Here is a 71,186-nt window from a genome sequence, read left to right as displayed (position 1 = left end):
AAGGTAGATCTCCAGATGTTTGGGACTTCATCTCACTGCAGACTGGCCATGGTAAAGGTTTTCCAAACAAGGCTGTAAGCAGCCTGTTAAAATAACAAAGGTTTGGTAAGTTTTTGTCCTCAAGAATGGAGTCCATGCTGGTATCCTGGAGCAGTCTAATAGAACTTTAAAAACAAAAACTTGAAGGAATTTTACAGCTAATGATGTCTTCAGCTACATAGATGTGCTGCCACAATTCCTAAAAAAAAAGATTATAATTGCAGTTTTCTCCAAATTATCAGCGGGGGGTCAATCCAAGGAATATTAGTCATACCATTGTTCTGTCAGCCTGGAAAATAGCTCATGGAGACTGGGGGAGGGTTTTGCATTAAGTTGCCTAGCAACACCTGCAAGTTTTTTTTGTTTGTTTGTTTATTTGTTTCTGTAGAACATGAGCTTTTATTTTGAGAATATATTCTAACCTATTTGAAAATGTATTAGAATTTTACCTTTAGCCTGGTCCTTCTTCCTCGTCACACTGAAAACACTGTTGGGGGTTGCATAAAGAAGATTCCACAATGCAAAATCTAAATTAAGTTTAATCAAGCAAGCTTTCCATTATGTTAGCAGTCTACGATGACCCGGTAAGGTAAACCTGGTATCATTCATCTCCATTTGAGATATAGAAGACAGCCACAAATCAACAAATGAAGTTTTTGCAATGTGTTTTCAACCCTTGGTGGGTTGATAGAGGGGTTTTATATTAACCTACCTAGCAACAACTTTGCTGCTGTTTTTATGGAGAACACCATTTTTCTTTTGAAACTCCCCCCCCCCCGCTCTTTTTAAAACCAGCTCTGAGAATGTTATTCTTTTAGCTATAAGCAGCTAGGGCAGAGCATTCACATTTTCTGGGGGCTAGCAGGGAGAAAAATCCCTGCAGTTATCTCTTACCAGTGGAAGACCCCCTTCCCCCACCCCCAGTACCTTTTTAAAAGCAGCTCTGAGAATCTTACCATTTTAGCTGTAAGCAGTCAGGGCAGATGACTGCTTAGAATTACCCTAATGAATTATCTTCACAATGCAAGGGCCTGTGTAAGCCAAACAGCATGGCTGAAATGCCAACCTGAGTCGAAAAATGAAAATATGGAATATGTTGTCATGAGCTTTCATGTACACTCTTGCACGTGAACGTTATACAAAAATACTAATTTTGGAAGAGCAGAGATTACTACAAAAAGGCATTCAAACTAAAGAACTGTGGAATTTAGAGATCCCAATCTATCATTCAAGGGTTTAGGGCTGCTGGCTTTTTAGTGAGTAAAAGAGATATTTACATACAGCAAACCAAGGCATCTCCATTAGCTTTTTCTTGCTCTTATCAGCTGTATTCATGGGTGCCTGAGTGTGGACATGGTAGAGTTGAGCATCGTACAATGCTAGGCTTTAAGGTAAGGAAAATAGACTCTTTTTGCTGCTGGTCCTTGAAAATCTCACTTAATGATTTTATTTTTTTACTTGCTTATTTTCATGTATTTCCTCCACCTTATAGAATTGTTATAAAAAAAAGTACCGAGAGAGAGGTCTGCCCTTGGAGAGGAATGTCTGACTTCGGAACCTCAGGGTAGCTATGTGTCTCTGTGTCTGCTGTTACACAGTCCTCTATTTGAAGGGCTGTCTTGCCCAATTCTGATTGGAAGATAAGGAACCCTGAGAACTATTGTCCATCAACAATTAGCATCAAAACAGCAGACTGAACAGGTAGGCACACAGGTCACGTGGTCACATCCTTCTGCGCTATGGTGAGACGTACTCTATTTCTGTTTAAATTACAGTAATGATTTCTGTACAAAGATTTGCATACCATTTGAATATGCAAATGTTTATGTATAGATGCACAGCCAGAAAATAATAATTAAATTGAAATACAATACAACTTGCCATAGCGAAGAAGACCAGCCAGGTGACTTGTGCCTCCTCAGTCTGCTGTCCAAGAGCTAACTGGCCATGGGAAATGTCAAGGCCCCTCCTTATGGTTCGTTGAGTGTGGACTGGAGAGCACAGGAAATAGAGGACCCCTCCCAACCACCAATAGCAGACTATCCTTTTGTCAGGTCTTCAAGATGGAGGACTATCGCTGCAAAGTAGGACACCTGGCCACCATAACCAGATTTTATTTTTTAAAAAATTCTGGGTTATTGTGAATGAGCAAGTGTGCTGGGTTCAAAAACTGGCGTCTTGGGAGAGAGATGTCATGTTTAGCACTCCCATTTGCAGTGGGAGCAATCTATGAGCATGAACTAGTATGCTTGCTTGTTCATAACAAGTCAGGGTTTAAAAAACACAAGGTTGTCAATATGAGCAAACTGGTCCTCTCTCTCTCTCTCTCTCTCTCTCTCTCTCTGTGTGTGTGTGTGTGTGTGTAGGGAAAATGTAAACAGTGGAGCCAAATGTCAATGAAATGCAAAACATACGTCCTGTGACAATTCAATTAAAACTTTCATGAATGCAAAATATGTACAGTGCCCATTCACAACAGCAGTAATTGGTGATATGGGTCTCTGTGTTTCAAACCCTCCTTAACATGTCCCCTTTGTCAGGAACAAATTATAAAAATATATACTGGAAATGCACAATAAAGCTTGACCACAAATCATTTACGTCTTCGGATGGAAAAGTGTATAGACATGATTTTTATTATCTTTCCATTTATCAAAAAATAGTTTCATATTTACAAGTTGTCTTGGACATCTTCCTATTAGTATGTAACCAAGAGACACCAGTGCCTGGAATGGACCCTCCCTTTGTACATCAAGAATAGTGGTTCCAGCTATACAACCCCCAATGACGTAACGATTGAACACTGATGATAGAGACACAGCCAATGTTTTGCCTTCCATGCATGGGAAGCCACACAGGATCCCACTGAGCAGCAAAGTTCTCCCACGCAGACTGACCCAATAGGATTGTGGCTCTCACATGGCACATATGGAAATGAGTGCAAAGGGAACATGCTGAAGACAGGGGATCATCTGTTTTTCTTTTCCGCATCTTGATGAAAACGTGATCGTACATCCCCCTGAAAATGGCATGCACATCACTGGTCATGCCCAGCCACCTCTGGCGGATGATTTTACTCATGGTATTGAGTGCATGAGGTATCTGTGCTTTTGAATGAATACCACACGCTGCCTTGAAACCCTTTAAAAATGGGTAAAGTTGAAATAAAACACATTTCAGACCAGAATTTTGAATGTGCAAATAAAAATTTAGATCGTTTTTTTTAACAGCCCCTCTTAGACATTTCCACCGTTTTTCCTGTTAGGTGATGAATTAATCTGAACATTCACTAATGCTAAGGTGTAAACAGGATGCTACCTCCAAGTCATGGCTATCACTGTGAATCTCTGTCCTGCATCTCCTAATATCCATTTGGAGCATTTACTTGACATTATTGGATTGGATCCAGACTTAGTCACACTTATGGTTGTTCAGTCGTTCAGTCATGTCCGACTCTTCATGACCCCATGGACCATAGCACGCCAGGCCTTCCTGTCCTGCGCTCTCTCCCGGAGCGTGCTCAAGTCCATATTCATTGCATCAGTGATGCTATCTAGCCATCTCATCCTCTGCCGTCCCCTTCTCCTTTTGCCTTCAGCCTTTCCCAGCATCAGGGTCTTTTCCAGAGAGTTTTCTCTTCGCATTAGGTGGCCAAAATATTTGAGCTTCAGCTTCAGGATCTGTCCTTCCAGTGAGCAGTCGGGGTTGATTTCCTTTAGGATGGACTGATCTGACCTCCTTGCAGTCCAGGGGACTCGTAAGAGTCTTCTCCAGCACCACAGTTTGAAGGCATCAATTCTTCGGCGCTCAGCCTTCCTTATAGTCCAGCTCTCACAGCCATACGTTACACACTTATGGTAGGGCCATTGAAATCAATTGGACTTAAGTCAGTCATGATGACTAACCCGAGACCCATTGATTTCAATACATCATCTCTAAATATGACTAAGTCATGATACTAACTTAAGTCTCGTTGATTTCAATGGGTCTACCCTAAACATGAGTAACTCCGGATCCAACCCATTGCTTTTGGAAAGCCTGCTCCACATGGGGATGGGGAAATGCTGACTGCAATTACTTCAAGTCATGTATCTCCCTCAACTAGATGTTGGTAGGTGATATAGGCAAGAGACATGAATCATCTGCATTGGCTGGGCCTTTCAAGTAATATCCAGTTAGACTCCCACATGAACAGAGAAAGTGATCCATTCTTCGCTTTGTACTTAATACTATGGTTTTTCACAGGAGGTTACACCTGAATATACCTAACAGAATAAACCAAAGAATAGATTAGAAGATTTTAAAAATCTTACTTTTATGTCTTATGAGTTTATTTATTACAAAGACTTTTCATTATGAGGTACATAGGGAACATACTCCACATTCCCAGTGTGTGGTGGGTTTTGTACTTACAAAACAGTGGAGATGTTCTTCGAGTATTTTCAAGCTTTTAGATATTATTATTTTGGCAATTCATTAGGCAGCTACTAAACTGATCCTCCAGTGGTGCTACACAGTTAATCAGACCATTGTTTGGACCATCTATTCTGTTCTTTTTTAAAAGTCAGTATTCATGCTCCTTAGTAGTGGAAGAGATGTTATTAAAATCCTAGCTGGTTTTTAACATTAAAAAAAACCCTGACACAATTACACCACAGTTAATATACAGCTTCTGTATTGCTACGTAAGTAGTCCCAGAAATTCAAATAGCAAAACAAAGTCATAAAGCAAAGATTAGATTACCATTCCCTGTTGTTGTTTTTTCCACTTGTCTCTGCAAATGTTGTATTTCTTCAGCAGTCTCCAGATAGCAACTTTGATCTCCTTGTTCCTCAGAGTGTAGATCATGGGGTTCATCAAGGGGAAGACCACAGTATGGAAAAAGGCCACCACCTTGTCAGAGGGCAAGTCTTGGAAGGGACGGCAATAGATATAGGTGACTGGACTAAACATGATGAAGACAATGATGATGTGGGTGATGCATGTTGAGGAGGCTTTGCTCTTCCCTTGGCTGGAGCCCATCCTTACCTTGACCAATAGGACCCCATAGGAGATGAGGATAAGGATGAAGCATCCAGTGGCGATCAAACCACTGTTGACAAACATGAAATACTCTAGTGTGTAAGTGTTTGTGCAAGCCAGCTTGATGATCTGAGTGATATCACAGAAGACGTTGTCCAGCTCACTGGGGCCACAGAAAGGAAGTGGAACAATGAGGATGACCTGGATTATGGAATGTATGAAAGCTCCAGCCCATGCACATAGTACCAGCACCCAACATACTGCCCTGGTCACCACGGTGGCATAGTGCAGTGGGTGGCAGATGGTGACATACCGGTCAATAGCCATGGAAATAAGGAGGCTGATCTCAGCTGCTCCTAAAAAATGAATGAAAAAAATCTGAGCCATGCATCCTGGGTAGGAGATGGTTCTGCTGCCAGAGAAGAGGTTGGCTATAATCTTTGGAGGGGTGACACAGCTATAGCAGATGTCCATGAAGGCCAGGTTGGCCAAGAAGAAAAACATGGGAGATCCTAGCCGGGGATCATTCAGAATGGTCACAATGATGAGGATATTCCCAGGTAGGATGATGACATAGAAGAGCAGGACGAGGACACAGAGGAACAACTGCAGCTCCCAGATCTGTGGGTATCCCTGGAGAATGAACTCGGTCACTACTGTTTGATTCCCAATTGCCATCCGTACAGTGCATAGCCTTACAGCAGGATAATGGAGGAGATGTTAAAAAGGAAACATTGACTGCACCCCCTGTTCATAACACACACACACACACACACACACACACACACTATTTACATCATTTTTGAGGATCCTTCCAAAATCCCCCCACACAAACCCTTTCATGTCTCTGTTTCTCTTTCTCACGCACATGCAGCCCCCATCCATTCAGACATATAAGCACACAACCCTCCTCAATTCTTCAGGTTGCTCCCAGCTGGCCTTTCCAGGCCCCCCCCACTGCCATCCCTAGGCCCACACTGCTCTCTAGCCTCCCCACCCCCCGCTTACCAGACAGAAGTGAAATGAATCATCTCCTGCCCCTCCTCCTCCTCCTCCTCCTCCTCCTCCTCCTCCTCCTCCTCCTCCTCCTCCTCCTCCTCTTCTTCTTCTTCTTCTTCTTCTTCTTCTTCTTCTTCTTCCTATTCTTATTCTTCTTTGTGGCGAGGTGCACTGCAAAGGAGATCATTGGATTGCAGCCACCTTCCCTCTTCATTTCTGAAGAATGTATCTGAGCCCCATGTGTGGCTTGGAGGCATTCATGGGAATTGAAGAGGGCAGTGGCTGGAGGCCCTCACTTTGCTTTGAAATGATCCCCGCTGCTCGTGAGAAAATCAGTAATTTCCTTTTAAGTGGGGTGGCGGGTAGGGCACATCAGAGGGTGTCAAGAAAGGTGTCCGAGGGCTCACTGGTGCATGTGGGTACCACTTTGCCTACTGTACCCTGGGTTAGATAAACTGAACCCTTGTGCCTGGCTTGCAGTGGGTCCTCTCCCACCTGCAAGATCACACCCCTTGCAATGGGTCCTCACCCACCTGCAAGATCCACCAGGAGTCCCCTTAACTCTTAAAATTGGCCACGTGTGTGCCTCCCTCAGTGGCAGTGAAGGCGTTTCCAATTCTTTGATGATCCACCATTGCTTTCTAGCTGTGGCTAGCAATGAGAAGAAGGGTGTGCAAGGGGGGACCAGTGGAAGGCCATGGTGGAAGAATGAAAAGAAGAGGATGCTGAGTGGAGATGAAACGTCCACTTACCACTTGCTCCCTGCAATGCTCAAGCAGCCTTGGAGGCAGCAGAAACTTCCCCTTCCATATAGCTGTATTGCTTCTTGCCCTAAGAGAACTGGAATGTAAAGATGTCTACCCAAGGACATACTCTACAGCTCTTTCCATTGGTCTCCAAGGGCCTTATTAAAAAATTAGCATCACGGTAACGTTTTCAATTCAGTTCTGCCATAGGGATTTTGAGTATGTGAATGCCTGTGAAAGACAACCCCATTCTGTTATTTTTCTCCATATCTTTATCTAAGAGTTCCTCGTGGCTCTCCTGAATCCTGGGGACAAGGAGCCACTTGGCTTGATGGATGTGACTATCTCAATGTCATGCTCTATCTGTGAGCCACCTGGGGGGACTTAGCTGGCCATGGCCACCATTGGCAAGCAAGGGCTGGGCTACCTGTAGATCCCATTTTCTGTTCTGCATTTCATGGACGGGCTGATTTTATTTTAAATGCAATTTGCATTATGACTTTACTGTATTCAATTGGATTATTTTAATTCTGTAAATTGGTGAGAGTGGGCTGGTTAAAACAGTGGAATTACAAATGGAAGAAGATATAATAAATAAACATAAAATGGATGTTTGGCCTGATCTGCCAATGCAATATGTTTTTAAAGGCAGATATATCTGTGTCTGCCCTGTGAGGCAGATTGGGCAAAGAGTTAGGGAGCTAACTTCAAGACCAAGCAAGGATCTAAAGTGGAGGCTATGTGTTCAAATTCAGCACATGGCCCTTTCCTTTCTAGACATCAATCCATGGCAAAATGAATGCACATGGTGGGATGCAGCAGCATTGTGGCAGCACTGGAAAGAAGAAGCGAAGGCAAACTTCTTGATTGCACAGGTTTTGTATTTTCTTTTCGGTGAGGAGGATCCAGAAACAAGGCTTGGATGTAAACAGAACTTCACTTTATTTCTAAACCCTAAATTTCTATCTGTCCTTTTCCCCTCACATCCTCTTCCCTCCCCTTTCTCTCTCTTCCCTCCTCCTTCCTCCCTCCTCCTGGGACCCTCTAGGGATAAACTTCTTAACAACTTTCTTTCAATACCACACATCTCTACTTCAAAATAAAGGTACAATTAGTAAGAGCTGTGTTCAAAAATTAGTTACAAAATCTTCAAATCTTCTAGGCAGTTTCTTTTGTCTTGTATTTCTTCTCAGCTGAAGACCCGGAGGGCCAAATGCCCTCTGGAATCCTGTCCTGTCCATCTTCCTCATAGATATCATCTAGGCTTTCTGATCCAAAAGGGAGACCACTGTCTTCCTCATTTGCTGTCTGTTGTTGGGCCTTAGCAAGTCTTGAGATGTCCCATTTCTTTCCATCCTCAAGAACAACCGAATCTCCTCTGATGTCAACAATCTGTAAAGGACAAGAATACTTGGAGGGTCCTTTCTTGACTCTGTAAGGGAGTTTAACTCATACGACGTTTCCAGTTTCAAGTTTATGAGCTCTAGCTCCTTTCTTTTGATCTACATATTGTTTATATTTCTTTTGTTTATCTGTGACACATTCATAAAGTGCCACATCAGGAGGTTTGCAGGCTAGGTTGTGAGCTGGACATGTAGTTCGTCTTGTATTGGCTTTGTGTCCTCTTAAATACAACCACAGGTTCTCATTCCTATACTTAGGGCTCAGTCCTACCGATTGTACCCTCGCTGCTCGGAAGCCACAGAACTCAGAGGCTTTGGGGGTTCCTATTCCAGCCAGGCTGAAGCCGGCAGGGCAGGAGGAACAGTGGAGGTGGAGAAGAAACATAGGCAAATTTTTCATTTTGCAGGTTCTTATTCCTTAACCTCTCAAATTATTATGGCTGTTGGTAGTAATAAAGGCCTTACATGGCAGGGGTGGCAAGTGGAGACCCCTTGGCCCCCAGGCCAGCCTTGGCCTACAGAGCTTCCCTAACTGGCCTGAAGAGGCTTGGGCTCCCTCCCCAAGCCTTGCTCCTCCTCCAAGCTCCCACCCTCTGGGGGCTAACAGGGAGAGGAATCCCCACTGTTATCTCTTACCAGTGAACAGAAATAATAGCAGGGATTCCATTCAGTGATCAGAGGTGGCGTTGGGCTTCTCCTGCACTCCGCTCCCCCTCCGAGATGGCAGCAGGGATTGCCCTTAGCACACAGCTCACCCTTCCAATTCAGAGGGTGGCGGGCACTGCATCTCCCCCAGTGGGGGAAGGTATGGGGCAGGTGAAGCCACCCCAGTGCTCTCCCACCCCGCACCTTGGTCAGGGCAGCTTCAGTGCATCTGGACATTCCCCAACCAAATCTGAGTCCCTGACTCAGGTACCAGATGGAGCAGCGCTCTTCCACTTGGCACCTCAGTTGGAGCAGACTCACCTGCTCCGTGTCTCCCCGCATTGGGGGACGCCCCCCTTGCTTTGGCTCATCATTGACATGTGAGATTTTTTCAGTATACACCGCAAAGAGTGTCAGATGGCACTGGGAAGCCAATGGGCAGAAGGCTGAAGAGGGGAGCATTCATGCAGAATAGACGTCAGGCCTACGGAGAATGGTACAGAGGCAGCCTTCGCAGAGAAATCCAGGGATACCCCTGCAAGAGTGCCCGCTGTGAAGAACAGCAGATTCTGGGCAGGCCAGCACAATGTGTGTGTGACCCATCAAGCCTAATTCAGCCCACCATCCATGCAGTGCAGCCTGTCATGTGCTTGACACACGCTGGATGTGCAGTCGTAGGCAGGCCAAGCCAAGAGTTTTGTGGAGCTCTTGGCCGGCTGCCATACATTGCTAAGAGGCTGCATTTGGCTTGATGGGTCATAAAAAGTACAGTTACATCCCACCCCTCCTCCAAGGAGCTCCTTGACAGCACAGAGTATTTATCCTAGCAACAATCCTGGCAGGTAGGCTAGGCTGTGATATAATGACTAGCTTAAGGTCACCTGGTGACCTTCATGGAAGAACAGGGATTTGAACCCAGGTCATCCCAGTTCATGTCAGCCTCTTCAGCCATTACACCAGAAACACAGAGAAGCATTACACATCACTTCCCATACTATCAGGCACCTAAATGGGGCATAAGTTCACTCACAGCTTCAGCGCATTCCTCTGTTGGTGTTTATCATCCTTCCCCAACCCAGCGCTGTCCAGATGTGTTTGACTTCATTACCTACATCAACATGCCCCTGGCCGGGTATGATGGAAGTTGTAGTCTGACACATCAGAACAGCACCAAGTTGGGGAAGCTTGGTTTCAATCATTGTCCCTACTGTAGTATGATCATCCTCTGGATTCTGATTTCCCACAGTGCTCAGGGATAAAAGGAAGGAGAAAAACATGGAGACTGCTGGAGTCGATAGAAAGGTAGAAGCTGGGAGAAAGGAGCTAATATTGAAATTTGTGTGTAACTGATCTCTCTATATGGGTCTGCAAAAACAACAAAGGATATTGTGGCATCTTAAAGATGAACAACTTGATTATGGCAATAAGCTTTCATAGACTAGAGTTCACATCATCAGATGAATGAGGTGTTATCCTCTGCTGGTGGGTGTGTGGGTATGTGTGTATAGGGAAAAGGTGAACAGTGGAGTAGAATGGCAATGAAATGCAAAAGGTGCATTCTGCGACAATATAATTACATCTAAAATGGATGCAAAATAAGTACAGTGACCACTGACAACAGCAGTATTTGGTGATATTGATCTATGTGTTTCAGCCCCTACTTAATGTGTCCCCCTTTTCAGGAACAAAGTACAAAAATATATTGCAAATGCACAACTAAACTTGACCTCAAAGCATCTTCAGACTGAAAATTGTATAAATAGCTTTTCTTATCTTCCCATTTATCAAAAATATAGCTTTTTATTTACAGTTTGCCTTCAACATCTGTCCATCAGTGAGCAACCAAAAGACACACTGTGAATTCAGGTGCCCTGAACCATCTCTCCCCTTCATGGATCACTGCCTTGTTGTGGCGAAGGGGCCATCTCTCCTTTTCCACACACAGAATAGGTTTCCCACCCATACAACCTCCAAGGACATTCCCATTGAACACCTACAGTAGACACATACCCACTGCTTTGCTTTCTGTGCATGGAAACCTACACAGGATCCCACCGAAGATCCCATGCAGACTGACAAAATAGGTCTGTGGATTTCATCCTGTACATGTGGAAATAAGCACAAAGGCAATGCATTGCAGATAGTGGATCCTTCTGCTTTCATTTCCCATACCTTGATGAAGATGCGATTGTGCTTCTTCCACATGGAAATTTCACGCACATCACTAGTGACACTCACCAATCTCCTGCACATGATTTCACACATGATATGGAGTGCATGAGATACTGTCATTGAATGAATACTGCATGCTGTTTTAAACACCCATTTTAAAACATATAAAGCTGAAGGACAATTATAAAGTGCGGATTTTGGAATATTTTCCAGTCCAGGATCAGGAAAGTTCAGAAGAAAATAAATAAATAAGTAAATAAATTAGATTTGATTATTTCAGCAAGTTATTAGATAGTTACCAAACAGATGCTAGAGCATTGCCATGTGGTTAATCCATCAGACCGCACTTCGGACAACCTATTCTGATATATAATACCAACCAATTTTCATACTACTTAGGGGTAAAACAAATATGAATGAAACTCTATCTGCTGTGAAGACTCAATGAAACTGGCACAACGACTACCCAGTTACTGTACAGATGTTTCTCTCTTGCTACATAATGGTCCAAGAAACTGGAATAATAAAGCAAAACAAGACCATAATGCAAGAACTGTTTCACTATGCCCTAATTTTCATTCACTTGTCTCCACAAATTTTATATTTCATGAGCAACATCCAGATAGCAACTTTGATCTCCTTGTTCCTCAGGGTGTAGATCATTGGGTTCATCAGCAGGAAGACCACAGTGTGAAAAAAGGCCACCACCTTGTCAAAGGGGCGGTCCTGGAAGGGACAACAATAAATGTAGATAGCTGGACCAAACATGATGAAGATGATGATGATATGGGTGATACATGTTGAGGAGGCTTTGTTCTTCCCATGGTTGGAGCCTGTCCTCACCTTGACCAGCAGTGCTCCGTAGGAGATGAGGAGCAGGATAAAACATATAGTGATTACCAAACCACTGTTGACAAACATGATAAACTCTAGAGTGTAAGTGTTGGTGCAAGCCAGCTTGATGATCTGGGTGATATCACAGAAGAAGTTGTCCAGCTCATTGGGGCCACAGAAAGGGAGTGGAATAAGAAGGATGGCCTGGATCATGGAGTGGATGAAAGCTCCAGCCCATGCACATAGCACCAACACCCAGCATACTGCCCTGGTCACCACGGTGGCATAGTGCAGCGGGTGGCAGATGGCCATGTACCGGTCAATAGCCATGGAAACAAGGAGGCAGATCTCAGCCCCACCGAGAAAATGAATGAAAAATATTTGAGCCATGCAGCCTGGGTAGGAGATGGTTCTACTGCCAGAGAATAGGTTGGAGATTATCTTCGGAGGGGTGGCAAAGCTATAGCAGATGTCCATGAAAGCCAGGTTGGCCAATAGGAAAAACATGGGGGATCCTAGCCAGGGGTCATTCCATATTGTCACGATGATGAGGATGTTCCCGGGTAGGGTGATGATATAGAAGAGAAGGAGGAGGGCACAGAGGAATAGCCGCAGCTCCCAGATCTGTACGAATCCCTGGAGAACAAACTCAGTCACTGCTGTATGATTCCCATTTTCCATCCTTACAGTGAATAGCCTTGCAGCAGAATCATGGAGAGGATGTTAAATCAGAAATAATGACTGCATTCCCCCCTTCCCAACACACACACTCACATGCACACATATGCACAGTTCATATGTCTTGTTATGCATGCAACAATTAGGCTGGTCAGAAGATGGTCAAACTAGATCACAAGCTCTGGTTATGTCTGTACCAGCTGTCTGTTGCTCAGATGGGATCACATAACAAGACTGTATGATATGCGCCTGTGGGATGACATTTCTGGAATAATAATAATAATAATAATAATAATAATAATAATAATAATTTACATTTCTATACCGCCCAATAGCCAAAGCTCTCTGGGCAGTTTACAAAGATTAAAAACATTAAAAATACAATATACAGAGATTAAAAGCCATAAAAACACACAGAGACAGACACCAAGGAACATATACATAAAACAACCTCAAACAAGCAATCTCAAAAGCAAACAACCATAACTATAAGACATTCCAGGATTGGTTAAAACTTATCATATACTGCCAAATGCCTGGGAGAAGAGAAAAGTCTTAACCTGGTGCCGAAAAGATAACAATGTTGGTGCCAGGCGGGCCTCATCAGGGAGTTCATAAGGTGTACATCTAAAGAACCCTGTAATATTGTGTTTTATACCTCCCGAGATCTCTCACTTCTTATAACCCCAGAATGTTTTTAAAATATGGAAGGAATTGTTGGGTTAGATAAATGGAAATGTTGTGCCTGGATGTTGGTAAAAATGAATCCCTTTCCCCATCAGTGGGTCTTTGTTTACCCACCTGTAAGCTCCAGTAGGAGCTCCACCAGAAGAATCTCTCTCTCACTCTCTCTCTCTGTCCGTGTGTGTGTGTGTATGTGTGAGTGTGTGCATGTAGAGTGGAGGTGAAGCAGCCACTTACCATTTGCTCCCCACAATTCACCTTGACCCAGCACATGACTCCCTCGTCCCCATGACTATATTGCTTCTGGCTGTATTATTACTCAAGCTGAAGAGGTGTGTATCCATGGACAACCTGTGCCCTGGTCTGTGGCTCCTTCTATTGACTCCCAAGGGCCTTGTTAAAATGTTTTTCATTTCAGTGTTGCTTCAAGGATGTAGATTATCAGCATGTGACAATCAATCACAATCAATAGTGCTGTGCAGAAAACAAGAGAATGAAATTTAATAGGGATCAATGCCAAGTTCTGCACCTAGGGAAAAGAAACCAAATGCACAGTTACAAGATGGGAGATACTTGGCCCAACAATACTACAAGTGAGAAGAATCTTGGAATTGTGGTAGATCTCAAGCTGAATATGAGCCAACACTGTGATAGGGCTGCAAAAAAGGCAAATGCTATTTTGGGCTGCATTAATAGAAGTCTAGCTTCCAAATCACGTAAAATACTAGTTCCCCTCTACTCAGCACTGGTTAGGCCTCATCTATCCAGTTCTGTGCACCACACTTTAAGAAGGATGCAGACAAACTGGAGAGGGTTCAGAGGAGGGCAATGAAGGTGATCAGGGGACTGGAAACAAAGCCCTATGAGGAGAGACTGAAAGAACTGGGAATGTTAGCCTTGAGAAGAGATGACTGAGGGGAGATATGATAGCACTCTTCAAGTACTTGAAAGGTTGTCACAGAGAGGAAGGACAGGATCTCTTCTCGATCATCCCAGAGTGAAGGACATGGAAGAATTGGCTCAAGTTATAGGAAGCCAGATTCTCGCTGAACATCAGGAAAAACGTCCTGACTGTTAGAGCAATATGACAATGGAACCAATTACCTAGGGAGGTGGTGGGCTCTCCCACACTGGAGGCGTTCAAGATGAAGCTGGACAGCCACTTGTCAGGGATGCTTTGACTTGGATTCTTGCACTGAGCAAGGGTTTGGACTCAATGGTCTTGTAGGCCCTTCCCATCCCTACTATTCTATGATTCTATGATTCTAATTGGAATTAGAATTTATGCCTGCCTACAAGTTTCTTCCAGCCCTGTTCCAAATCCTGGGGGAAACAAATGACATGGGTTTTTTTGTGTTTTTTTTTTTTGGGGGGGGGGAGTCTGATTGATTTCTTAAAAAAAAAAAACCCTATAATTTAATTTGAGTTTAAGTGGTTATTTATTTAAGAACAATTGCTTGATTGCTTTCATGACTTGTAAAATAAGTTTTCAAATATTAGAATATGTTTACGGAAGAGCCATGGCATGCATTAAAGTGCATGGTGAAGGCCCCAGGTTCAATCCCAGCATCCCCAGGTGGAGCTAGAAAAACTTCTGCTTGGAGTTGGAACCCCAGAGAGTTGGTGCCAGCCAGTTTCAACAATATTGAGCAAAACAAACCAATGGGCTGACTCAGGGTTGTCCTATCTGAGGCATTTATCCTGCACTTGACATTCCCTACCCATGGCTGCTTACGGGCTCTTTAGATGACATTGTGACCCTCCAGTTTTACTTCTGTGTCTAACCAGCACTTTTGGCGGGTTTTTTAGCACAGGGAAAATGCAGCATTTAATTGTGAAAGCGAAAGAGAGTGTGATTTCCTCTTGTGTATTCTCACTGTTCCATTATACCATAGTGCCACCTAGGGGTTATGTAGCAGAAAAGCAGGAAAGGAAATGCTCCTCGTATAGTGCTCAGATCTTAATTCTGCAACAAAACCGAAAGAAGATACAGCAGATTAACAGCTCATTAACAGCCTTGTGTAGAAAAGCTCTCAGTACAGAGCAGCTACCTATGTTCTATTAAGCGTGTTGCTAAAATGGCAGTGATCAGAAAGGCATGAGGTTTTAATAACTATATTACATGGTATTGTCTAAATATAGTTTGTTTCAATATGTTCTTAGGGTAATAATGAAACAACTAATATCATTCCCACTTCCCATGAATATGTTGTTTAGAAGTGGTTGTATTAGATTGCCCCTGAAGAAGGGAACTGTATTTCCAAAACACTATGAGCTTAAATAAATGTGGGTGCTCTTGAGAAAAGTGGGAGAAGAATGAAAATCATTGCTATTACAGTTTTCAAGAAAATTTACCTTACATTTGTTTAGCAATACAACACTCAAAATAGCTCTGCTGTCATTTGTCAGGCAAAGGGCCAGGATCAAAATACCAAAATAATACCAGTGTATTTTTGCTTAAAGCTTTTACTGCCAGTAATAGTGGCATTTCAACCCTTTAGAATAGGAGAAAAATATGCAAAAGCCAGAATACCTCCAAACAATCAGCAATTGGGAGAGAGAGCCAGGGAAGGGCCAAGGAAGGAGGCATGGCCATCTGGGGAACCCTGGAGGGCCAGATTGGGATCCCAGGTGGGACAGACTTGGCCCACAGGCCCGAGAGTCAACATCCCTGGAATGCAGGATCCCTGATGACCTGGCATCAGGATTCCCAGGCAGAAGGAGAGCCTGTTTTTCAAAACGATGATGAAGCATTGACAGATCAAAGCAGCAAACAGGCACAAACAATCAGCAAAAATAATGAGTGAGGTTTGGGTTACTTTCAGGGAAGATTTCCCCCCAAAGCCCCACCCTTCCATGCTGAATTTGCATGTGAGCATTTGGCATGATCCCACTGCAAATAGGTAGGCTTGAGGCAACAGGTGAAGCAACTGTGGTGCCCTTTGGACATTGTCTTTATTCCATTATTAATCTGGAGGGGGAAATTAATGTGCAGGCAGGCAGGCAGGCAGGCAGGAAGGAAGGAGCATGGCAGCAGGAGGGTCTTTCCTGTCCTACGCATATTCAATAGAACCTGCATAGAGTGCTATGGTGCATACGGCCATCCATTTGCAGCTCACAACATATGTCCTAGGAAATGTGCATACAGATTGTGGGAGGTGGAGGTGCTCCTAGCTAGGAGAACTGGCAACCCATGGAGAGGGATTCATCCAGTGGCTGATGGGGGCATTCTGAGTTTGTAGTCTGGGGGTGCTTCTGGACTGAGCATTAAACTTAGCTAGATGAAGGGTCATCTGTCCTGCTCTGTTTGGGATTCCTTCATCTACTCTGGGTGACAGCTCAGCCAACGAGGCATAATATAGGACAAGTAACTGGTCTTGGGCCATGATACTGCCCCCCGCCCATAAGGCCAGGTGAATCCTTTACCTCAGGCAGAGCATATGGAAGAATCTGGAAGGGTGGCATATCACACACACACATTCACACACACACATTCACACACACACACATTCACACACACACACACACACCCCCCTACCTGGAAGGGCCACTTGCCATTTTATTTTGGTGCTGCTGCCAAGCCCAAACTGATGTGTCGCTCTGAGGACTCCTCAGAGCAAGGCATCGGGGTAGATAGGCATCACAGAGAGCCCTGCTGGCTGCTCTCCTGCTGGGGTAAATGCCACAGCAGCAAAGCAGCCTTCATAAGACTCTAGCATGGCTGCCCACCCAATGCCTTGCTCTGATGATCCCTCAGAGCAAGGCATTGGGCAGATGTGTGTGTGTGTCTCTGAGGCATTGATGGAAGAGGAGCAATGTGGAAGATGGAGAAAGGGGGTTCCAGGTAGAGAGAGAGGGCTGTGTCCTGTGTCCTCATGAGTCGGGTGGCGGGATGTCTTATGCTAGCCCTTCCTGGGTGCTTATGTGAAGGCTATGCCTAATCTGCTGCCGCCTCTGCATCACATTTTGAAGGACCACATTCTCCTGTACAAATCTGTCTGCTTACTAAGATCAGTGGAGGCTCTTTTATCCATTTACCCTTGTGGTTAATTTCTCTAGGACCAAGGAGATGGCCTTCTTGGTAGTTGAACCTTTTTCAGTGGATGATGGATACGTTTCTTTTTAGAAAAACAAACAAATGAAAAACCTTAAACTTTGGAACTTTAATATCGGCCAACTCCATTTGTTATCATTTTATTCTGCAATGGTAGTTATTTTTTTTTTTTTAACTCTTGCTGGTTTAATCAGGTTATTTATTTTATGTGGTTTTATCTTGGTGTATTTAGGTTTATTGATTTTGTGTGATGTGTTTTGTGGTTTTATGCTTTTGATTTTGCTAGTCTCCTTGGAGTATGTATGTGTGTGTATGTGTCTGCATATGTGTGTGTGTGTGTGTGTGTGTGTGTATATATATATACACATATATATATATGTGTATATATATATATATATATGTATGTATGTATGTATATATATATATATATATATATACATATATATATGAAGGCTTCTTTGGGAATAAGCCCTATTGAATTCAATGGGACTTCTTTCTGATGGACATATATAGGTTTGTGCTGGAAGTATACTATTTTTTAAATAACTAAATAAATGATGAAAATACATTTGAAATACAGTAGTAAACATGACCTCAAATAGCAATATTCTTTACACTTCAAATTGTACAAACACCAATTTTATTTTATTTCCATTGAAAAATAATTTAATATTTACAACTTGAATCTAACAGCTACCTATCATGTATCAGCAAATGACATGTTGTGAATTCAAGTACCCAGCCAGATCCAATTCTTCTTTCCATACACAGAGTTAGTTTTCCACACATGTAAGTTCATACAATAATTTATATCCCCAAATTTGGGCAGCTCAGATGAAAACATGTAATTCAATTTTTGAAAGCAATGTTCAATTATTTTTGTAATTATTTGTCTTATGTGATGAATTGCTCCAAATATTATATTTGGATGTTCCTAAAATAATGGCTAATGAATAATTTGGAACAGCATTTTCCAAACTAGTGTCTGGCAGATGTGTTGGACTACAACTCCCATCATTGGCCATGATGACTGGGGTAATGGGGGTTGTAATCCAGCACATCTGGAGGACATGGGCTTCAGGAATGCTAGATTGGAAGAAGATACCCTACTTTTCTGTTCAATGAGTTTATTACAAATTCTCTTCATTATTAGAAGAAATGGGAATATACTGTACATTTCAAAAGAGTAGAGGATTGTGTAAAGAGAAAGGTGAAGACAACATGTGCCTCATGTCCTTTCCAACATTACGATTTGATTGTTTTGGCACCTTTATACAGAGATATTGCACAGAAGTTACAGCACTGCTGGATGGTTAATTCATTAGAGCAGTAGTAGGGAAGATCTAACTTGTTCTATATTGTATCGCTGACAATGGAATTCTATGGATGCTTACTCAAAAGTAAGCCCCGCTGTGTTCAATGGGGCTTAATCTCAGGGAAAAAAGGAAAGGCTCCTCCTGTGCAAGCACCGGGTCATTACTGACCCCTAGAGGGACGCCCCCCCTTCAAGGATCCCATCACTTCCTGGCATATAGAAGGGGAAGAAATGGAAGCAGTGACAGATTGTATTTTCTTGGGCTCCAAGATCACCGCAGATGGTGACTGTAGCCATGAAATTAAAAGACGCTTGCTCCTTGGGAGGAAAGCTATGGCAAACCTAGACAGCATAGTAAGAAGCAGAGACATCACCTTGCTGACAAAGGTCCGTCTAATCAAAGCTATGGTTTTCCCAGTAGTAATGTATGGCTGTGAGAGCTGGACTATAAGGAAGGCTGAGCACCGAAGAATTGATGCTTTCGAACTGTGGTGCTGGAGAAGACTCTTACGAGTCCCCTGGACTGCAAGGAGGTCAAATCAGTCCATCCTAAAGGAAATCATCCCGGAGTGCTCATTGGAAGGACGGATACTGAAGCTGAAGCTCCAATATTTTGGCCACCTAATGCGAAGAGAAAACTCTCTGGAAAAGACCCTGATGCTGGGAAAGACTGAAGGCAAAAGGAGAAGGGGATGGCAGAGGATGAGATGGCTAGATAGCATCACTGATGCAATGAATATGGACTTGAGTGCAGGACAGGAAGGCCTGGCGTGCTATGGTCCATGGGGTCATGAAGAGTCGGACACGACTGAACGACTGAACAACAACAAGAGGGACGCCACTTATGCTGGCATTTTCATGGCAGACTGTAGCGGGGTGGTTTGCCATTGCCTTCCCCAGTCGTGACTACCTTTCCCCCAGCAGGCTGGGTACTCATTTTACCGACCTCGGAAGGATGGAAGGCTGAGTCGACCTGAGCCGGCTACCTGGAACTCAGCTTCCGCTGGCCTGGGATAGAACTCAGGTCGTGGGGAGAGTTTCGGTTGCAATACTGCCACCTACCACTCTGTGCCACACAAAGTTCTTAATCTCAGGAAAGCAGGTGTAATTTCATTAAAAAAAATACTTAGAGAGGTTCAGGAGATATAATTAAAATCCTATCTACCCCTAAAACTTTACATTTCTGCTATACCACTATTATACAGATGCTATTGTATTACTACATGTCTTGGAATAATAGAACAAAATTAAACCATAAAGCAAGAATTGCAGTGCTGTATCCTAGTGGGTTTTTTTTTTACTTGCCTCCACAAATGTTGTATTTCTTTAGCAGTCTCCACATAGCAACTTTGATCTCTTTGTTCCTCAGGGTGTAGATCATGGGGTTCATCAAGGGAAAGACCACAGTGTGGAAAAAGGCCACTATCTTGTCAAAGGAGAAGTCTTGGAAAGGGCGGCAGTAGATGTAGATGGCTGGACCAAACATGATGGAAGTGATGATGATGTGGGTGATGCATGTGGAGGAAGCTTTGCTCTTCCCTTGGCTGAAGCCCATCCTCACCTTGACCAGTAGGGCCCCATAGGAGATGAGAAGGAGGATGAAGCATCCAGTGGTGACCAAACCACTGTTGACAAACATGACAAACTCTAGAGTGTAAATGTTTGTGCAAGCCAGCCTGATGATCTGGTTGATATCACAAAAGAAGTTGTCCAGCTCATTGGGGCCACAGAAGGGGAGTGGGATGACGAGTATGATCTGGATCATGGTGTGTATGAAACCTCCAACCCATGAACCTACCACCAAAACTTGGCAAATCATCTTGGTTACCACTGTGTTATAGCGCAGTGGGTGGCAGATGGCCACGTACCGGTCAAAAGCCATGGCAATGAGGAGGTTGATCTCGGCTCCCCCCAGAAAATGAATGAAAAAAATCTGAGCCATGCATCCTGAGTAGGAAATTGTACTATGGCCAATGAAGAGGTTGGCTATAATCTTTGGAGGGATGACACAGCTGTAGCAGATGTCCATCAAGGCCAGGTTGGCGAAGAAGAAAAACATGGGGGATCCCAGACGGGATTCATTCAATATTGTCACGATGATGAGGATGTTCCCTGGTAAGATGATGACATAGAAGAGCAGGAGAAGGCCACAGAGGAACAACTGTAGCTCCCAGATCTGTGATAACTGCTGGAGAATGAACTCAGTCACTATGGTATGGTTTCCTTGTTCCATCCTTACAGTGAATAGCCCTGCATTGGAATAAAGTTGGGGATGTTAAACATCAAACAGTTACAGGTTTCATTTTTTTAACCCACTGTTTATATACCTTCTTATGGCTCTGCCAATTGATTCACCAATTAGAAGAAAGCTGGTTGGATGGTTCAGCTAGTAGGATGCAGTGTTTGGGTGTGTCTGTACTAGCTGTTTTTTTCAAGGCAAAGCAGGAACCAACTTAAGGCTCATTTGAAAACCAGGGTGTCACACAGGTACACTTGTTGGAGTGACAGGACTGACTGACCTCCTTCAGGAGTGGGAAATCTGCATTTTAACTCAGCCTTCTCTTGATGCTCTCCAGATGTTTTGGACTATAAGTCCCAACGTGCCTGACCATTGGCCATGTTGGGTGGGGTGATGGGAGTTGGAAGTCTAAAAAAAAATCTGGAAGGTACCAGGTTGGGGAAAGGCTGTCTTAAGCTGTGTAAAGTGCAGGATGACCTGCAGGTCCTCTATATAAATTTGGGAGGGTTTTTGCTTTTAAAAGTAATGGGTACAGGTAGCAAAACAAGTTGGCTCCCTTATTCATAGAATCATAGAATAGTAGGGTTGGAAGGAGCCCACAAGACCATTGAGTCCAACCCCCTGCTCAGTGCAGGAATCCAAGTCAAAGCATCCCTGACAAGTGGCTGTCCAGCTTCATCTTGAATGCCTCCAGTGTGGGAGAGCCCACCACCTCCCTAGGTAATTGGTTCCATTGTCGTCTTGCTCTAACAGTCAGGAGGTTTTTCCTGATGTTCAGCTGGGATCTGGCTTCCTGTCACTTGAGCCCATTATTCCATGTCCTGCACTCTGGGATGATGGAGAAGAGATCCTGTCCTTCCTCTCTGTGACAACCTTTCAAGTCCTTGAGGAGCACTACCATATCTCCCCTCAGTCTTTGTGAATCTCCAGGTGGTGACATTTTGGATGATATCTTCCAGAGGAAGTATCAGAATCACAACACATCTCTTCAGAGACACTCTTTTAGTGAAAGGATCTCTAGGAAGTTTCTTTTCTTTATAAGAAAAAAGTTTCAGTCCTAAGTGAGATATTTTTTATTACAAAATACCAGCTTGAGTCTCATCCCTCCTTTTGTGCTTTTCATGCTCTGGCACTACCCCTTCTCCTCAATAGCTGGAAATATCTCTCTTTCAAGGATTTGGAATGAGATATACCCATCAGATCTCAAGTTGGGCGAAAGGGTGGAAGAAAGAGAGAGAGCAAAAAGAGAGTGTATAGAGAGTGTGTGCTTGAGTGCCTAGCAGGAATTAACTGCAATTATGCAATTACTGCAGAATTGCTCCTGCAGATCTTCTGCATGTTCAAAGAGTGCCTGTTTCCTTCCACTATGCTCTTCCCGGATAAAAAGGTAAAGGTGTCCCCAACCAGTCGTGTCCGACTCTAGGGTGCGGTGCTCATCCCCGTTTCTAAGCTGAAAAGCCAGCGCTGTCCGAAGACGCTTCCGTGGTCATGTGGCTAGCACGAGGTGCACGGAATGCTGTTACCTTTCCCGCCGAGGCGGTACCTATTTATCTACTTGCAATTTCTTGCTTTCGAACTGCTAGGTTGGCAGGAGCTGGGACTGAAGACGGGAGCTAGTTATAAATAAAATAAATATGTGGAACCCTGTATCAAATTCCATGCTTGCACACTGTGATTGCAGAATCACAGGAAATATCTGTCTGTCTGTCTGTTCCTCCATACACACACAACACACACAAACACACACCATAGAGCACCGAAGTAGTATTAGAACGGATGCAAAATCAGAGGTTTTCTAGAAAAAGAAGCTCAAAATATAAGCATTCTTATTCTGAAAGTGGTCCATTTCCCTAGAAAATGCATTTCTGTCCTTTGGATTCTCGTCTCATCAACCTTTTCCAATATTAAAAATAGTGAATATATGATGAATTAAATATATGTATATATCAGGTGAACAAACACTTCTGGATTTTCATGGGGAGAAAGAAAGAAATGGATGGGCAGTTTTGCCAGGACTGTAGTGCCTCTGCCTTCAAAGTCCTTGAGGCTGGAGGAGTGAATGCAGCCAATGCAGCTCCCTTCCAATCCCTCCACCCACCCCCTTGCCCATCCTCTTGCTTTCTTGCTGAGCTAGAAAGGGAGATGGCAGGTGGATGTTGACCAGTCCACACCAGTGGGGAACAAGGAGGGAGAAGGGATGTGGAAATGTAGCCTCCACTTACCACTGCCTCCCTCCAAATGCCTGGCAGCCCTGCAGGCAGCACAAGGCTTCCTCATCCTCCACAGCCATATTGCTTCTGGCCCTTGGAGAGCCAGAGGTGAGGAAGCACATATCCAAGGGCAAACCGTGCCCTGGGGTGCAGCTCCCTCAGTTGGTCCCCAGGAGCCTTGTTAAAAAGTTAGCACCAAGAAAAAACTCCCCCCCCCCTTTCAATGCTGCTTCAAGGAAGTTGTTTGGAACTTGTGAGTGATAGAGAAACTGATTCTGCATTTATTCACCTGTTTCTTTATCTAAGGCTCCAGTCCTAAGTACGCTTCATTCATTCATTCATGCATTCATTCTATTATATTTCTATGCCACCCAACAGCCAAAGCTTGAATGGTCAATTCGTTGCTGCAATATGGCAGAAAGGTTTCACTACCACCACTCACAATTCTGGGATTCATCTGCAACATTGTCACCGATGGCTCTGCTCTTGGCAAGCAATTCCCGAAGGACATTCGCAAGTACAACGGTGCCCTAGGCTTTGCTTCCTTCTACACGCCACCCAAGATGGCACAGCTGCAAGGTCTCGGTCCATTTGTGTTCAAGGTCCAAGGCTCAGTGTACCATCTGATGGGCACTTTGCAGTCAGATGAGAATCCAGGCTATGGTCAGCTGTACATCCTTGACACTGATGAGGCCACTATGGCTCACCTCAAGAGAGCAGAGAACAGTTCACTGGACCACACCTTGCTGGAGTCACTCACTAACCTGTGACTTATTGTTAACCCATATGCTAATGAGTGCAGCCATGTCAGTGAAATCCTTGAGCACGAGAATGCTGCCACACTTGCTTCTGGATGTACACTAATGGACTCATTCATTCATTCATTCATTTCATTTCTATACTGCCCAATAGCCGAAGTTCTCTGGGCGGTTCACAAAAATTAAACCCCAAAAGCACACAATAAAACACTATAAAATATATAAAACATTAAAACCACAGCATAACAATACAACCAGACTAAAACCAGAATAAAACCTAGCAGCAGGGCAGGGATTTAAAATACAGACTTAAAACAGCAAAGATAAAAGACCAAAGAGCTAAAATGCTAAAATGCCTGGGAAAATAAAAAGGTCTTCACCTGGCGCCGGAAAGAATACAATGTAGGCGCCAGGCGAACCTCACTAGGGAGCTCATTCCACAGCCGGGGTGCCACAGCAGAAAAGGACCTCCTCTTAGTAGCCACCCACCTCACTTTCTTTGGCGGGGGCTCACGGAGAAGGGCTGCTGAGGATGAACTTAAGGTCCAGGCAGGCACATATAGGAGGAGGCGATCCTTCAGATAACCTGGCCCCAAGCCGTGAAGGGCTTTGAATGTTAATATTAGCACTTTGAATCGGGCACGGAAATGGACTGGCAGCCAGTGCAGCTGGAAAAGTACTTGCGTAATATGAGCTCGCAGGCCAGTCCCTGTTAACAATCTTGCTATCATTGTGCTTCCATCATGACTGCAGAATAATGAACAGTATGGCTCACTCTGGAAGCTATAATGTTCCCAGTGTTTCTGAAATTGCTGCTGTGTTTGTAACCTCGGATGGTTTTCCTCTGGCTGATAGTTGTCTGATAGCATACTATAAAGGTGGACAGGGCTACAAGTTCTCCACTATGGAGAGTCATGGCAACCCTGTGGTTTACCCTCTGCTGTACTTTCATGGTGAGGCTGGATGGGGTCCTGGCATGGTGCATGTTGCAGCCAGGCAAACCAAACTGGCATCTATCTACCTACACCTGTCTTTTGCCATGGACATCTCTACATTGCCATGAGTCATGTGTGCTCATTGGCAAAGCTCAAGATTCAAGTCTTCGACGGACCAGAACAAGGACGTGACAGTGGCTACCCTGGAGTTTACACCAAGGACATTGTATTTAAGGAAGTTTTGAAAAATAAAAAAGTAACACTTGGAATGTTTCAATAAATGCAGTTAGTTAAGTTAAAACTTTCATTAGACTGACTTTTCTCATGAACTGTGTTCGCAGGTAACCATCTTTTTACAGATTTATTAAACGGAAACAACAGCACTGCAACATGTTAATCCACTAGAGTAAAATAGATCTAGTTTGTTCTATTCTATCAGTTAATTTCTAATTAGCATATGGGAAAGGAGGAGAAACTGTAATCCTATATATCACCTAATATTCTATTCATCAGACAGTTACTTTACCAATTCAACTATTCTTTATTTATAACACTAATATGTCACGTTTTGTCACCAAGTCAATGTACAACAATTCTTAAACACAAAAACATAACAAATCAGCAATAAATCCATGCTAAAACATTTGTAAAACACTCAAACCAAACAGTTTAAAAGGCCAGATTGAAAAGCCATGCCTTAATTCCTTTGTGCAAAGCTGAGAGTAGGGTCCAGTCATAACTCTGGAAGGAGAGCATTCCACAGTTTGGGAGTGATGCAGGAGAAAGCGTTTTCACCTGTGCCTGAAAAGTGGGCCTCTGCAAGCAATGGTATCTTCAAGATTGTTGGGAATATTGCAACCTCATCTGCAAGTTACAGGAAGGGGGCAGTGTTTCAGTTAATTAATGCATGGGAATTTAGATCACGGCTAGTCTTTGCATCTCCATAGCCTATAGTGTGGTTTCCTGCTCCTCCCCTTCCTTCTCTCTCATTCTCTCTCTCTGACCTCCACCATTGCTGAGAGCACATTACAGAACACTAAGAAATGGACTGAACAAACTCTTTTTGAAACTATACACTGTTCCTGCATTTCTATATGCACAAATGTTGTGAATAAACAATTTTTACCTTTTCTTCACTAAAGAAGGGTGCGGTAACCTGTTTGTAGCCTTGTGGGCATGTGGGACTTGTAAATGCTTATTCTGTTCTGCCTTTTGTTTTTTCTCTGCTAAGCTGCCTTTTTATGAGGAGGCAGCAATACCAAATAATTCCCATCCAAAAGGGCTTTTCCTACAGATATTAATAACTGGACAGATTCATAATGAGACAAGTGGTTCCTTAGATACCCAGGCCCCCAGTCTATAAGTGCTTTAAAGGTTAAAACCTACACCTTGAATTGATCCTGGAAAACGAGTAGCAAACAATGTGGGTATTTCAATAATGATGCAACATGATTTTGGTATCATACACTAATTAGTAGCTGAGCTGTGGCATTTTGCACCAGTTAAAGCTTCTAGAAACTCTTTAAGGGTAGCCCCATTTAGAGTGCATTGCAAGACCTAATGTGACCAGATAACTGTTGCCAGTTCAGACCAATTCAGGAAAGGTCACAGCTGGCACATTCAACATGAAAATTCATTTCTTGCCACCACCACCCCTAAAATTCCAGGGACACTGCAGGATCAAGGAGCACTCCCAACGAAGATACAAACCTGATCTTTCAGGGGAAGTGCAACCCTTTCAGAACAGGTTGAGTCCCAGTCCTTTAAATACTGCTAAGTTAATACAATACATTGGACTCAAACAATAAATCAACAAACATGGTTGTCTTTCTTTACTTGTAGATTTGGGGGCGGGGGGAGGAGTCATCACAAAACAGATCACAGCATACTTTGCAATACAAAATAAATACTCAGACCATAAAAACCATAAATTTTCAGTAGATAAATAATTTAAATAACAAATAAGCTAGCAGCAGATGAAACCTTAGTGAAATGTGCAATCCACTGCTCTAACTTTAGGCTCAACTTTTCCTTTGTTCTTTTCAAATTCTGTTGCTGCCTCTTCTTCTTTTTAAAATTCAGTTCCTTCTAGGAATGTATGAATACCTTACCTCTGGGTCTGGTGGGGGGGGGGAGGGAGGTCCACGGGGGGGGGGGGAGGTGATCCGTCCCTCCCCCCTGGAATCTGTCTGAGCCAGCTCTATTCTGCAGCAATCCTGTGGAGCCGGCCGCTGACTCCACTTTGCTGCCGATACAGATGGCCCCTATTGTCGTATCGCTGGGGTGGGGTAAGTGAGTCTCCAGACACAAATGGCATAGTGGGTGCCATTTGCAGCTGTAAACTTAAAGCTGGTAGATTAGCCTAAATGCAGCCATTTGTGGCTGCATTTAGGCTAATCTACCAGCTTTATGGCCGCAAATGGCATCCAGTACACCATTTGCATCCCTGTTTTTTGACACGATAGGCTACGCAAATATTTGCATAGCCTATAGTGTGAATAGGGACGCAAATGGCATCCACTATGCCATTTGCGTCCGGAGACCACTTACCCTACCCCAGTGATATGGCACAGCAATGGCAGCCGGCCGTATCACCAGCGAAGCAGAGCCGGCGGCCGGCTCCACAGGATCAACACTACAAGGGAGCCGACCTGCACGGATTCCGGGGGGAGGCAGAGGTGAGTGCTCCGTTCCGCCACAGGCCCCAGTGGGGCCGGATTCTTGGAATCCAGCCTCATTGGAGTCCGTGGCGGAATTCTCCCCCATCCCTAGTTCCTTCCCACATACTGACCAGGCTACAGTAGGAAAGTTGATGATGTATTGGCTGCAGGAGTGTAGCCAAGTCATTTATAGCATTACAGGGGCCAAGAGATCCATAATGCTTGCTGAAGTTCATTATTGGTGCAATTCCTATGCTAGTAAGCCTCTGAGCATGTGCAGATGAGTCAAAAGGCTGATAACAGCCTTCTTGGTGCATTTCTTGCTAATGAGGAGAGTCTTTATCTCTGATGTGCCTGGGAAGCAAAGTCTTTTTACAGGTGGCAGTGCCTGAGAACCAAACACTTCTAGCCTATGCTGAGAATGAACTCTAGGGGTGCTTGTGAGTGTTGAGCTGCCTCATGGCTAACATGTATTGTATAACACCCATTTGACTCAATGGCTCAGGGTTGAGAGAAGCTGTCTGATCCAACCATTGGGTATGCCTGTGTGCTGTAAGTTACCCCATAAAGTACTCCTTTGCAAGTAAATCTTTGAGTCTGATTTATCACTATCTTGGCACTTCCAACCTAAGAGTTCAGTGCACACAGCTGGGGTGACACAGATGGACAAGACATAAGCTTTTCTCCTCATAACTGGAGATTCTTTCTCTCTCTTGCATTTGAAATGGGATGCACAGCAGAAAACTGGGGGACATGACAGCCCTGGAGCAGATGGGTAGAGATAGGCATAGCAAAAAGCAGTTTGGTAGGGGTCTCTGACTGGAATTGAATGAAGGTGCAGCCTCGGAAAGGGGAGGAGGTGTCGAAGTTGCTCTCTAGGGATCTTCTGCTTGCTGTAGGAGCCCTTGCTTGCTTCCACTATGTTCTGTTCCTGTTTTTGTTAATAAACCATACACTGAGCTTCTCCGACTGTAGTCAGCATTCTGTGATGAGGCTACCTGAATGTATTGCCAATCAGCCATAGTGGAACACCGGTTCTCCTTAGTGAAACGGTGAATTGCAATTAAAACTTCTGCCTTTAATAGACCCCCCCCCCAAATTTACATCCAAAAAACATCAAAAAGAATTGACATTGCCGAAAAGAAATGACATCACACAAGCAGATTGACAATACTGTTAAAACTTGCTTCTTTTACTGGGAATGGTGATGTTGGTTGTAAAATAAAGGACATGCTTCTTCTTCCTGCTAGAGCCATTTCTTAAAGAAAAAAAAAAGTTGACACAAATGACTGAACAGCACATGTTAAGATACTCAGACGATAACAACTGGAACAGTTTGCACGTTGCTGGCTAGGTTCTGGATAAATACGCTATGTACTATGGATGAATGTACTATGAGTACTTATGTCTGGCTTAATATTACACACACACCCTGCTTTTGGGCATGCATATTGGAAACTGGCGTTGCTCAATCTATTCATATGTCCATGACTGTTCTGCTGAGGCTCACCCCCTTTGTCTGCATCTTCCTGCCTCCCTGATACAGAGAGTGAAAGTGTACAGCCTATTGGCCTTTCACCAAGATGGAGTCTGTTGTGTTCACTCTTACCAAGCCACTTTGAACTATCTGGGAGTAGTATGAGCATAGTTAACTCTGGGGTGATGGGGGGGGCACCTATGTCTTTTACTCCTGGTTAGGGCCATAGAAGAGATGCAAAGTCTAAAGGTAAGACCGGCAGTTTGCCTAGTGACAACTAAATTGTCACTGTTGCTGATAGTTTCCAAGGGAGAAGGCAACGTCAAGTGAGGTGCCTGTCTTTCTTTGAGCCTCTCTACGTTAAGGAAAAATCCTGCAATCTTACCAGGGCTTCGTCGTCTGGAGTCTTTGCAGGTTAGTAACGGGCACAATATATGTCCCTCCCCACCCCTGTTTTTCCCAGTCCCTTTGTGGGCATGTATGTGTTTCATTTATATAGCCAACAGATGGCACTGCAAGATTTCTAAAATATCGCAGGATTCTTGATGTGCACCACCTCTTTGATGCAGTGTGAGGGTTTTTTTGGGGGGGGCTTGCCATGTCTTACCCAGCATCCTTCAGACCCCTCACGGCATTGCCAGGGTGCCCTGCACCTTTCCAAATGCTGGGCTCAAGGATTGCTGGGCTCAGGGCAGTGGAAAGTGGCAGTAGTGCAAATGAATAGCAGTGCCAGCCGGCACATGCCCAAGGCTTGTGCTAATCACTGTGATGGGATTTACCTGGAAGAGGGAGGGTGTGAAGAGGGTGATGGGGGGAAGGCAGGCTGACACTGGATAAAAGGCAGGAAAAGGAGATTGAGGGAGAGGAGGGGGAGAAGAAGAGATGTGGAGACGAGCAGCGACCCAGACAGCAGGAGAGACAGACGCAAGCCAGGAGTGAGGAACGGCTTTTTACTTGGGAAACAACAAACTCAGCTCCTCAGGGACTGCTCAATCTATTAGGGGTGAGGAGGTCTACCACCCCTCTCCTTCCTCCATTGCCCCTTTAAGAGCAAGCTCCCAGAAGGCTGCACCGGACTTCCCTGCTGAAGACTGGTGGGGTCAGTGTTTTCCCCAAGAAAAGTACTGTGAGGAAAAAGCAGAGGAAGATTTAGCAGCTGTGGGCACTGTTACTTCTCATGCATTTGGCAGAGACAAACTCTGAGAGGATTATTTACCTGCCTGGCTGGCGTCAGTCCTTGTCATGGGTGAAGGTGGAGAGAATTCTCCTAATGAATGAGCGATTCCCCAACTGTTTTATGTTCTGTTTGAAGACCCCCAGTGTTGTAACTAGGAGAGTTTTTCTTATTAAACGTTAGAGTTAAAGCCTATTTCTAGCTGCTGTGTCTCTGATGGAGTCCATGGAACAAGGAGGTTTTGATGGGCCTTTGCCCGAAGACCCACTCACATGCAGGTTCGGGAGGGGTATGGGTGGGAGTGGGGGTTGGCAGTTTTTCAAATGGCAGAATAAACCTAGAAAATGACAAGAGAGGCATCGGAGGTTAATGACATCATGAAAAGGACCTATGAACTTCGGTGAGTGAACAGTCATGAGTGCATGACAAAGGGCTGACAAATGATCAAAGGGCTGGAGCATCTCCCTGTGAGGGAAGGTTACAACAGCTGGGATTGTTTAGCTTGGAGAAAAGGAGGGTAAAGGGAGACATGATGGAGGTGTACAAAATTATGCATGGTGTGGAGGAAGTGGATACGGAGACATGTTTCTCCCTCTCTCAAAATACTCCCTCTCTCAAAATACTGCGGATATTTCAGTATTGGGTAACGTGATCTTGATACCATGCAATGGTTAGTAGCCTCAGCTGTGACAATCAAAGCTTCTGGAAACTCTTCAATGGTAGTGTCATTTAGAGTGCACTGAAATACTCAAGACCTGATGTGACCAGGGCATGATAACTGTTGCTCAATCGGACCGACTCAGGAAAGATCACAGCTGGCAAATGCATGGTCCCTCCTTGACACCATTGCCTCCTAAAAATCCAGGGACAGCACAGGATCAAGGAGCACTCCCAACTAAGCTACAAACCCGATCTTTCAAGGGGAGTGAAACCCCTTTCAGAACAGGATGAATCCCAGTCCTTTAACTACTACTAAGTTAATACAATACATTGGACTCAAACAATAAACCAATAAACATAATTGTCATTTTTACTTGTCCCCCCCCAATTGTATATTTCTTCAGCAGTCTCCCCATAGCAACTTTGATCTCTTTGTTCCTCAGGGTGTAGATCATGGGGTTCATCAAGGGGAAAACCACAGTGTGGAAAAAAGCCACTACTTTGTCAAGGGGAAAGTCTTGGAATGGACGACAATAGATGTAGATGGCTGGACCAAACATGATGAAGATGATGATGGTGTGGGTGATACATGTGGAGGCAGCTTTGCTCTTTCCTTGGCTGGAGCCCATCCTCACCTTGACCAATAGGGCCCCATAGGAGATGAGGAGGAAGATGAAGCATCCAGTGGTGACCACGCCACTGTTAATGAACATGACAACCTCTAGAGTTTTGGTGCAAGCCAGCTTGATGATCTGGGTGATATCACAGAAGATGTTTTATAGTTCATTGGGGGCACAGAAAGGAAGGGGGATGATGAGAATGACCTGGATTATGGAGTGCATGAATCCTCCAGCCCATGAAACTAAACAAGCCTGGTCACCACAGTGGCATAGTGCAATGGGTGGCAGATAGCCACATACCAATCAAAAGCCATGTTAATAAGGAGGTTGATCTCAGCCCCACACAGAAAGTGAATGAAAAAAAGCTGAGCTATGCAGCCTGGGTAGGAGATGGTTCTATGGCCAGTGAAGAAGTTGGTGATCATCTTTGGAGGTGCGATGCAGCTATAGCAGATGTCCATGAAGGTCAGGTTGGTCAAGAAGAAAAACATGGGGGATCCTAGTCGAGGGTCTTTCAGAATTGTCACAATGATGAGGATGTTCCCAGGTAGGATGATGACTAGGGATATACGAAAGTGACTTACCTTTTCGCAGATTCTATTCATGGTTGTGGTGGTGGGCGTTCTGTCCCTCCCCCCGGAATCCTCGATGGGGGGGAGGCGATCCAGTCCTCCCCCCTGGAATCCTCAACGGCCGGCTGTGCTCCATGGTGGCTCCACGGAGCAGCCAGCCAGGCCCAGGCCAGGGCTGTCTGCAGCCGGATTTCCGGCTGCGGAGGGCTCTGGGTAAAAAACAAACAAACACATACGCAAATGGCGGTGGCTATGGCCGCCACCATTTGCATTCCTTATTTTTCGCCATCTTAGTCTACGTAAATATTTACATAGACGAAGACGAAGACAAGAAAGGGGAACGCAAATAGCACCCCTCGGAATCCTCGACGGCTGGCTGTGCTCTGCGGCGGCTCCGCAGAGCAGCCGGCCAGGCCCAGGCCAGAGCCGTCCGCAGCTGGATTTTTGGCCATGGAGGGCTCTGGGTAAAAAAACAAAAACAAAAACAACCGCGTATGCAAATGGTGGCGGCTACAGCCGCCATTTGTGTTCCTTATTTTTGGCCGTCTTAGTCTACATAAATATTTACGTAGACCATTATGGCGAAAATAAAGGGGAACTCAAATAGCGCCCGCTATGCTATTTGCATTCCCCTTTATTTTTGCCGTAATAGTCTATGTAAATATTTACGTAGACTAAGACGGCCAAAAATAAGGAACGCAAATGGCAGCGGCCGTAGCCTCCGCCATTTGCATACGCGTTGTTTTTTTTTAACCCAGCTGTGATAGGCTACGTAAATCTTTACGTAGCCTATCACGTCTCTGTAAAAAACAAAACAAAAAAAACCTCCAGACTGCAAATGGCGGCGATGGCAGCTGGTCGGAAGACCAGCCGCCATCGCCACCGCTGGAGCCGCCACTGCCCAGAACATCCGCCCCAGGTAAGTCTCGTCCGGGGGGGGATCCGCGGGGGGGGGAGGGGGGGGCAGACCGTTCCGCCACAGATTTCAGGGGGCCGAATGCACTGGCATTCGGCCTCACTGAGATCCGTGGCAGAATTCTCTGACATCCCTAGTGTGAAACCAGGTTTGAAACTTCAGAATGTGTTGAATGGTCCCCAGTTGTTCATAAAAACTTACAACCATGGGAGTTTTGCTTTTGCCAGTAGTAAAATGACTTGACTACCCTTACTATCCTAACCACCTGTATAGAAGGGAGTCTGTGTGGTATCATTTCTTCCAGAGGAGGCATCTAAATCCAAACATCTCTAGAGAGTCTCCATTTTTTTGTGAAAGGATCTCAAGGATGATTTTTCTTTATACAAAAATAACTTGTTCTGAAGTATTGTTTTAGTCCAAAAGCATTAATTAATGCAATACATTTGTAGATTTTGCAAGGTAAAACCCTCACAAAGTGGAACACAGCATACTTTGAAACACAAAATGATCTTCAGACCATAAAAGCAATGGACATTCAATGGATAAAGAATTTAAATGACAAATAAGCTAGCAGCAGCAGCAGAAACTTTAAAAGCACAATACACTGTCCCAGCTCAAAGCTCACCATTTCCTTTGTCCTTTTCAAATTCTAGTGCTGCCTCTCCCCACGCCCCCTTTTCAGCCTACAGTAGGAGTGTTGTTATGATTGCTGGATGACCTTCCCCTGGATGACCTTCCCCTGGATGACCTTCCCATTAGCTGGCTGGCTAATGGTCCAGGATGATCACTCAGTGTGTCATCATCAGTGGGAGAGTTGATGGGCAAGACAGAAGCTTTCCTCCTCATAATTGGAGATTATTTCTCTCTCTCTTGCATCTGAAATGAGATACAGAAGAGAACTGGAGGAGATGTCAGCCCTCCAGCAGATGAGAACAGACAGACATAGCAAAATGCAGTTTGGTAGGAGTCTCTAACTAGAATTGAATGAAGGTGCAGCCTTGGAAAGGGGAGGTGTTGAAGTTTCTCCCTAGGGATCTTCTGCAGCTGTAGGAGAGCTTGTTTGCTTCCACTATGTCCTATTTCTGTATTTCTTAATAGAATGTATGCTGAACCTGACATTAGTTTCCATGCTTGCTCTATGCTGCCTCCAGTATCAGAGGCAGTAAACATATGTGCACCAGTTACTGGGGAACATGGACAGGAGGGTGCTGTTGCACTCATGTCCTGCTTGTGGGTTTCCCATTGACAGCTGGTTGGCCACTTTGTCAACAGAATGTTGGGCTAGATGGAGCCTTTGTCTGATCCAGCATAGCTCTTCTTATGCTCTTATACTCCGATTTTTATTTATTTTATTTATTTATTGCATTTATATCCCGCCTTTTTTCCTCTTGCAAGGAACCCAAGGTGGCTTACATGATCCTCCTCCTCTCCCTTTTATCCTCACAACAACAACCCTGTGAGGTAGGTTGGGCTGAGAGTCTGTGACTGGCCCAAAGTCACCCAGTGAGCTTCCATGGCTGAGTGGGGACTAGAACCCGGATCTCCCAGCTCCCAGTCCAACACTCTAGCCACTACGCCACACTGGCTCTTATCGATTGCACTTATCATCAGAAATATCTATCCATATCTCTGTCCATACATATGCACATATATGCAAAAGTTTTAGATGGCAAAGCAATATTACAAAAGCAAAACAAAATCAGGTGTGGTCAAAATACTAACTTCTGATTTCAAACTCTATTTCTATAGGGGGAAAGCATTTTTAATTCCTATTTCATAATTGTATTGGGCAATTTCATTCATTATTTGCAATATTCAAAATGTTGTTGTTCAGTCGTTAAGTTGTGTCCGACTCTTCGTGACCCCATGGAACATAGCATGCCAGGCCTTCCTGTCCTCCGCTTTCTCCCGGAGTGTGTTCAAGTTCATATTCATTCCATTCGTGATGCTATCTAGCCATCTCATCCTCTGCCGTCCCCTTCTCCTTTTGCCTTCAATCTTTCCCAGCATCAGGGCCTTTTCCAGGGAGTTTTCTCTTCGCATTAGGTGGCCAAAATATTTGAGCTTCAGCTTCAGCATCTGTCCTTCCAATGAGCACTCAGGGTTGATTTCCTTTAGGATGGACTGATCTGACCTCCTTGCAGTCCAGGGGACTCGTAAGAGTCTTCTCCAGCACCACAGTTTGAAGGCATCTGTGCTCTTGAAGGCTGAGCGCCAAATCTGTGCTTTGGCGCTCAGCCTTCCTTATAGTCCAGCCATATGTTTCTACTGGGAAAACCGTAGCTTTGATTATACGGACCTTTGTCGGCAAGGTGATGTCTCTGCTTCTTACTATGCCGTCTAGGTTTGCCATAGCTTTCCTCCCAAGGAGCAAGCGTCTTTTAATTTCATGGCTACAGTCACCATCTGCGGTGATCTTGGAGCCCAAGAAAATAAAATCTGTCACTGCTTCCATTTCTTCCCCTTCTATATGCCAGGAAGTGATGGGGCCAGATGCCATGATCTTCGTTTTTGTAATGTTGAGTTTCAAACCAGCTTTTGCACTCTCCACATTCACTCTCAACAAGAGGCTCTTTAGATCCTCTTCACTTTCTGCCATTAGGGTGGTATCGTCTGCATATCTGAGGTTGTTGATAATTCTCCCGGCAGTCTTAATTCCGACCTATGATTCATCCAACCCAGCGTTTTTCATGATGTACTCTGCATATAAGTTAAATAAGCAGGGCGACAATATGCAGCCTTGTCGTACTCCTTTCCCAATTTTGAACCAATCAGTTGTTCCATGTCTGGTTCTTACTATTGCTTCTTGACCCTCGTACAGGTTTCTCAGGAGACAGGTAAGGTGGTCTGGTACTCCCATCTCTTTCAGAATTTGCCAGAGTTTGTTGTGATCCACACAATCAAAGGCTTTAGCGTAGTCAATGAAGCAGAAATAGACGTTTTTCTGGAATTCTCTTGCTTTCTCCATGATCCAGCGAATGTTGGCGATTTGATCTCTAGTTCCTCTGCCTCTTCGAAACCCAGCTTGTACTTCTGGTAGTTCTCGGTTCACATGCTGCTGAAGCCTAGCTTGTAGGATTTTGAGCATCACCTTGCTGGCATGTGAAATGAGCGCAATTGTACAGTAGTTTGAACACCCTTTGGATTGCCCTTCTTTGGAATTGGAATGTAAACTGAACTTTTCCAGTCTTGTGGCCACTGTTGGGTGTTCCAAATTTGTTGGCATATTGAGTGCAGCACTTTAACAGCATCATCTTTTAAGATTTTAAATAGCTCAGCTGGAATACTATCATCTCCGCTAGCTTTGTTGTTAATAATGCTTCCTGAGGCCCACTTGACTTCACTCTCGAGGATGTTGGGCTCAAGTTTAGTGACCTCACTGTCATGGCTATCAGGGACATTAAGATCTTTCCTGTACAGTTCTTCTGTGTATTCTTTCCACCTCTTCTTAATCTCATCTGCTTCTGTTAGCTCCCTGCCTTCTTTGTCCTTTATCATGCCCGTCTTTGCACAAAACGTTTCCTTGAGATCTCTGATTTTCTTGAAAATATCTCTAGTCTTTCCCATTCTATTGTTTTCCTTGATTTCTTTGCATTGTTCATTTAAGAAGGCTTTCTTGTCTCTCCTTGCTATTCTCTGGAACTCTGCATTCAGTTGGATATATCTTCCCCTTTCTCCCTTGCTTTTCGCTTCCCTTCTTTCCTCAGCTACTTGTTGTAAAGCCTCATCAGACAGCCACTTTGCTTTCTTGCATTTCTTTTTCTTTGGGATGGATTTCGTTGCTGCCTCCTGAACAATGTTACGGACCTCCGACCATAGTTCCTCAGCCACTTTGTCTATCAGGTCTAATCCCTTAAATCTATTCCTCACCTCTACTGTATATTCATAAGGAATATGATTTAGGTCATACCTGAATGGTTTAGTGGTTTTCCCTATGTTCTTCAATTTAAGCCAAAATTTTGCAAGAAGCAGGTCATGATCTGAGCCACAGTCAGCTCCAGGTCTTGTTTTGACTGAGTGTATAGAGCTTCTCCATCTTTGGCTGCAAAGGACATAATCAATCTGATTTCGATATTGTCCATCTGGTGATGTCCATGTGTAGAGTTGCCTCTTGTGCTGTTGGAAAAGACTGTTTGGTATGATCAGCATGTTCTCTTGGCAAAACTCTATTAGCCTTTGTCCTGCTTCATTTTGTACACCAAGGCCATGCTTGCCTGTTATCCCACTTATTTCTTGACTTCCTATTTCCTACTTTGGAATGGTTTGCCTTGGATTCCAATCCTGTATGATGAAAAGGACATCTTTTTTTGGTGTTAGTTCTACAAGGTGTTGTAGGTCTTCATAGAACCGATCAACCTCAGCTTCTTCGGCATCAGTGGTTGGGGCATAGACTTGAATTACTGTGATGTTGAATGGTTTGTCTTGGATTCGTACTGAGATCATTCTATCGTTTTTAAGATTGTACCCCAGTACTGCTTTTCCCACCCTTTTGTTGACTATGAGTGCTACTCCATTTCTTCTCAGGGATTTTTGCCCACAGTAGTAGATACGATGGTCACCTGAATTAAATTCACCGATGCTTGTCCATTTTAGTTCGCTGATTCCTAAGTTGTCGATGTTCAATCTTGCCATCTCATGTTTGACCACCTCCAGCTTACCTTGATTCATTGATCTGACATTCCAGGTTCCTAAACAATATTGTTCTTTACAGCATCGGACTTTCTTTTCACCACCAGACACATCCACAGCTGAGTGTCCTTTCAGCTTTGGCCCAGCCACTTCACTCTTTCTGATGCTACTTGGAAATTCCCTCTGTTCTACCCCAGTAGCATATTGGACACCTTCCAACCTGAGGGGCTCATCTTCCGCAATCATCTCTTTTAGCCTTGTGATACATTCCATGGGTTTTTCTTGGCAAGAATACTGGAGTGGGTTGCCATTTCCTTCTCCAGTGGACCACATTTTGTCAGAACTCTCCGCCATGACCTGTCCGTCTTGGGTGGCCCTGCATGGCATAGCTTATGGCTTCACTGAGTTACGCAAGCCCCTTCTCCACAACAAGGCAGTGATCCATGAAGGGGAATATTCAAAATAATGAATGGATTTTTGCAATTTTGAATCAATTAAAATAGTTCAGATGATGACATGCATTTTGATTTGTTAGGAAATAGGAAAGAAGGATATGAATCCATGCCTTTGACTAGACAGTAGTGCCCAACCCCTAAGGCTTTTGAAAGAAGTAGGGATGCTGGAGAAATTTGAGATGGACTAAAATTAACTTGGATATCTAAGAACCTGACCTGCAGAATATGCTGTGGAATGACCTCATGGAATGTGGAGTTGGTGGACTTTCTTTCTTTTGTTTTCTTTTTTAATTTTTCTGAAATTTACTCATATTTATTTGTAGGAAAATGCATGCGTTCCTGCTGAGGAAAAGCTGAATGGAATAGGGGACAATATACTTAATGTTATGCATGGAGGTAAATTATGTAAATTGTTACAAAACCTCTTACATAATTATTTGCATATTTTTCTTCAAGACAGAATATATTCGCTTCCATCTGTGAGTGGATGATGGAACGAAAGGTGCCGGACAAGCCTTGAAACACAGACAGAGCAGATTTTACATAGTCTGTACATCCCTCAGTGGAAGTAAATACAGCTTCTTCTTTACCTGCAGCTTCTTTCATATCCCTACACCACTACACCAGTCCCTTTGCCCAGACTCCTGCCTTTCTTGCTAGTAAAGAAGGAGGAGAATGGGGGAGGACCAGCAGAGAGCAAGGGAGAACATGAAAAGAAGAGAGGAGGGCATAGAAGTGAGATGAAGTTACCACTTACTATTTGTCCCTCCAGACACTGAGCAGTGGTTCAGGTAGGCCAGGAATACTGCATCTCCACAGCTATGTTATTTCTGCCTCTAGGAGAGCCAGAAGAGAGCAGGGGAGGGAGATGCAGGGTTATCCCTAGACACTTTGAGCTCTACAATGCAGCTTCTTTCATTGGTCCCTACAGTCCTTATTAAAAAGTTTGCACTAAACAAATTTGTTATTTCAGTTCTACTTCATCTTTGTTCATTAGAAGCATTTAATTGATAATCCGTTTTGTATGGGATTTCTGCACTTCCTTCCTTCAGTCCCTTTCTCAGGTTGTGAGAACTGACAAATAATATCAACAGCTGTTTTTACCATGTCCTCTCCATGAGATATGGCGGCACGGGAGCTGTCCAGGTGGACACTGTTGGTGACAGAGAGCACAAGAAGTACCTCAGCTTCCACCTTTGTGTTATTCTTCATTGCTTTGTTTGAGGGGTGCAGCACCCCTCAATCTGGCAAGGTCTCAGGAGCCAGTCATTGCAAGCAAAGAGAAAGTTCCCAGAGAAGGAGAAAGTGTGTGTGTGTGTTTAAGCAATAACTTCAGGTCAGATTGCTGGAATGGGGCAAAATTGGGGGAGGGCTGCTCTCAGGGGGATCCTTTAGATGCTGCACTTGAGTACCTGGGATTTTGGCTTCTTCAGGGAAATCTGCACACATAGGGGAAAATTAGTTGCACTCCATTCATAATAATGTAGTAGCAGGGGGGGCCTGGACATGGGCTGGGAAACTATCCTCCCTCATTGGTTGAGCAGCCCCTGCCAGTTTGATGATGTTCAGTTCTACTTCACCTACCCCACCTAGAGGTATGTTCCTTTCAAGCACTGTGTCACCCCTGAAAACCAGATTTTAAATGTACGGTACACTTGGCTTATCTTGCTTCGTGTGTCCCTGATGGACCAAAGCCAATTCCATGAAAATCTGGATAATACCCCAACACACTTCTCATTCTGTTGTCATGAAGATCCCCCCACATCTTATCTTGCTCTTATGTTGCATTCAAAAACAAATACCCCCATATAAATCTTCAGGCTAATAAGCAATTGTAGCAACCGTTAAACATTAAAGAACCATGGAAGGGGGAACCTAATTCTTCAAGCTGGAGAAGGTTTGTTTGCCTCTGTTATCAAAATGAGGTGTAGCTTTTTCCTCCACCATGGGCTCATGCCCCAGGTCAGTTGTAAACCTCAACTTTTTCTTCATGGGAAAGGATCAGACAGTTTCTTAGCTCTGCTGCAGAGGTGTCAAATCTCTTTCTCCAGTTGAAACTCTTGTGAAATTACATCATCACATCCAGGGTTTTTCTACCCTTAAATCACTTCATTGGCAAGTTGGAGATGTGGAAGTGCTGAGAATGATGGTGTCATGTTTCAGATGTCTGATTCACTGTTACTAGGAGATAGAATCATAGAATAGTAGGGTTGGAAGGGGCCTATAAGACCATTGAGTCGAACCCCCTGATGAATGAAGGAATCCACGTCAAAGCATCCCTGACAGATGCCAGTTTAGCTTCATCTTGAATGCCTCCAGTGTGGGAGAGCCCACCACCTCCCTAGGTAATTGGTAGTGGGGAAGAAGCATACATAACATAATGGCTGGATAAGAAATGAATGACCAATGCACTTATTCATCCTATTAACCAATACCACATGTGTGTGTGTGTGTGCCTGTGTGTGCATGTATTTCATCACCAAATATGCTGACATAGAGACATAGATCAAACTGGCTTTATCCCAAATTGCTCAATAACAGCTGGTATTTGGAGGAGATTTCTTTGTTTACAGCATTTATACACCAAAAAGGCTCTCAGAGCAGCTTACAAAGTTAAGTAGTGTGGCAATCCAATATAAATTAACACATGACAGACAAGGAATGGGGATATGGAATGAGGAAGGATAGGACCACTAGGGATGTAAGAATCCCTTACCTGGCTCCATTCAGGGGCATCTGCGGTGGGGGGAGAGGCACTCTGTCCCTCCCCCCAGAATCCTCTCCAGCCAGCTCTGCTCTGCGGCGACTCCGCAGAGCTGCCAGCCGGGGCCGGCTGCAGCCAGATTCCGGCCGCTGCCAGGCTGCTGCGGCCGCAAATGGCGGCTGCTATGCCGGCCGCCATTTGCGTCCCTGCCAAGCCATGATAGGCTATGTAAATACTTATGTAGCCTATTGCAGCAAAAAGCAGGGGCGCAAATGGTGTAGCAGGTGCCATTTGCACCCCTGCTCTTTGCCGTGATAGGCTACATAAGTATTTACATAGCCTATCACGGCAAAAGGCAGCCACTACGACGACTGCCATTTGTGGCCGCAGCAGCCCAGCAGCGGCCAGAGGACAAGCCAGAGCTGCCGCCACCGCCACATCCACCGCCAGGTAGGCTCCGCCCTGGGAGGATTCCATGGGGTGGGGTGACGATTGCTCCATTCCAGCATGGACTCAGGGGGGCTGGATTCTAAAGAATCCAGCCTCACTGGAGTCCATGGCAGAATTCTCCAACATCCCTTTCAACACCCATTTCACAGAAGGCAAACTAGTGAGGCTGAAAGACAAGTGCACTGGGTAATAAATGGAGTACAAGGCAGAGGTGGAATCTGAATCTCAGATGCCAGATCACACAATTGTCCTCACAAAGCACAACAAAATACCCATACTACAGAAGGCAAAGTACCACATGCACACAAATCCAGGAAAAAAACACATCACATCAACAACACCTCCCTCCCCCCAGTAAAACACACTCATTCACAGAGCACAGGAAAAATACCTTCCTGTAGCTCAAGAAGCCACCCACACCACCTGGCCCTCCAGGAGATGCTCCCCATCACCTTCAGCCTACCTTTTTCTTCTTGCTGGGCAACTGGGCATGGTTCAAAATGAAGTGAAATACCCAGGTGGTGCCCAGAGGAATATTTGGAAATAAAGAAGATGATCAAAGCCAATATGTTGGTTTGGACCATACCAGCCTCCTAGGTAAACAAATATAAAAAAACAAGAACAACTTAAAGCCTATATAATAAATAAATTGGTAACTTGGTGAAGATATACACATTCTCTTACAATGCCTTGTAAGTCATTAATCCGACCAAATGAGTTTTCCACTGACTGTACAAATCCATAATGGAAAACAAACCCTTTCCCAATCAGCACATTCCTTCTAGGATACAAGCTGTTTTTATTGTCCTTACCTTGCTACTTGGGCTATTTTGGCAAATGGATCAAATTTATATGAGAGGAAAACCAAGGAGGTTGTATATATTGAGAAACTGAAGCCTCGTGTGAATGCAAAGAAGAAATTGTTCAGGCACCGAGATTTGTGAACTATGTCTTTTGAGAATGTGAGCTATAGTGAGCTTTGTATATGCCTTAAAGAGGTTAAATGCATGTGGTGGTGGTGTGTTAACTCTGTGCAGGTGTTGACTGGTATACAGGAGGCTTCTTGAGAGATCTTTTAGTGGGTGAAGTAACCCAGGCAGGTTTGGTAATGAGAATGGTGTTTTGACAATCAATGTCTTTGTCTGACAATCAAAATGTCTACCAAGTACCAAGAGTAAGAACATATCTAGCACAGATAGGATGACAGGGAATGACCTTGTTTTCCATTGCATGTTTGAATAGTCAGAGGAAAACGCCTTTGGTGGGAATAATAATTAAAAAAAACTGATAAGGGGCAGGGAATGTAGGCACATTGGTGTCCACAGCACCATGTTAGGGACCTCAGAACTAGCAATATCTCCCAAATAGCCACATCATCCCAGTTGTCCCATGAAAGCTGCACTTCTCTCTGGGATGGGTTTTGGCTTTCCATCCACCTCACATCACCATCTTCCCAGCAGAAATGACTTCCTTGCTTCTCAGCTTCCTCATGGCCACCTTCACATCTTTATTTCTCAAGGTGTAGATCAAGGGATTCAGCAAGGGGGTGATGATGTTGTACAGGACAGAGATGAGCTTGTCTACTGAGAAAATGGAGAAAGGCGGAGCATAGATGAAGATGCAGGGACCAAAAAACAAGGTGACCACAGTGAGGTGGGAGGCACAGACATTGAGGGCTTTGCATCATCCCTCATGGGATTGAATCCTCACCAGGATAGTGACATAGGAGGTCAACAAATGATAAAGCAACAAGTAGTGATGAGGCCACTGTTGGAGATCATGAGGAGCTCAATAACAAAGATGTCTGTGCAAACCAGCTTGATGACTGGTGGAACATCGCAGAAGAAGTTGTCCACTTGGTTGGGTCCACAGTAGGGCAGCCTCATGGTGAGGATGGTCTGGACTGTGGAGTGGATGAAGCCTCCAGTCCAAGAAGCTGCCACCAGCCAGCTACACAGTCCTCTGTTCATGATGCTGGGGTAGTGCAGAGGCTTGCAAATGGCCACATACCTGTCATAGGCCATGACAGTGAGGAGGAACATCTCAGCAGCACCCACAAAATGGAGGAAATAGAGCTGGGCTAAGCAGGCATCAAAGGCGATGCTCCTCTTCTCAGCCAAGAAGACCACCAGCAACCTGAGGGCTGTGACAGTGGAGAGGCAAAGGTCCAGGAAAGAGAGATTCCCCAGCAGTAAGTACATGGGTGTGCGTAGTTGAGGATCAGACACCACGTCAGCATGATCAGGGTGTTTCCTACTATGGTGGCTGCATAGACCAGGAGGAAGACCACAAAGAGGGTGGCTTGGGACTGCCATGTTGGGGAAATGGCCACCAAGAGGAATTCATTCACCCTTGTGTGTGGTTAGTTTTCAGGTTCTCCATTTTTCCTGCAAGGGTGAAACAAACAGATACATTGCAGGGAACATAGTTTGCTCTTCCAATCATCATCATCACCACCACCACCACTGTCATGCTTCCAAATGAAGGGAGCAGTTTGATATTCATTTCCTTCTTCCAGAGACAAACACGCGAAGTGTTTACGTTAGAACTGGTCATCCACATAGCTTTTTTTTCCTGGAATAATTTGTGAACAAAATCTAGAATGCTTTACAGAGAAAGGAAACATTTTATTCACCTTGAACTTTAAAGGATAATAATGTTGGCTGAATCTACACATAGCAGTTATACGTTATCATACTGTTATAATAACTATTGGTGCCCATTGGTGTCATGTGTACCACTAGTTACGATAAAAGTATGATAACAGTATAGCTGCTATGTGTAGATTCAGCTCTTGTCTTCCAGCTAAATAAAGTATATCCAGGATTTGATCCAGATTTAGTCACACTTAAAGGAGATCCATTGATTTCAATGGGTCCAAGTTTAAGTATGACCAAATCCACAATCCTGTAAAGATCACATGCACCATCTGCATGCTTAGTTCCCTTATACATTCTGAGATGCTTTTTCAGAAAGAAAAATAAGAGGCACAATGTCTATGAGAAGGGAGAGAATTCTAAGCCTTCAGAAAGGGAAACAAGAAGAAATAGCAAGACAGACAGACAATTATAAGAGATGATTTAATTCAAAGTCAATGGCAACCCCAGATTTGAAACAGTGGGATATGTTGAATGGCTTGTTGGAATGTTGGACATTGGTTTTTGTACCACCTGAAGGGTAACCTTTTCCATAGTCCTTTTAAAATTCTGATGCTGCCTCTCTCTTTTTCTGACTTTACTTCACTTGCTTCCCACAACCTGCCCAGCCTACAGAACAGATGATGTTATGATTATTAGCTGACCTTCCCTTTGATAGGCTGCTGGCTGGCTAATTGTCCAGGGTGATTGCTCCATGTGTCATCATCAGTTGATGGGCAAGACAAGAGAGTTGACAGACAAGGCAGGAAATGGTCGCATGACTGGATATTTTTTCCTCAATGTTGTATCTGAAATGAGTTACGGAACAGAACTGGAGGAGATGCCAGCCCTACAACTGAGGAGAAGAGACAGACATTGTAAAAAGTAGTTTGATAGAAGGAAGATGGAACCAAATGAAGGCACAGCCTTGGGAAGGCAGGCAAAGTGCCAAAGTTGCTCTCTGGGGACCTCTCTGGGGACCTCTCTGGGGACCCTCTGCCTGCTGTAGGAGTGCTTATTTTCTTCCACTATGTTCTATTGTGTACTTGTTAATAAAACCTGTATGCTGAACTGACACTACATTCCATGCTTGCATACTCCAATTGCAGCATCACAGGAAATATCTATCCATCTCTCTGTCCACGCATGTGCACATACATGCAAAAGCTGTAGACCAGTAAAGCAGTTTTAGAAACAAACATACAAACAAAAAATAAAACCAGGGGTTTTCCAGGAAGAGGAGGTCAACATACTGACAGTCTGATTTTGAAAAAAAGAAAAGAAAAAGATTTTGAATTCTTATCATAAATATAAGGAATACTTTCATTCATCATTTGCGATATTCAAAAAAGTGAATAAAAAAAAAGGTAAAGGTGTCCCCAACCAGTCGTGTCTGACTCTAGGGTGTGGTGCTCATCTCCATTTCTAAGCCGAAGAGCCAGCATTGTCCGAAGACGCTTCCGTGGTCATGTGGCCGGCATGACTGAACACTGAGGTGCACAGAATGCTGTTACCTTTCTCGCCAAAGTGGTACCTATTTATCTACTTGCAATTTCTTGCTTTCGAACTGCTAGGTTGGCAGAAGCTGGGACTGAAGACGGGAGCTCACTCCATCACGCAGCACTCGGGTCTTGAACTGCTGTCCTGCCGACCTTCCAGTCTGCAGTTCAGCGTCTTAACCCCTAAGCCACCGTGGCCCCTAAGCCACCATCTTTGTAAATCTTGAATCAATTAAAATAGTTCTGATGAACAAACACATTTTGATTAGATAGGAAGTGGAAAAGAAAAATATGAATATATGAGTTTGACCAGAGAATAGTGCTCGACCCCTCAAGGTATTTGACATGAAGAGAATGCATGCAGCCCCTGAAACTCCTTCCACATCCCTACACTAGTCCACTTGTCCAGACTCCTCCCTTTCTTGCTAGTAAGGAAGGAGGAGAGCGGGAGAGGACCAGCACAGAGCAAGGAAGAAAATGTAAAGAAGAGAGAAGGGTGTCGAGGTGAGATGAAGTTACCACTTACCACTTTCTATTCCAAATACTGGGCAGCCCTTCAAGTAGATCAAGGAGATCTTCAGGTAGATTCTTCTAGCCCTACAAGAGCCAGGAGAGAGGGGAGGGGCTGTGAGGGTTATCCCAAGGCATTCTGATACACCGCTATGCAGTTCCTTCTATTAGTCCCCATGGACCTTATTAAAAAGTTAGCACCAAACTTCTTCATTTTAGTTCTACTTCAGCTTTATTCATTAGAAGCTTGGGATTGATGGTTCATTTTGTATGGGATTTCTCCATGTCTTTCCTTCAGTCTCCTTCTCAAATGGTGAGAACTGACAGATAACACGGCTCTGGCAATTTCTGCCATCTCCTGTTTGTGAACTGGGAGGAAGGAAGTGATCAGGCAGGCGGGTGGGGGAATCCAGCTTGCTGCTCTTAAAGCCAGGGAGCAGAATTATTTCTGCTTCTGCCTTTCTATTGTTCTCCATTGTTTTGATTGATGAATTTTGTGTGATACTTCCCCCCCCCCTTCAAATCTTGGCTTTACTGTATGTTTAAATATTTTGATATTCTTAGGGTGCAGGTTTAGACAGAAAAAAGTCCTACAACTCCCAGCATTCCCCAGCCAGCATGCTGGGAGTTGTAGGCCTTTTCTCTGTCTAAACCTGCATAGGATTGCACCCTTAGCTACTTTGGGAGGGGTAGATACGCAGAGTTGCTGATAATGCAGAGAGATCCTGCTGGATATCCAAGGATGTTGCAGCCCTCTGTCAGCTTTTTTTTTTTAAGTGTGTGGGGTTCATCAACCTCCCCCACCCCATGTGCCCCACACAGATGATGAGAAGTTTGTGTGTTGTTGTACTTGCAGCTAGGGATGGACGAAAGTCCCTTACCTCATCCCGACGCTTGCTTCGCGGTGGGGGGGAGGTGCTCCATCCCTCCCCCCGAAATTCTGGCGGGGGGGAGGTGCCCCGTCCCTCCCCACCGAAATTCTGGCCAGGGGGGAGGTGCCCCGTCCCTCCGGCCATGAAACCTTGTCTCCTGCCGGGACGCAAATGGCGGCGCCCATAGCCGCTGCCGTTTGAGTCCCTGCAGTCAGCCATGACAGGCAACGTAAATGTTTACGTAGCCTATCACAGCTGACTTTTTTGGGGAAAAAAAGCACGTACGCAAATGGCGGCACCCATGGGAGCTGCCATTTGCTTTCCTTATTTCGGCAAGTGTAGTCTACGTAAACATTTACATAGACTACGGCGAAAATAAGGCAACACTATTATAATATATTATAAAATAAGGGCGGAGCCGCCGCCAGGGACATTTGCCAAAGGTAAGTCCCGTCCCGGGGGGGGGCGGGGGGGCAGACCATTTCTCCACCAATTTCGGGGGGCCGAATGCGCTGGCATTCGGCCTCCCCGAGATTCGTGGAGAAATTCTCTGACATCCCTACTGCAGCATGGCATGGCTGCACACACCACTGCATCAACTGCTAGTACTGCTCCATTGTTGCAAAGACTCCTTCTTCCATGCGCAGGCTCCAGCAGCCTTCCTTGAACCGTGCCTGCGCACCAGTCACATATGTGGAGAAGATCCCCTCCCAGCCATAAAAAGTCTAAAGGAATTCAGAAAGTCCTTCTGGGATGACTAGCGGGGGAAATGATCCTCCAAAAGTGAAACACAACACGATCATTGTGAAGCCTAATTAGCTCCTGCAAGCCAGAGCCAAAGAGGAAACTGGGCCCACCCCCGGCCATTGTAACATATCTTCTGGGCATCCTTGAAGGCTCTGACAGCACTCCGACCTCAGAAAGGGTAGTCAGAGATCTGACCCCCCTCCCCTCTCACAGCCAGTGTAGAAAGAACCACACTGACTGCTCTCTGAGGTTGGAACAGTGACCCTGGAGAGGTGGAAAGGGGGCACTTTGGTGGGCAAGGAGGGGAGGAGACTGGAAAGGCCAGGGTACAAGCTATCCGGAGGCCTCGCCCTCCTTCTTCCCTCCCCCCTCTAACCCCCCCCCCAACAGGCAAAAAAAGCCCATCTAGTGAAAAGTGCAGGTCAGGAGGGTGGGGAGGTGAAGATCGCCTCTGCCGCTCTTCCCACCCTGCATAGGATGATGGTAAGCCAAGTTCGGGCGGCTTGCCATCATCTAGGGTGCAATTGATAGGATTGCAACCTAAGATAAATTTAAAGTGATTTCCCATGCCTAGAGGAGGGTTTGATGCTCCTTTGCCTTGGCTGTTTCTGTTAAGTCTGGGAAAACTCCTACATGCCACATGGCCTGGCCCACTGTTCTACCTCTCAAAGCTCCTCTTCTTTCTTGCACCATGTTATGTTTTTGAAAATGGCTGGCTGGCTGGCTTTTATGTGTACTTAAGTGTACTTAGGCCTTGCAAGCCTGGGGGTCGTGTAGCAAACCTGATACAGGTGCCTCTGCCTCTGGAGACTCCTTGGCACCGCCTCTGACATTGGCCCATCCTCCACTCCGCCAGCCAGAGTAGGTGCGAGCTGTCACTGATCCAGCCATAGCGTATGCTCATTCCTGCCAGGTAGGCCAAGAAGAAAATCCATGGTGTGTTTGTGTGTGTGATGGTGGTGGTGGGGACTGCATATGATGGTCCTTCTCAACTGTCATCATGAAGAGGCTCCCAGCTGGGGTGAAGGGATAGAAGAATAAAAGGAAGGCACAGGGGAATAAGTGCAGCTCTTCATTCTATAATAACCTCTATAGTATGAACACACACACACCAAGCAACTAAGGAACTAATGATGCAATCCTATGCATGCATAGATAGAAAGAAATCCTACAACTCCAATCATTCCCCAGCCAACATGTCTGGTGGGGGGGATGATGGGAGTTGTAGGACTCTTTTCTGTCTAAACATGCATGGTATCATACCCTAAGAATATTAAAATAATCAAACATACAAGAAAGCCATGATTTGGAACAAACACACACACACACACACACACACACACACACCAAAGCAACCCACAACTGAAATTAATCAAAGCAATTGAGAACAATAGAAAGACAGAAGCTGAAATAGTTTTTCTGTTCTGTGTCACCAACTGCAGTCACCTGGACATAACCCTGACCACCAGCACCACCCCATGCATAGCTCATAAACAGGGCATGGTAGTAATAGCCACAGGCATGTTACTTGCCATTTCTCACAATCTGAGAAAGGGGCTAAAGGAAATAAATTGAGAAATCCTATACAAAATGGACTGTCAATCAGAGAGTAGACTAGGGCTGAGGAGATCCAGGTTCTAGTCTACAGTTGGCCATGAAGCTCACTAGGTGACTCTGGGGCAGTCACAGACTCTTAGCCTAACCTACAGGGTTGGGACCACAATACCTGGTGGAGCACATCCCCCAACATGAACCTACCTGTACACTGCATTCATCATCTACTGTAAGGCCCTCCTTCAGGTGCCTCCTCCAAGGGAGGCTTGGAAGGTGGCAACAAGGGAGAGGGCCTTCTCAGTGGTGGCTCCCAGTTATGGAACCATCTCTCCAATAAGGCCTGCCTGGCACCAACATTGTTATCTTTTCAGCACCCGGTTAAGACCCTCCTCTTCTCTCAAGCATTTGGCAGCACATGATGAGGTTTTAATCAGGTCCTGGACTTTTCTTATTGTTGATGGTTTAAAATTGCTTCAATATATGTGTAACCTTCTGTGTGCTATATGTTCGTATGTAAATCATTTGTATGCAGTTACCTTATTCTATGAGCGATGTATATTGACGGTTTTTAATCTTCATAGAGCTTTGTCTATTGGGCAGTAAAGAAATGTAATGAATGAACGAACCAACGAACCAACATTCCTCACAGGGTTGTTGTGAGAATAAAATGGAGAGGAGCAGGAGGAAACTGCCTTGGGCTTCTTGGAGGAAAGGCAGGGTATAAATGTAACAAACAAACAATGAAGAAACCTGATGTAGAGCTGACCTGCCAACTTTTTAATGCTAACTTTTTAATAAGTTTCCTAACTTTTCAATAAGGCCCATGGGGACCAATAGAAGGAAATGTGTAACAGGGGATCGGTAAGTCTTGGGATAACCCTGTCTCTCTCCTGGCAATCCTAGAGCTAGAAGTAATATAGCTACAGAGATGAGGGATCCTTGATCTGACTGAAAGGTTGTCTAGTATTTGGAAGTAGCAACTGGTAAGTGCCAACTTCATCCTACCCTTCCCCTTTCTTTCCATTTCTCTCCTTGGAAGGGAACTGGTGTAGGGATGTGGAAGGAGTTTCAGGGGCTACATGCACTACCCCCAAACAGCATTGACAGGCTGGGCACTACTCTCTGGTCAAAGGCATAGATCCATACTTTTCTTTCCCACTTCCTATCAAATCATTTTTTAAAAATCTGACCTATTTTAACCGATTTAAAGTTTACAAAGGTGACATTCAGTATTCTGAATATTGTAAATGATGATTAAACAATGACATACATTTATGAGGTAGGAATGAAAATCTATCTATCCATCCATCCATCCATCCATCCATCGATCTATCAATCATCTATCTGAGCAGTGTTCAAAATCGGTTAATATTTTGATCTCCTTTTCCTGGAAAGCCCCTAATTTTACTTCTTCTTTTCCACCCTAATACTGCTTTGCTATCTGAAACAGTTACATTTGTATATATGTGCATATGTGTGGACAGAGAGCTAGACAGACATTTCCTGTGATACCGCAGTTACCGAGTATGCAAGCATGGAATGTAGTGTCAGTTCAGCATACAGGTTTTATTAACAAGTACACAAATAGTACACAAATAGTGGAAGCAAACAAGATCTCCTACAGCAGGTAGAAGATCCCTAGAGAGAAACTTCTGTACCTCACCCCCTTTCCAAGGCTGCACCTTCAGATCCAGTCAGAGACTCCCCCTCCCATCAAACTGCTTTTCACTATTCTGGACTCTTCCCATTCTCTGGGGGGTTGTCATCTCCTCCATTTCTGTTGCAAATTGCATTTCATATGTGTGTGAGAGAAAGAAACTCCAGTTATGAGATCATCTTCTGGCTCATCATCCACTCTCCCAGTGATGATGACAAATGGTGCGATTATCCTGGACCATTAGCCAGCCAGAAGTCTAAGAAAGGGAAGGTCAGCCAGCATCAAAACATCATTGCTGGCTGCACACCTGCTGTAGGCTGAAAAGTGGAGGTGGGGGAATCATCACTAGAAATTGAAAAGGAGAAATAAAATTGTGAGACTACAGTGTATTCTGCTTTTTACTAAGGTTTTATACTATCTTATTTGTTCTTTAAATGATTTATCTATTGAACATTTAATGCTTTTATTGTCTGATTATTTATTTTGTGTTTGAAAGCATGCTGTAATATGCTTTTGGAGCATTTCCCCCCTGGAAATTCTACAAATCTATTGAATGAATGCATGCTTAAAAAAAAATAAATAAACCACCCCCCTCCCCCAAATCTGGATTTTTTTTCTTATAGAGGAAAAAAATCCTACCTGAGTTGCTTTACAAAATGGTAGCTTCTCAATTTATACGTTGGGACTTAGGTGCCTCCTCAAGAAGAAATGGCACCATCAGTTGTAGACTCTTTTTTCTCCTGGAGTTTTGGATAATAAGCGTAGCCGAGTCATTTTACGACTGGCAAAAGCAAAACTCCCAAGGTTGTAATTTGTTATGAAGAACTGAAGGCCATTCAACACGTTCCAAAGTTTCAAGTCTGGGATTCCCACTGACTTTATCTCAGATTTGTGGCACCCACCTTGTGGAATGATCTCCCCACTGAGATCAGGCAGGCTCTTAGTGTGGAGTATTTCCACCAACAACTGAAGACACATTCGTTTGCCCAGCTGTTTTCCCAACTGCAAGTATTGTCAGCTACTCTGAGTTCTTTTAATGAAGATGTTATCATTTTTATCATTGTTTTATTGTATTTTATCATGATTTTATATGGTAAGCTGCTTTGGGATTTGTTTTTGTTTTTATGTTTTTTAAAATGAAATGTGATATAAAACTTTCTACAAATTAATTAATTAATTAAAGACACAATCCTACGCATGGTTAGAAAGAGAGGAGACCTATAACTCCCAGCATGCCCCAGCTAGCATAGCAGGGTGGGGCATGCTGGGAGTTGTAGGCCTCTTCTCTGTCTTAACATGCATAGGATTGTGCCTTAATCTTTTCCATTATATGTGCATCTTCCCATTTCTTCCTGTTTCCCTTTCTGAATGCTGAGAGTTCTCTCCCTTCGCATAGACATTTTGCCTCTTATTTTTCTTTCTGAAAAACTATCTTGGAACATATAATGGAACTAAGTGTGCAGATGGTGCATGCAATCTTTCTAGGATCATAGCACTGGAGTGCAGGTTGGATCCAGATTTGGCCATATTTAACGTACACCCACTGAAATCAATGAGATTTAATGACTAACTGAAGTCCCACTGATTTCAATGGGTCTACTTGAAGCATGAGTCGATCGGAATCCAACCCTGGATTTACTACTATTTAGCTGGAAGAAACACTATCCTTTAAGGCTCAACATGAATTAAAATGTTTCTTTCTCCATAAAGCATTCTAGAAGTTGTTCACAAATCTTTCCAGAAAAGAAAAGAAAAGTAAAGAAAAGCTTTCTGTGGATAACCAATTCTAACATAAACATTTCAGGTCTTTCCCTCTGTGAGAAGGAAGATAATCTAGAATTGCTCCTTTCACTTGGAAGTGGGGAAAAATTACAATAGGGGAAAACTGTGTTCCCTATAATGTATCTGTTTGTTTCACCCTTGCAGGAAAAATGGAGGACCTGAAAAGAAACCACACAAGGGTGAATGAATTCCTCTTGGCGGCCATTTCCCCAACATGGCAGTCCCAAGCCACCCTCTTTGTGGTCTTCCTCCTGGTCTATGCAGCCACCATAGTAGGAAACACCCTGATCATGCTGACGGTGGTGTCTGACCCTCGACTACGCACACCCATGTACTTCCTGCTGGGGAACCTGTCCTTCCTGGACCTTTGCTACTCCACTGTCACAGCCCCAAAGATGTTGATGGACTTCTTGGCTGAGAAGAGGAGCATCGCCTTTGATGCCTGCATGGCCCAGCTCTTTTTCCTCCATTTTGTGGGTGCTTCTGAGATGTTCCTCCTCACTGTCATGGCCTATGACAGGTACGTGGCCATTTGCAAGCCTCTACACTACCCCGGCATCATGAACAGGCGACTGTGTAGCTGGCTGGTGGCAGCTTCTTGGACTGGAGGCTTCATCCACTCCATAGTACAGACCATCCTCACAATGAGGCTGCCCTACTGTGGGCCCAACCAGGTGGACAACTTCTTCTGTGATGTCTCACCAGTCATCAAGCTGGCTTGCACTGACACCTACATCATTGAACTCCTCATGGTCTCCAACAGTGGCCTCATCTCCACCACCTGCTTTGTCATCTTGGTAACGTCTTATACCACCATCCTGGTGAGGATCCGCTCCCCTGAAGGGCGACGCAAAGCCCTCAATGTCTGTGCCTCCCACCTCACTGTAGTCACCTTGTTCTTTGGCCCCTGCATCTTCATCTATGATCGGCCTTTCTCCACTTTCTCAGTAGACAAGCTGGTCTCTGTCCTGTACATCATCATCACCCCCATGCTGAATCCTTTGATCTACACCTTGAGAAACAAAGATGTGAAGGCAGCCATGACGAAGCTGAGAAGCAAGGAAGTCATTTCTGATGGGAGATGTTGATATGGGATGGATGGAAAGCCAAAAGCCATTTCTGAGGCAAATGCAGCTTTCATGGACCAATTATGCTGGAGTGCCAGGTTTTAAATGAGAACTTATATATGTGGCCACAAGGGTCCTTTGACCTTGCCCTCCTACAACTGTTACATGACAGGGAGTACTTTAAAGTTATTTAAGTCATTGGATAGATCAGTGAATTGGCTTGAGCAGGGAGAGAAAAAGGCCCCTTTGTTGAGAATTGGCTGAAGGGGGGGGGAGAAGGTCACCCCCCAATATGGACCTTGTCACTCCAAGGGTCCTTGGTGGGGGTGGACGTCTACCTCCTCCAGTCTTATTTAGGCAGGCAGGGAGGACATTTCCCCTCCCGAATTTAAGTAAATGGACAAATCAGTGCATTGGTTTGCATAAGGAAGGAAAAGCTACCCCACCCCCTGACTAAAATTAGCTGGAGCAGGTGGGATGCGGACCAAAGAGTCTGTTGTCCCAAGCGTTTTGGGTAGGGTGTGGACTTCATGCCTCCCAGCCATTTTTCAGCAAGTAAGGATCCCTCTCCCACCCCCATAGAAGTGAATGGAGGAATTACTCCATGCCCTTGCAGAGGAGGGAAATACTTGGGCACGGGCCTCAGGCTGTCCTTGAGGGCACAGTGACTCCCACAGGTGCTGCACTGGGGACAAATGGCTTATACCATAATCAGCTTGTTAGTCTTTAAAGTGCTGCGAGGTTATGTTGCTTTTGCTATAACGTACTGACACAGATATCCCTTTCCTGTCCTTGTTCCTGGCTCCTCTCCACCACCTCCTTGCTCTCCTTGATTCTTGTATTCCTTTCCTGCCCATTTTTGATCTCTGCCTCCCCCCCAACTAAAAGTAAACGATAAAACCCTTTTCTCTTCTGTTAGGATTATAGGCCTCAGCCTCCCTTTGCTGGTAGGTACTGCAGTGTTTGCTTTTGCTTGTGACCGTGCGTGTGTGTGTGGGTGGGTGAGTGCACACACGCATGCACGCTTCTGCTGTGGACAAGCAAACAGTGTGTGTCAAAGCACTATACAGCCCACATTTAAAAAAAAACAGAGGGCAAAGCACTACACACACAATAACATCTATTATTTAAATAATATATTACTACACTGTGTGGCAAAGCAAGCAAGCCCAATATGAGGCATCTTCGGGGTCTTGTGGGCAGGGGCAGAGATGGCGGGGTGCTGCTGGGACTAGCAGCACTGTTAGGCAAGCTGTCTCTCCCCCGGTCTGGATGGTGCATCATGGTGTACTAACCCCTCTCCCCTAGTCCTACTTTCAGAGTGTGGAGGCAAATTGTGGTGCTTGGAGGACCTTCTTTGAGGAGGCTGGTGCAGGCAGCAGCAGTAGCACTCTTGACAACGGGGCAGCATCTCCTTCTGTAGTGGAAGAGGGGAGCCCACTGATGGAGATCAGGTCAGAGGAGTCTGATGTCCTCAGCATGGTGGAGGGTCAAGAGGAGGAGATCCTCCAGGGTGTGGGGAGGATGAGCAGCAGGCAGAGGATCCAGCACCTGACCCCTCTTCCATTGTTCCCCCTGCTCACTTGGAGACCCCGAGACTCAAGGCAGGAGGGGTCCGCACATATGTCTCCACACATATGTCAGGGCAACACCGTGTGGGACCACTTTGAGTTGGGAGTGGATCCCAGCACTGCTGTTTGCTGCCACTGCAAGGCATCTCTGAGAAGGGGAAACAGCCAGGGCGCTACACCACCAGCAGCCTGCTCCTGCACTGAAGGAGGCAGCACCAATTGGTCTTGCTCGGGGAAGAGGCCCCCAAGTCCCAGCAGGCAGGCAGCCGGGGCAAGAAGAAGGCTGGTAGTGCTACCGGAACTCCTGCAAGCTCTCTGTCTCGCACCACCAAGAGGCTTAGGCAGGCCACCAAGGAGGAGATGGGGTGGGGGAAGTATGGGTCCACCGGGTGGAGGTTTCCAGTGTCTGACCAGATCACCAAGTGCAAATATAAATATAAACTGGAGAATGATGTGCACTTTGCGACACTCTCAGTTCCTTCAGTTCACTTGCCTCATTTCTTTAATTAAAAAGTGTCTGAAATTTGGAAGGTGTGGTGTGGCAGATAAATAAATAAATAAATAAATACTAAAATAGGAAGTAAATATAAAATATTCATTCTGTGTGTGCTAAAAAAAAGAGGACATTCCTACAAAACAACAAAACCTACTCGGCCAGCCTGCCTGCCAGTGTTTTTCCAGGTAATGTGTATTCCAAATTCAGCCAAAGAAAGCCTGAGGTCATCCACTGTGATGCTGAATGGGAAAGGGGAGAGGAGGGGTGATTTGCACGTCAAAGAAACTAACAGCAGAGGTTAGGGACAGTGACCTCCTCCACTTCAGCACCTAAATTTTCTGATTATTATCCCTTCTGAGTTTGGTTTGAGTTTCTGAGAAAATTTGGCAGTTGGGATCCCCTCCGGGGGGAGATTCCAGGTCCCCAAATGTCATGACTTTCTCATGAAAACTGAAAGCGTTATGGCTGTTTCTGTTTTCCAATGCAAGTCAATGGGAAAATGTCAAATCAGAATTATTCAGATATCCGAATCTCACTTTGGATTTGGATCTGAGTTGAGGCAGATGGGGTCCAAAGCAGTCCGAAGCAAAGAGGGGCTGCTTCAGAAGGTCCAAAACGGCATCTGAAGTGAAGCAGGGGGTCCATGCACAGCCCTAATGGAAGTTAGGAGTTAGCATTTAGGGGCCAAGAGAGTTCGGGAGAGTCCAAATTCTCACCTTGCCTGCTGGGCACCCAACATCAACAACCCTAGAGGCCAGGATGGGGAAATGGTGGCCCTCCAGAAGTTATTGGACTACAATTTCCATAACTCATTACAATTGGATATGCTTGCTGGGGCTGATGGCAGCTAGAGTGCAACATCTGGAAGTCCACACAGGCCACTCTCCCCTGCTGTAGGCAGATGAAGCTGACACACCATTCACCCCTCTTTTCTTGGAAGGTAGTGGATATGAGTAATAGGTATGGTGTTATATGCATGAATGAATGGTATATTTGATTACAAAATGTTAATGGTCACTGTGTGGGAATGAGTGGGGTTAGCAGGTGAGCGGTGTGGACTTTGTAAAATCTTTTCATTCTGCATTTCCTGGATTGTCAGGTGCCTTTCCTTCCATTGTCCACTCATTGTTGGAGTCAGATTTTTTCCAGTTTCCTGAATTTGCACAAATTCTCACATGTGAAAATGTTTAAATACTGCCCAAATGTGCAACCCCCTGCCTCCACTCTATACTTTCATGTTTTAGGCTTAGCATATGGGAGAAATGCAGGGGAAAAGCTGGTCTGCTGCAGAATCCATGGGTTGGATTAATAGAAATCTGAATTCATTTGATTCCATTGCAGATTTCTCAGATATCTCTAGTTAGCAGTGCATGTAGTTAGGAGAAGAGAAGGCACAGGGTCCCAGTATGCCCCTCCAGGGTTCCCCAGAGTGCTGTACACCCTTTCATTGGCCCTGCCCTTTTCCCTGAAAAAGATCATTTGGTGGTTTCCTGCCCTATGTGCAGCTTTTCCCCTCATTCTAGAAGAGGCATTTTTTAGTGGCCTCATTCTTGGCCACTAAAATGCCTCTCCTAAGTAGGGATGTCGGAGAATTCTAATGCAAAAGGCATCCCTGCATTAGCCATGATAGGCTATGTAAGTATTCCCTCCTGGTCTATGCAGCCACCATAATAGGAAACACCCTGATCATGCTGACAGTGGCGTCTGACCCTCAGCTATGCACACCCATGTACTTCCTGCTGGGGAACATGTCCTTCCTGGACCTTTGCATCTCCACTGTCACAGCACCCAAGATGTTGATGGACTTTTTGGCTGAGAAGAGGAGCATCGCCTTTGATGCCTGCATGGCCCAGCTCTTTTTCCTCCATTTTGTGGGTGCTGCCGAGATGTTCCTCCTCACTGTCATGGCCTATGACAGGTATGTGGCCATTTGCAAGCCTCTGCACTACCCCAGCATCATGAACAGGTGACTGTGTAGTTGGCTGGTGGTAGCTTCTTGGACTGGAGGCTTCATCCACTCCATAGTCCAGACCATTCTCACCATGAGGCTGCCCTATTGTGGGCCCAACCAAGTGGATAACTTCTTCTGTGATGTCCCTCCAGTCATCAAGCTGGCTTGCACTGACACCTACATCACTGAGCTCCTCATGGTCTCCAACAGTGGCCTCATCTCTACCAGCTGCTTTGTTATCTTGGTGACCTCTTACACCACCATCCTGGTGAGGATCTGCTCCCCTGAAGGGCAATGGAAAGCCCTCAATGTCTGTACCTCCCACCTCACTGTGGTCACCTTGTTCTTTGGCCCCTGCATCTCCATCTATGCTTGGCCTTTCTCTACTTTTTCAGTAGACAAGCTTGTCTCTGTCCTGTACAACCTCATCATCCCCATGCTGAATCCTCTGATCTACGCCTTGAGAAATACGGATGTGAAGATGGCCATAAGGAAGCTCAGAAGCAAGGCTTCATCTCTACCAGCTACTTCATCATCTTGGTGACCTTGTAGTCCACCAACCTGGTGAGATCTGCTCCCCTGAGCAGCGATGCAAAGCCCTGGACATCTATACTTCCCACCTCACTGTAGTCACCTTGTTTTTTGGTCCCAGCTCTGTGCTCATCTGTGCTCACTGTTTCTCCACTTAATTGGTAGAATCATAGAATCATAGAGCTATAGGGTTGGAAGAGGCCTATAGGACCATTGAGCCCAACCCCCTGCTCAATGCAGGAATCTAAGTCAAAGCATCCCTGACAGATGGCTGTCCAGCTTCATCTTGAATGCCTCCAGTGTGGGAGAGCCCAATATTTCCCTAGGTAATTAATTCCATTGTCGTATTGCTCTAACAGTCAGGAAGTTTTTCCTGATGTTCAGCCGGAACCTGGCTTCCTGTAACTTGAACCCATTATTCCGTCTCCTGCACTCTGGGATGATCAAGAAGAGATCCTGGCCTTCCTCTCTGTGACAACCTTTCAAGGATTTAAAAAGCGCTATCTTCCCTCCCTTCAGTCTTCTCTTCTCAAGGCTAAACGTGCCCAGTTCTTTTAGTCTCTCCTCACAGGGCTTTGTTTCCGGTCCCCTGATCATCTTCATTGCCCTCCTCTGAACCCTCTCCAGTTTGTCTGCATCCTTCTTAAAGTGTGGCGCACAGAACCAGACACAGCACTCCAGATGAAGCCTAAGCAGTGCTGAGTAGAGGGGAACTTGTACTTCACAGGATTTTGAAGCTAAACTTCTATTAATGCAGCCCAAAATAGCATTTGCCTTTTTTTGCAGCTACTTCACTCTGTTGGCTCATATTCAGCTTGTGATCAACAAGTCCAAGATCCTTCTTGCTTGTAGTATTGTTGAGCCAAGTATCCCCCATCTTGTAACTGTGCCTTTGGCTTCTTTTCCCTGGGTGCAGAATTTGGCATTTATCCCTATCAAATTTCATTCTGTTTTCCGCCCAGCACTCCAGCCTATCAAGATCACTTTGAATTTTGTTTCTGTCTTCCAGGTTATTAGCTATCCCACCCAATTTTGTATCATCCACAAATTTGATAAGCATTTCCTGCACCTCCTCATCCAAGTCATTAATACAAATTTTGAAGAGCACTGGGCCCAGGACTGAGCCCTGTGATACCCTGCTTGTTACCTCTCCCCAGTTTGAGAAGATCCTATTGATAAGCACTCTTTGAGTCCAATTCTGTAGCCAACTGTGGATCCACCTGATAGTTGTTTCATGTAGACCACTTTTAGCTAGTTTGCTCAGCAGGATATCATGGGGCACTTTGTCGAAAGCTTTGCTGAAGTCAAGGTATATTATGTCCACAGCATTCCCACAGTCCACAAGGGAGGTGACCTGATCCAAAAATGAGATCAGATTCATCTGGCAGGATTTGTTCTTGGCAAATCCATGTTGGCTTCAAGTAATCACTGCATTGTTTTCAAGGTGCTTCCAGATGGATTGCTTTATAATCTTCTCCAGAATATTCCCAGGGTTTGATGTCAGACTGACTGCTCTGTAGTTCCCAGGTTCCTCCTTTTTGCCCTTTTTGCAGATAGGGACAACATTAGGGACATCCTCCAGTTATCTGGCACTTCACTCATCCTCAATGATTTCTCAAAGAGAATAGACAGTGGTTCTAAGAGTTCTTCTGCCAGTTCCTTTATTACTTGAGGATGCAGTTCATCTGGCCCTGGAGATTTGAACTCATTCAAAGTAATTAGGTGTTCCTTGACCATTTGCCTATCTCTCTCAAGCTGCAATCCTGCCCCTTCAGCCTGTACTTGGCCGTTGCCAGTGGGGTCATAGACCCTCTTTTGGGAGAAGACTGAACCAAAGTAGGAATTGAGCAGTTCTACCTTTTCCTTGTCATCTGTTATTATTTTGCCATCCTTGTTTAATAGTTGAACCACCATTTCTTTCCTCTGTTTTTTACTATGCACATAGCTGAAGAAAGCCTTTTTGTTGTTTTTAGCATCCCTCGCTAACCTCAGCTCGTTCTCAGCTTTAGCCTTCCTGATGCCATCCCTGCAATTCTGTGCTACCTGACTGGACTCTTCCTTTGTAGCTTGGCCTTCCTTCCACTTCCTATATGTGTTCTGTTTTGTTTTCAGGTCATCTCTCAGCTTTTTAAGAAGTCACATTGGCTTCTTCTGTTGTCTTCCACCTTTTTTCTTGTTGGAATTGTTTGTAATTGTGCCTTTACAATGTCTGTTTTTAAAAACTCCCACCCATCTTGGACTCCTTTTCTCATTAGAGTCACTTGCAATGGGACCTTACTTATCATTCTTCTGAGTTTATTAAAATCAGCTTTCCTAAAATGCAGGGTACGTGGTTGGCTACACTCAGCTTCTGCTTTTGCTTCCTTTAGAACCAAGAACTGAAGTGTATAACATGGTCACTTTCCCACAGAGTTCCCATAACTGCTACTTTATCCACTAAGTCATCTCTGTTAGTTAGGATCAAGTCAAGGATAGCCAATCCTCTAGTTCCTTCCTCTACTTTCTGTAGGAGGAAATTATCAGCAACACAAGTCAGGAATCTCTCGGAGAGGGCATGTTTTGCAGAATTTGTCTCCCAACAAATATCAGGGAAATTGAAGTCCCCCATCACTACATCATGCTTCCTTGAAACATTGGCAATCTGCTTTTCAAAAGTTCCATCCTCATCTTCTCCTTGATTGGGTGGCCGGTAGTAGACTCTGACCACCAGGTTGCTTTTATTCTTTGCTGCATTTATTTTAACCCAGTTGCTCTTGATGGGTCTACCAAACTCATCCTCCTGTATTTCTGTTCCAAGATATATATATAAAAACATATAATGCAACTCCACCTCCCTTTCTGTTCCTCCTGTACTTTTTCAAAAAGTTGTATCCTTCAATTGCTGTATTCCAGTCATGGGAGTCATCCCACCAAGTCTCAGTTACACCTATCAAGTCATAATTTCCCTCCTGTATTAAGAGTTCAAGTTCATTCTGTTTGTTTCCCATACTCTGGGCATTAGTATATAGACATCGCAAGTTCATTCTGTTTGTTTCCCATACTCTGGGCATTAGTATATAGACATCAAAGGCCATGTGCTGTATAGTTTGACTTTCTTCCTACATGTTTCTGAAGATTGTTATTATTGGGTGCTATTAAAGCTCTTCTCTCCATTGCAGTGCATGAGCGTTCATCCATTGTTACCTCCAACTTTACATCTCCCTTCCCCGTAGGATTCAGTTTAAAGCCCTCCTGATGAAGTTCTTCATGCTGTGGCCAAACACATTCTTTCCAGTCTTTGTGAGGTGCAACTCATCCCTTGCCAACAGTCCATCTTCCAGGAAGTATAGCCCGTGGTCCCAGAATCCAAATCTCTCTCGTCGGCACCACCTTCGTAGCCAGTCATTCACCCGGAGTATTTTTTGTTCCCTTTCTATCCCTCTTCCAACTACTGGAAGGATGGATGAGAAAACTATCTGGGCCCCAAAGTTCTTGAGTTTCCTTCCCAAAGCTTCAAAGTCTGACGTGATTTCTTTGTAGCTCTGCTTGGCAGTATCATTTGTTCCTACATGGATGAGAAGAAAGGGTTACCTGTCAGTGGGCTTTATGAGTGTAGGCAACCCTTCAGTCACATCTCTAATTTATCCTCCTGGGAGACAGCATATCTGGAGAGTCCATGGTCCTCGCAACATACTTGGCTTTTGATCCCATGCAGCAAGAAGTCTCCCACTACTACTACTCTACTCTTCTTGTTGTTGTAGGCCTTGGTTTCATTGTCTCTGCTTGACTGACCTTCAGCCTCTTGCTTGTTCTCATGCAGGGTCCCTTGTACTTCTTCCTCTTCAGGCTGTCCCCCAGTCTCATCCTCAAGTACCTGGAAATGGTTCCATAGTTCCACCGCTTCCACTGGTGCAGAGTGTCTTCTAGTTCTTCTGCTCCTAACTGTCACCTTTTTCCAAGGACTATCCTCTACTTCATTTTTCCTCACCTCAGCATTTTCCTCTTCTGCCTCAACTTGCTGTTGCTCTTCTAGCTTCTGTTCTTCACTTTGCTGCTGTAGTTCCCCCATTATGTCCAAGAACTCTTTGTGTTCTCTTATTCCCTGGAGGGTCAACACTTACCACTCCAGTCTTACCTTTTCTTCCAACAACATGATGAACTTGCACTTGTTATACATGTAGGCCATGTTGATATCAGGCAAGAAAACAAACATTGCACAGACATTTCAAGTCACCACCACTGGAGAGTCTTTCCCTTTCATAGTCTCTATTCCCTTTAGGTTTTCAGATTTCTGATTGTGCTGGAATAGCCTGTGCTTTGTCCTCAGTTCACTGGAAGTTAAAAACACAGTCCCACTGGTATGGAAGTGTGTGTTAAAAGAAAAAGATTTTTTTTTTAAATGAAAAAAAAAACATGTTAGGGGCCTCCCCGTTGACCTCCCCTGCCAACCTCCCCTGGCAAACTCCTGTTTGCTCTCCCTGTTTACTCACTCTGATTGCTCTCTTGCTTCCTTGTATAGGAGCTTGCTTCTTTGTATAGCCCCTAGACCAGCTGGAACAGCTTTCTCTGCTCTGCTCTGCTCAGCTAGGAGCAGGGAAAAAACTGGGGCGGGGGAGGTTCCTGGGGTATTAATATTTTCTATTTTTAATTTCTTTCTTTATCATGGAAACATTTATCTGTGTCTCTCTACTGTAATGTGTTTCAACATTTGTTTGGAACATAGTATGTGCATCCTTTAAAAAAACGGTCTTCCCTCTGTCCAGACCCAAGACCCACCTCTGCTTCCCAACCTTCAACATGGGTTCCACTTTCACATTTTCACTTTTTGTTTATGTGGGTGGGGGTGGGGGGATGACACACAATCACTTCTTTGCACACACACATTCTCCTGTTCCACAAACCACTCCCAATGGGTAGATATTCCAGTGAGTTTAAGATCATGAGTGCAAAAGAGTGGGGGTGGCAATCCACACATTCACAATTCAGATGATTATTTGTGATGATAATCATATGAACAAGCATGAAGAGCCAGCAAAATGGTGAATACGGGTTTTTTCATTGAACATCCCTTCCCAAAAGCCTCCCTCTCACACTGGGAAATCATCATTTTAACTTGCCCTATATCTTAAAGGATGTAAGAATTAAATGGTTCAATCCAACCAAAGGTTCGTCTCCGTTTTTAAATTTCTTCTTCTAATTCAGCAGTAGGCAACCTGGTGCCCTTCAGATGTTTGGGACACCAAGTCCCAGAATCCCCTCTATTGGCCATGCTGACTGAGGCTGATGGGAGATGTAGTTCAAAACATCTGGAGAGCACCAGTTTGCCTACCTCTGTTCTAAATCTATCCTGTTTTTTTAGCTGTAGCACAATAAAATTAAAATACTGTAAATTCCGAAATTAATTTACACTTAATACTGCTCAGCCACAAAGCATGAAGAGCAATTGGAAGGCAGAGCTGGAGGCAGTTTAGTTGCCAGCAATGGCTATGGCCAGCCAGAAGCCCTGGGCACAGTTCACCCACAGGGCATGATAGTTCTGACCATCAGTGGGGCTGTTCACAGCATATGTTCACACATAACTTTTCAGGATAGGATGAGATTTGCTGTATTGTATTGTTCCCCTCTCCTTCTCTCGCTAAAGTATCTGATGGACTTTGTATTTTTGTTTATGAATAAGAATTGAAAAAATTGGGTCAATGTGGGTGTCCCTTCCCCATTCGTGTATTTCCTTTGTTCTGCTCACGCCTGTGTTCCACTTGTGTCACACAGCAGTCTGGACCAACTCCATGTATATCCTGCCCCATGATTTTGTGGAATAAAAGCCCTTTAGAAGACAAGGCCCAATATTACTTACATCAAGGGGCAGGTAATTCCAAAGATAAATGATCAGTCACTTCAAATGACTTCTTGTATCTGTCCCGCTATCTGCTGCCAATCAGCATCCATTGGGTGACTCCAAGTTCTCGTATTAGGAGAGAGGTAGAAAAACATCTCTCTGCCCATTTCTTCCACTCCATGCATAATTTTGCAAACCTGGATCACAACCCTTTGCTCATAGGGAAGGCACTTCAGCCCTTGGATAGATGTAGTGGTGCTTTCCTGCACCTTGTTCATCTCTATGATACCCTATAGAGGCTCTCCCAATGTGAGGCCCTTGAGAAGTGTCAGGCCACAACTCCCATCATTTCCAGCCAGCATGGCCAAAAGGTTGAGGAAGGCTTGGTCCACATGTTTGTGAAAGAATCTCAGGGAGGACTATTTCCTTTATAGGAAAAGAACTTCAGCTGTTGTGGCTTCTGTTGGCCATGCTGGTGGGGGTGATGAGATTTGTAGTCCAACACATCTGGAGGGCAACAGGCTGGGGAAGCCTGTCCTCTATAACTCTGTTAAAATGTTTTCAGATAACAAATTATATTTGATCTGAGACGGAGCAGAGGTGAAGGAAGCCAGCAAGCCAGAGACCCTAGTCTTGAAAGTATTAGCCATCATCTTGAAAGACTTGAAAGACAGCCCTATACCGCCCAGCCACCCCCATTCCTCTGTCCCACCCTCCTTGCCCTCTTGCTGCAAAAAGCAAATAAGCAGGAGGGTTAGCAAGGGGATGAATGGAGGAATAAGGAGGGAGAAAGCAAGAAATGAAAAGGAGAGAGAGAGAGAGAGAGAGAGAGAGGACCAGAGATGAAAAAGACACTTACCATCTGCTCCTCACACAAACAATGGCAGCCCTTCTGGCAGAACACAGCTTCCTCATCCCCATAGCTATGTTGCTTCTGGGTGAGGTGCATCCAAGGTCATACTGAGAAGAGTGAAACTCCTTCTGCTGATCCCTCGGGGTCTTATTTTAAAAAAGCAGCATGATCTAACTTCTAAACAGCTTCAGTGGTATTGATTATCAGCAAGTGGTACAGACAATCCCATTTTCTATTTGTTTTTATATTTACTTATATAAGAATTCCTTCAGAAGCTGCACGGGATGCTGAGGACAATGGACACATTGATTGGGTTCACACAATATGCTAAACCACACTCAGTGGTTGAGTGTGGTTTCTTGTTGAATCTTGGGTTAGAGTGTTGTCTGAACCCAGGCATTTTCCACAGGGTGGCTTGTTAATCATGCAGTATGGCTTATTTTTCTCAAAGAAGCCACATTGAGAGCCTATGGTTGGTTGTTGCGTTGTTTGTTCATGGTGGTTAACAAGCCACGCTGCATGGTTAACAAACCCCCCTGTGAAAAATGTCCTGGGTTCAGACAACATGCCAACCCACTAAAGCAGTTCAACAAACAACTCATGGTTCAACATTTAACAACCCACACTCAGAGTGTGGATTAAGGTATTGTGTGAATAGCCCCATTGATGGTCAGAACTATCATGCCCTGTGGGTGAACTATGCCCAGGGCTTCTGGCTGGCTGTAACCGTTGTTGACAACTAAACTGCCTCCAGCTCTGCCTTTCAATTGCTCTTGATGCTTTGTGGCTGAGCAGCATTAAGTGTAAATTAATTTCGGAGTTTACTGTATTTTAATTGATTGTGTTATAGCTAAAAAACAGGATAGATTTAGAACAGAGGTAGGCAAACTGGTGCTCTCCAGATGTTTTGAACTACATCTCCCATCAGCCTCAGTCAGCATGGCCAATAGAGGGGATTCTGGGACTTGATGTCCCAAACATCTGAAGGGCACCAGGTTGCCTACACCTGAATTAGAAGAAGAAATTTAAAAACTGAGACGAACCTTTGGTTGGATTGAACCATTTAATTCTTACATCCTTTAAGATATAGGGCAAGTTAAAATGATGATTTCCCAGTGTGAGAGGGAGGCTTTTGGGAAGGGATGTTCAATGAAAAAACCCGTATTCACTATTTTGCTGGCTCTTCATGCTTGTTCATATGATTATCATCACAAATAATCATCTGAATTGTGAATGTGTGGATTCCCACCCCCACTCTTTTGCACTCATGATGTTAAACTCACTAGAATATTGATCCATTGGGAGTGGTTTGTGGAACAGGAGGATGTGTGTGCAAAGAAGTGATCATGTGTCATCCCTCCACCCCCACTCACATAAACAAAAAGTGAAAATGTGAAAGTGGAACCCATGTTGCAGGTTGGAAAGCAGAGGTGGGTCTTGGGTCTGGACAGGGGGACAACCACTGTTTTAAAGGATGCACATACTATGTTCCAAACAAATGTTGAAACACATTACAGTAGAGAGACACAGATAAATGTTTCCATGATAAAGAAAGAAATTAAAAATAGAAAACATTAATATTCCAGGAACATCCCCCCGCTCCGTCAGTTTGTCTACTAAGAAAGTGGAGAAACACTGAGCATAGATGAAGATGCTGGGACCAAAAAACAAGGTGACTACAGTGAGGTGGGTAGGTGTCCAGGGCTTTGCATCGCTGCTCAGGGGAGCAGATCTCACCAGGTTGGTGGACTACAACTCTGCAAGGTCACCAAGATGATGAAGTAGCTGGTAGAGATGAAGCCTTGCTTCCAAGCTTCCTTATGGCCATCTTCACATCCGTATTTCTCAAGGTGTAAATCAGAGGATTCAGCATGGGGGTGATGATGTTCACGACCGAGACCAGCTTGTCTACTGAGAAAGTGGAGAAAGGCCAATCATAGAGGAAGATGCAGGGCCCAAAGAACAAGGTGACCACGGTGAGGTGGGAGGCACAGACATTGAGGGCTTTGCGTCGCCCTTCAGGGGAGCGGATCCTCACCAGGATGGTGGTATAAGAGGTCAGTAATATAAGAAAGCAGCTGGTAGAGATGAGGCCACTGTTGGAGACCATGAGGAGCTCAATGATGTAGGTGTCAGTGCAAGCCAGCTTGATGACTGGAGGGACATCACAGAAGAAGTTATCCACTTGATTGGGCCCACAATAGGGCAGCCTCATGGTGAGAATGGTCTGGACTATGGAGTGGATGAAGCCTCCAGTCCAAGAAGCTGCCACCAGCCAGCTACACAGTCGCCTGTTCATGATGTTGGGGTAGTGCAGAGGCTTGCAAATGGCCACATACCTGTCATAGGCCATGACAGTGAGGAGGAACATCTCAGAAGCACCCACAAAATGGAGAAAAAAGAGCTGGGCCATGCAGGCATCAAAGGCGATGCTCCTCTTCTCAGCCAAGAAGTCCATCAACATCCTGGGGGCTGTGACAGTGGAGTAGCAAAGGTCCAGGAAGGACAGGTTCCCCAGCAGGAAGTACATGGGTGTGCGTAGTCGAGGGTCAGACACCACCGTCAGCATGATCAGGGTGTTTCCTACTATGGTGGCTGCATAGACCAGGAGGAAGACTACAAATAGAGTGGCTTGGGACTGCCATGTTGGGGAAAAGGCTGCCAAGAGGAATTCATTCACCCTTGTGTGGTTTCTTTTCAGGTGCTCCATTTTCCTGAAAGGGTGAAATGAACAGATACATACCAGGGAACAATTTCCTCTCCTGTTGCAATTCTTCCTACTTCCAAGTGAAGGGCATTGGTCTCCCAGAGAGCATTTTCCCTGGGAAGATCTATGAATAGAATCCAGAGTGTTTTAAGGAGAAAGGAAACATTTTTATTTACATTGAGCCTTAAAGGATAATGTTGTCTCCAGCTAAATGATAGTAAATGCAGGATTGGATTCAGATTTAGTCTTACTTCCAGTAGACTCACTGAAATCAATTGGACTTCACTTAGTTATGACTAACTCAAGTCTCACTGATTTTAATGGGACTACTTTAGGTTTGATCAAACCTGGATCCAACCTGCTCTCTGGTGCCATGATCCTGGAAAGCTTGCATGCACCTTCTGCACAGTTAGTTCCATTATATGTTCTGACTGAGATGCTTCTTCAGAAAGAAAAATAAGAGGCAAAATGTTTCTGAGAAGCAAGGGAATTCTAAGCATTCAGAAAGGGAAACAGGAAGAAATGGGAACACACACCTACAGTTCAAAGGTTTATTTGTTCAGTTAGTTCAAATAGTTGTATACCACTTTTAAATTAAAAACAAAGAAAAAGAAATCCCAAAGAAGTTTGCAATGCAAAATCATGATAAAGTAGAATAAAACCATCATTAAAACAATAAAAGAATGATAAAAAAAATAAAATCTCAAGTAATATAACTTGGGGTACCTGACAATACTGGCCAACGGGGAAATGTCTTGGGAAGCGTTTGTGTCTTCAGTCATTGGTGGAAACACTCCACGCAAAGAATACTGATGGGGAGCTCTAGCCTATGGAATAGATACAGCCCATGGAACCTCCCCACCTGGCCCATGGTCTCCCTTCTCAGTCCCATTCCTGCCTGCCCCCTGCTCAGCTATTAGGCTTTTTAAGAGCCTCCAATGGTGCCAATGCAGGGGTGAGGGGAGGCAGTTGGGTAGGGACAGGGAGAAAGAATGAGGAAAGAGAGACATAAATGGGAGAAGAGAGAACAGGAGGGATTCCCTCCCCTTCCCTACCCATTCCCGTTTCCTTGTGTGCTGTCTTTTTCTAGATAGTAAGCCTGTCAGTAGGGTTTGTCTTGTTTTACTGATTCCTTGTTAACAGCTCTGAGAGCCTTTTTGTCTGAAGGACAAGATAGAACCATACTCTAAAGATGCAATCCTATTCCCCAGTGCTGGCTGGGGAATGCTGGGAGTTGTAGGACTATTTCTGATGTAAGATGCATAGGATTGCACTCTAAATAAATAAATAGATGTTGGTAGCCTTATCCTTCATGAATTTGTCACATCCCCCTTTAAAGCCATCCAGGTTGGTGGCCAACATCATATGGCAATAAGCCTCCAGTGATTTCCTTCTAAAGGATGCCAAGTCCAAATCCATGTGAGTGTTGAACATGTCACTGCTTGGAGTGGGGTGAGAGTAACAGTATCTATTACTATTGGCTAGTAGATACTCAATTTGTTGTTGATTTTACCCCCACCCCCCACAAAACAACAACAACACCCAGTGTCAGAAAGAAATTGTTTCAGGTGCCTATGTCATCTCCTTGTAGGTACCACAACATGATCAATAATGGGGTAACTCTGCCAGTGAATCAGCCCCACACATTGAAAACCTTAAATTAAATGGAATGCCTTGATAACTGCCATCTAAAATGGCAGTGGACAGTGGGGAAAAAAATCATTGGCACTTCTCTAATTGGAAACTTTGTAAGATCTCAATAACTCTTGCAAACATGGTTTTCTCACAAATCTGTCCCACAGTGTGCAATGGGGCTTACTCCCAGGAAAATGTGCATTAGATTGCAGTCTTGATGTAGGCCTATACTCATGTATTACCAGGATTGGCTTGACTTTTGAGAGGAGAGACAGATTCAAGTTGCATCAGAACTTTTCGTAATTCTGATTTTCAATATTGTCTGCTGGGGATGGGGGTGGACAGGAGACAGTTACTGGTAGTAGGGCAGCTGGAGAATGCCTTAATAGTCTTGGCAAAGCTGTCCAGTATCTCCTTTGTTAAAGAGGTTGTCTGATTGCTAACAACAGATGGCCTTTTGCATGGAGAAGAAACACTGAGCACAGTATATGTTTCCCCACCCGCTGAGCTAAGGATGATGTGATCTAGGTGCCTTCCTATGAAGGGAACCTTTGAGAAAGGCACACAGACAGGGGGTCAAAGCCAGCATTACTTTAAATCCTTATCTAGCATCTCTCTCTCTCTCTTTAATTTCTCTTTTGCTCGAGAGCAGGTGCAGGACCTCCAATCAGGATTGGGACCTTGGTATGGAGTGGTGGTCATAGCATAGCAGGGGTTTTAATATCCAGATCAGCCCCCCTGCACCTACTCTAGAGAAGAAGGAGAAGGAGAAGAAGGAGAAGGAGAAGAAGAGACTAGCTCAAAGTTATGTCTTAAAAGTAATGTCTACTTTGGCCCAGAGAAAGGGTGGCCACTTACAAATCACCGGCAATGAGGACATGCATCACTGAAAAAGAGGACAAAAGAAGACACCATTCTGCATAACATTTGCAAATGTGTATGGGGAGGCACACATTTAGAAACAATAACTATAATGTGAAAAAAAAATCAAGACATCTCACCATAGTGGAGAAGGCTGACCAGGTGACCTGTGTCCCTGCTCAGTCTACATTCCAGATGCTTTCACAGCAGGGAGAAGAGGGAATGTGAAGAACTCTGTGGCTCAGCCCCTAATCTCCTCTGGCTTCAAACAGTATGGGCTACAAGGGTATGTGCTAGATAGGAAGTCTGCATCTAATGGCAGAAGATGTTACCGTTATGTTCTTTAGCTCCTCCCCCCCATGATTCTCAATTCTGTCTCAACCATTAGTTTGCCCATCCTTTCATCCTGTCTAAATTTTGTATTCCGTCCGTCTGTCCGTCCCTCCCTCCCTCCCTCTCTCTCCCTCTCTCTGTCTCTCATCTGTCTGTCTGTCTGTCTGTCTGTCTTTGCTGTCCTTGTTCTTCAGTCACACCCTCCGCTCCTTGATTCCTGTATTCTTTCCCTTCCCATTTTTGATCTCTGTCTTTTCCTTAAAAAAACAAAAACATGAACATTTAGAAACAATAAGTATAATCTGAAAAAAAAAAATCAAGACATCTCACCATAGTGGAGAAGGCTGACCAGGTGAACTGTGTCCCTGCTCAGTCTGTATTCCAGGTGCTTTCTCTTTTTAACCACGAATATTACAAAAACATACCCAACCATAAGCCCCCAGGAGCTTCCTTCCAAAGGGAAGCAAACCCGTGTCAGCTTTCAACCCTGGAACTTCTCACTGCTTAGAGAAGTGGGTGGGGGTAACAAATGCCTTTTCCGCCACTGCTGGTGCACTACACCTTCCCCCCCCAAGCAGTGGAGGCTGGTGACTCCGATGTCAGTGGGGCAATGAATCCGCTCTGGGTTTCAGTCAGAGCCACTCAGAACTCTAAAGGAGCTATCCATGGTGTGACGCACCTTGGATAGCTCCTTCAGAGATCTGACTGGTTCTGACTGCAACTTGGAGTGGATTTACCACCTCACTGACATTGGAGCCACTGGCCTCCACTGCCCAAAAAGCTTGTCAAAAAGCCACACAGGCTGTTCAGTTTCTACAACCAGGAGACTCTCCTCAAACGAAATCTTCTTACGGAGTCTCTCTGCTTGCATTGAAAGAGTCCTTTCCTAACCTGGTGCCCTCCAGAGCTGTGTTAGATTATGACTCCTGCCCCACCCTGCCCGAAAACTCAGAATGTTTTGATGTTATGATGCAAATATGTTTGTGGATAAAGGAAAAAATAAAATAAAAATCTTTAGTGAATTGGTTTCATGCCCACCCTATTGGCCCTGTACATCCT

General features: G+C 44.7%; 5 protein-coding genes and 3 pseudogenes across 5 annotated transcripts; 2 read left to right on the top strand and 6 right to left on the bottom strand.

The window, feature by feature from the left end:
- Positions 1-4,773: 4,773 nt before the first annotated feature.
- Positions 4,774-5,739, bottom strand: LOC146342438 (olfactory receptor 4N5-like). The gene has a single exon (XM_084807838.1). It carries the CDS (start codon positions 5,737-5,739, stop codon positions 4,774-4,776), a length of 966 nt encoding a protein of 321 aa, XP_084663964.1.
- A 5,866-nt stretch (positions 5,740-11,605) lies between these two features.
- Positions 11,606-12,548, bottom strand: LOC146342437 (olfactory receptor 4N5-like). The gene has a single exon (XM_084808551.1). It carries the CDS (start codon positions 12,539-12,541, stop codon positions 11,606-11,608), a length of 936 nt encoding a protein of 311 aa, XP_084664677.1. The 5' UTR covers positions 12,542-12,548.
- A 7,340-nt stretch (positions 12,549-19,888) lies between these two features.
- On the bottom strand, positions 19,889-20,824 carry LOC146342436 (olfactory receptor 4M1-like). The gene has a single exon (XM_084808550.1). The coding sequence runs from the start codon at positions 20,822-20,824 to the stop codon at positions 19,889-19,891; it is 936 nt and encodes a 311-aa protein (XP_084664676.1).
- Positions 20,825-29,556: 8,732 nt separating this feature from the next.
- On the bottom strand, positions 29,557-34,055 carry LOC146342435 (olfactory receptor 4N2-like; annotated as a pseudogene).
- Positions 34,056-42,487: 8,432 nt separating this feature from the next.
- LOC146342434 (olfactory receptor 4Q2-like) lies at positions 42,488-43,432 on the bottom strand (annotated as a pseudogene).
- A 9,024-nt stretch (positions 43,433-52,456) lies between these two features.
- Positions 52,457-53,395, top strand: LOC146342433 (olfactory receptor 4Q2-like). Its single transcript, XM_084807836.1, has one exon. It carries the CDS (start codon positions 52,457-52,459, stop codon positions 53,393-53,395), a length of 939 nt encoding a protein of 312 aa, XP_084663962.1.
- Positions 53,396-53,978: 583 nt separating this feature from the next.
- On the top strand, positions 53,979-57,936 carry LOC146342432 (olfactory receptor 4Q2-like; annotated as a pseudogene).
- Positions 57,937-62,275: 4,339 nt separating this feature from the next.
- Positions 62,276-67,301, bottom strand: LOC146342431 (olfactory receptor 4Q2-like). Its single transcript, XM_084808548.1, has 2 exons — positions 66,401-67,301; positions 62,276-62,301 (listed from the first exon to the last, which is right to left on the bottom strand). The coding sequence occupies exons 1-2, from the start codon at positions 67,299-67,301 to the stop codon at positions 62,276-62,278; spliced, it is 927 nt and encodes a 308-aa protein (XP_084664674.1).
- Positions 67,302-71,186: the final 3,885 nt, after the last annotated feature.

Source organism: Heloderma suspectum, chromosome 6 (assembly GCF_057233095.1).
Source record: "Heloderma suspectum isolate Gila_16-S chromosome 6, 16-S_ref, whole genome shotgun sequence".
Classification (NCBI taxonomy): domain Eukaryota; kingdom Metazoa; phylum Chordata; class Lepidosauria; order Squamata; family Helodermatidae; genus Heloderma; species Heloderma suspectum.
This window is presented reverse-complemented; position numbering and strand designations above follow the sequence as displayed.

Excerpts from the sequence above, each read along its gene's own strand:
- LOC146342438 (XM_084807838.1), bottom strand. The coding sequence starts at position 5,739 with ATGGCAATTGGGAATCAAACAGTAGTGACCGAGTTCATTCTCCAGGGA.
- LOC146342437 (XM_084808551.1), bottom strand. The coding sequence starts at position 12,541 with ATGGAAAATGGGAATCATACAGCAGTGACTGAGTTTGTTCTCCAGGGA.
- LOC146342436 (XM_084808550.1), bottom strand. The coding sequence starts at position 20,824 with ATGGAACAAGGAAACCATACCATAGTGACTGAGTTCATTCTCCAGCAG.
- LOC146342433 (XM_084807836.1), top strand. The coding sequence starts at position 52,457 with ATGGAGGACCTGAAAAGAAACCACACAAGGGTGAATGAATTCCTCTTG.
- LOC146342431 (XM_084808548.1), bottom strand. The coding sequence starts at position 67,301 with ATGGAGCACCTGAAAAGAAACCACACAAGGGTGAATGAATTCCTCTTG. Across the intron at positions 62,302-66,400 it reads GATGGCCATAAGGAAGCTTG|TTAAAAAAAAAATCTTTTTC; the intron begins GAAGCAAGGCTT and ends TTTTTTTTTCAT.